The sequence below is a fragment of the Lissotriton vulgaris genome, chromosome 5, assembly GCF_964263255.1.
Source record: "Lissotriton vulgaris chromosome 5, aLisVul1.2, whole genome shotgun sequence".
Classification (NCBI taxonomy): Eukaryota; Metazoa; Chordata; class Amphibia; order Caudata; family Salamandridae; genus Lissotriton; species Lissotriton vulgaris.
The window spans coordinates 1,647,681,556-1,647,753,644 of NC_141693.1; positions in this window are offsets into that span (position 1 = coordinate 1,647,681,556).

The window sequence follows — 72,089 nt, forward strand, 5'->3', positions numbered from 1 at the left end:
ATCAGATTATATCACTGCATAGACAGCATTTATTAAACTTGAGAGTTTTTAGAAACATTCATGGCTCGCCCCCCCTCCCTCCCCCCAAACAATGATTAGTAAACTAAGAAGCAAGTCAGTAGTTATCTAAACCCCTAGCTTGGCATAGATTCATATTATAGATGGGTTAACATCACAATAATTAGCAATGAGTCAAAAATAAGAGGGCTTGTACAGCACACATCCTTAACTGCAGTATATAAATGTGTGCTCATATGTGATAATAAAAAAAGGAGGAGCCTCTGTGAAATAAAATATTTGGCTATGATCAAACAACTTGGAACCGTATGGAGGGCGATATTTATTCCTGGTTATCTGGCTTCACATTTTCAAATTCAGTCACGAGATGGGCATTGCCGTCTCTCTTCCATTTACATTAAAGGCCACAGTTTTGTCTTTTATCTTTGGCCCAAGAAGAGAAAAACGGACACAGAAATAGCAGACTCTACTCAGGACCCTTGGATCCAACGACCAAGGCATGAATGCATTTATTTGGGGGATGTCACACCCTAAACACACCCCGCCTGAAGCTACACGTTATGTGCAGAGAAACGTCAGATCATGTCATTACAGTTTCTCCACACACCTCCCCGCCTCTTTATGTAATCTTGAATGCCTTCCATCCAGGCTGGACACCGCATTATAAAACCGCCAGCTGTCAGCTGACGGGTTTAAAAGGAAAAATGCCTTCATTAATATTGTATCATTTCTAGAGGTGTTATTTTTTATTCTCTTGGAACCACTTTTTTAAAATGCCTCTTGTTGCGAAATAACAGTAGGGACGAGGTGGTTTAGAAGTTTCTATCCTATGGGGACACTAGAGAGACTCAGGGAAATGCTCTGTGGGAGAGGCAAATTAATACTTCTGTATCCTGGATGTTCCCAGACTGCCAGCCATCCGATGAGTGCATTGTCGCTTTGACCCACACACAGTGACGATCAGAACGCAGTGGAGCCCTGCTCGCTTTCATTTGCCAGCGAAGGGGAATTCCCATATGCTCTCTGTATTCCAGTCATGAGTTGTACCTTTGTCTCTGGAGTCTCACATTTGTCTGATGCCAGAGCTGTGTCACCATGCTCCCATGTGTGTTACTGATTTGATCGAGTGCCTTGGAGCCATCGATCCCCTTGCACAATGCGAAAGGTGAGTTTGATAACTCCCACACTTGCTCGAATAAAAAGGCCAACTGTGTGGCATAATGAAGAATATTTTTTTATAGTGATATTTCATTATTTGGATTTATTTTTAACATGTTAATACTGTTTGGGAAACGATTCACGTCATTAGTACGAATTAAACAACAAAATACAGAAATAAGCACCTGCAAGATGTCCAGTTAACCTTTGTGAAGCTTTTTACAATGCACATGAAGGTGTCAAAATAGTTAAACCTGTTTTGCCTTACTCCTTCACATTTTTCTTATTTCGTTTATGTTGGCCTTCGGACTCTGTGCACTTTACCACTGCTAACCAGGGCAAACGTTCTGGTTATCACTCCATAAAACATGGTAACTTATCCCCAATTGGCATATTTAGTTTACTTTTCAGTCCCTAGTAATGTGGCACTTCCTGTGCCCAAGCCCTGTCAATGGAATGCTACCAATGAGCCTGCAGCACTGATTGCGCCACTCACTTAAGTAGGCCTTTAACCTTGTCAGGCCTGCCATTGAAGTCTGCTTGTGCAGTTTTAAACTGCCATTCCGACCTGGCAAAATAAACCTTTTGCCAGACTCAAAACTGCCTTTTTAATACAAAAAGGCACCCCTAGGGTAGGCCCTCAACAGCCCATAGGACATGGTGCAATGTATTTAAAAAGTAGGACATAATGTTTTAGGTTTCACATGTCATGGTTGTGAAAAAAAAAAGTTTTTCACTTCGGGTCTGCTTATACCATCGGATAACATTGGAGTTGCCTTATTACATTTAATAAGCTGTAACATTCCTATGAGATCAAGTGAACAGTTCATTTTTGGTGTCTTTGAATTGTAGTAGGAATTTCTTTTGTGGTAAAGAAAGATCTTGAATAACAATTTAGAAAATGCCACTTTTAGAAAGTTCTATTAAGTAAATTGGGCAACTCAATAAACCCTTGGAGGCTTGAGTAACAAAGATTTATATGAGGTAATGGTGCCTACAAGGGATTTTGTTTAAAAATAATCAAGCTCAATTTATCATAATCAAACCAGACCCAAATACCTCAGCGACAGAATCAACTTCCACATACCCAAAAGTAACCTCCAATCTTCCAACCTCGCACTGGCCGAAACCCCACGCATCCGCAGAGCCAGAGCAGGTAGAAGTTCCTTCTCCCACATTGCGGCCAAAACCTGGAACGATCTCCCGGCAGGTATCAGACTTGCCCCCTCCATGAACATCTTCAGGAAGGCCCTCAAGACCTGGCTCTTCGGCTAACAGAGCTGCGAACCCCCCTCCTGCCCTCCAGAGCCTTCTATTCTATTCTATTCTATTCTATTCTATTCTATTCGGAATTTGTTAAGCGCACGGTCACCCAGAGGTTTCATGGCGCTGAGAGACAAATGGTGTCTGGAGAGAGAGATGGTAACAGTGCTCTAACCGTGCGCTTGTTTGAATAGCCAGGTCTTCAAGGCTCTCCTGAATTCTACTAGCTTAGTGCAGTTCCGAATAGACAAAGGAAAAGAGTTCCAAATTTTGGGGGCAAGGTAAGCGAAGCGGGAACCACCTAGTCGCTTCTTTTTGAACATGGGCAGCGAGAGAAGGGACAGGTGGGCAGAGCGAAGATCCCGGGTCGGTTCGTATTTATTTATGAGAAGGTTGACGAACTTGGGGCTTTTGCCGTGAAGGGCTTTGAAGGTTATGCAGCCTACCTTGAAGGTAATCCGTTGGGCTATAGGGAGCCAATGGAGGGAGGCTAGTAGGGGTTTGCCAGACTTCCTGCGGTTGCTCTTAAATATTAATCTGGCCGCTTGATTTTGAGCAATCTGCATGCGTTTAACGAGGGCAAGAGGTAGGCCCAAGTAGATGGAGTTGGAAAAGTCCAGTCCTGAAAGGACCAGGGCGATTACCACCTGAATGAGAGCAGAATGAGACAGCAAATGGGCGATTTTTTAAATCTTTCTTAGCTGAAAAAAACAGGAAGAGATCACTGTTCCAACCTGGGTCTTCAGTGAGAGGTCGGAGCAGAGAGTGACCCCGAGGCTTTTCACTGACTGAGAGGGGGAAGGAGGGGGGCCCAACGAGGCTGGCCAGAAGTGGGGGCCCCAACGTAAAGTGCTGTTGCCGGGGAGTACAAGCTCGGTCTTTCCTGGGTTGAGCTTAAGATGGTTCTGGTCCATCCAGCTCTGGATGTGCAGCATGGTAGATTGAAATTCCTTAGTAGAGTCCGTAGAGTTGAGGGGGAATATCAGCTGCAAATCGTCCGCATAGTTGTAAATGGTGAAATTTCTGTGTTTCAGGGAGTGCAATAGCGGTTTGAGATATAAGTTAAAAAGGAGGGGGGATAATGAGGAACCCTGTGGGACACCGCAAGAGGTGGAGAGTTTGGGAGCTATAAAATTTTCCAGTTTTACTGCCTGGAATCTGTCCGTTAGAAAGGACTTGATCCAGTCCAGGGCTGCGCCGTTGAGGCCGGCTTGTTCGACACGGTGTAATAAGATGGTATGATCCACTGTGTCGAACGCAGCCGACAGGTCGAGGAGTACGAGGGCTTGGTGGGTACCATTGTCGGCGTTGGTCCTTAGAGTATTCTGGACAGCGAGGATCACGGCCTCGGTGGAATGTGCCTGGCGGAACCCGGCTTGGTTAGGCTCCAGGTAGTTGGAAGTTTCCATAAAATTGGATATGCAGCTGGTAACGTGGGCTTCGAGCAGTTTGGCGCCATAGGGGAGAAGGGGTATGGGGCGGTAATTGGAGAGATTGGAGGGATCAGCCCTCGGTTTCTTGATAAGAGGGACTAAAGTAGCGTCTTTAAATGAGTTGGGGACTATTCCTTGAAGTAGGGATGTGTTCAAAAGGGGGAGTATGCCTTGAGGTAGTGTGGAATAGACTTCCTTCAGTATGTGCGGAGGGCAGGGATCATTGGGGGACCCAGATTTTACACGGTTCATCAGTTCCAGCAGTTTGGGTGGATCGATGGGGGGGATTTCCTGGAGTGTGTGAGGGTTGCTGCTGATGTCCATGTAGTCTGCCATGACATGGTTGGTGTGAATACTATTTTTTATGATGTCGATCTTCTCCTTAAAGAAATCGTTGAGCCGGTTGCACATCATTTGGGATGGTGGTTGAGAGGGAGAGGTTCTAGAGTCGTTGCACAGGTCATTTACGACTCTGAAGATTTCTCTCGATTTATTTTGAGCATTAGAGATTTTTTCAGAGAAAAAGGCTGCTTTGGCAGATAGGATAGCGCTCAAGGGTGAGTAGCGCCCTCAAGAAACCCCTGATTGATTGTGGCTAGATTAGTGGCCTCAGATATCTGAATTATAGAAATCAATTAACAAATTAAAAAGTGGATGTATCAAAAAGAACAGCAGGTGTATACTTTATTGTAGAAATGTATATCTGTAAATAACTTTAATTCAAAGGGTACATAGACAAAAATGACAGAGATTGGTTGTCTCACAATTGATTTTGATAAATTGAGCTTGATTACTTTTAAACAAAATGCCTTGTAGGCACCAATACCTGATATAAAACTTTTATAAATTTGGCATTTTCCTGCCCTAGCCATCTAGTGTAATTGGTCTTTGCGAATTCATCCTAGACAGCCACACGCAATAGAGAGCTTAGGTGGGCCTGTATTACCATCACTGGCAGGATAGGAGTGAGGAGTCAGGTACAGCCCCACTTATACTTGAATAGGCTGTGTCCTAAGTTCATACAAACAACTGCATACCCCCTTTAGTTAATCTGGAGCCAGCTCAGGGAGGCAGGAATCCTTTGCACTTCAAAGGAAAACCTTTAGAAGCCTCTCTCAATTCAAAGGATGAACCAGGTATTAATATTTGACCTCAGACACCAACTCTTCTTTAGACTCCTTGAACTTTGCATACTTCAGAAGAAGGATGATGTGTTGCTTTGCTGCCAGAAGGGCTGCTACTTTGCTGTCTTGCTGAGAAGGAAGATTGGACCTGCACTATTCATCCCAGGTTGAAATGACTCCAAGGGTTAGCCAGCTGACCTCCTGTTCTGTGATACAGGGACATAACAAGCTCCAGAGGCTCCATGAAACTCCCAGCTGACATGCTGCATGTACCTACAACTGGACCTGCCTGAGCCCTGCTGGCCTCTGCTGAAGTATGTCTCTGATCTCCAAGTGGTGACCTCCAGGTCCTGGACCTTTCGTGTGGCCTCAGTTGAGCTTCCCTGAAGTGTTTGGGCTCTTTGTAAACACAAACAGAACTGTTTATGCCAAGACCATGCCACTCATGGCCACTGTCAATGTGAAGTTCTGGCCGAGCAACTCTGCACTACATCAGACAACTGCAGTGACAGCCAATGCGAAGCTCCAGCCATGACCATCCACATCTCTGACAGAGGGCCTAATTTAGATCTGGATTACTCAGGATATCTCGTCAGAAGAAATATGAATTCCGTAGGATATAATGGGATTTATATTTTGGCTATTTTTTGGATATCCGTCACCGTTCTGACAAAACAACCCATCCGTCAAGATCTAAATGAGGCCCAGAATCTTAACACTACAGCAACAATTGTCCACAATTCTAAGGGTGGGTGGGAAACTCTACTCTGCTGGCAGAGTTCATAGAGTTTTTGTCACTCCGCACTCTGCTTGGGAGGCAGAGTTTGGCAAAAACTCTGCCTACGTAGCGTAGCGGAGTTGACCAGCAGCCACCACTAGGTTCCGTCCTACAGTTGCCTCTATAAACAACTTTTCTTTGCTCTATCATTTGCCCTCCAATTTACTGCTCCTTCCATGCTTTCAGAATAAGGAGGTTTATCTCCTCTCAGCATCCTTACGTCCCACTGCCGTAATGTAATTCTTTCCTAGCACTCATATCCCGTTCTCCCTCCTAGCTTGAGTCATCTCATAAAAATCATTTTGGCTTGAGCTTGGTATATATATTGGTGTAGTATATATATACCAAGCCAAAAGGATTAACAACATTAACAAATAAGTGGAAAGAGTCGCAAAACGTCTTCTAGAGCACAGTATAAAAAACAATGTTTGTCACAGCATTTCCGTAGGAGGGTGATATCACTTTTCTGTCTACCCAGTAAAGATTATATTTCAAAAGCTGGCCTGAAATTGTGTTATTAAAGCAGATAGTCACCTTTCTTGTTTTTTGGGCTGCACACGCTCGGTTTACAACTTCTATTTTGATAGAGCACCATGTTATTCTGAAAATTGTAGGGGTGCATCATAATCACTGACAGTCCGCATCCGCATATTTAAAGGACTGTATTATGTGTAATCTGTTGCAACGTAATGTTAAATCAATTTGTATTAGAATGCTTAGAAATATATTCAAAATGTATTAGTTCATATGTAAAATGATGCATTAGGATTAAACGTGCAACATATTAAAGTTGCACATGTAGGTTTGCTTTTCCATGTAGTGAAAATAATGTATTAGATGACAGTAAATAGCAATGCTTATAACGTGATATTAGAAAATGTGTGTTCAAATGTACAAAGGCCTGATTGCATATAAGTATAAGAAGAGGCCTATTTGTGATTTCTTATGTTAGCCAAAAGCTGTAGGCCTGAAATGTATTTTTCTTTAGGAAGGCTCTTTTTTTTAGTTAAAATCAGACAGTGAAACTTGTGTGCGGGCAAGGTCGAGTTGTCTACAAGTTTCCAGTTACAGGTGCAAGGACACATGTCTCGTTAAGCATACGTCCCCTTTTGTTTAGGAGTAAGGATGGTAGGAACAGGCGCCACAGGAGTCAACAGGAATGTTGATAGTATGTTTTAAGAGAAGATGGTGTCTGGAACTTAAGGTTGACCCAACGGTTCTTGGATGAAGTCAGAGTTTCAATGGAAAAAGGAGGACCTGCCTGAAGGGGTGTGCGAAGGGCATGCCGTACTGTTTTGGGATTTTGTATTAGGGACAGTGCTCCAAGGGAGGAAAGCAGAGTAGGAGCGAAGGGGCGAGAAGGAGCATCTTAGAACGAGCTCTATAGCTTTGGCTACTTACCTTTGCAAAGTGAGTGTACTTCTGAGGAAGTCTTCACTTCTGACACCTCTTTTCGTCATGCTTGGTAATAATGCTAAGTAGGATGCCATTTTAGTGTTAGTGTAAGGACAGATTAATGATCTCTCTTTCTTTTACGTCAGTACAGTCATCGCTTCAAGTAGGGACTGAAGTTGTTCGCCTAATGCTTTTGAAAATCACTTTGATCATTATATTGAGTCGTCTGAGCCTCACACGTAGGATTATGTTTGTTCTACTGCCCGTTTATCTTTTTAACCTCTTGCTGAGGTGTTTGTATATCCAGTTCTTTTTAGCTTTGTAATCAACTTTGAAACTTCATTCCGTAGTCAGTAGTTTCTTGAATTTGGTCAATGTTAAATTACAGTTGAAGGAGTTTCTCCCCTTTACACTTCTTAGCAGACAAGAAAGGTCCTAAGAAAGAGGATTCAAGAATTGGTAAGATGAAGTTACAAATTCAGATAAGGATCCAGCGTCATCAGTTGGAGGCACCCGAGGATGATTTTTTCTAGAGTAAGGGGAGATCTAGATTAGGATAAGAGTTTCCCGAGCCCGATAGAACCCAGGTGATGATGGTCCAGCGGATCGTCAGCGGAAGACGGCGTTTTGTGGAAACCGACGAGGAGTGAAGGTGCGGTGAAAGCAGCAGTTTGTGGTAGAGTGAGTATGAACAGGATTATGTGTTGTTAGGTTCCGGTGTTGTTTAATGTTGTGATGTCTTGCGGAGAATGGAGTGAGTGTTGTGTGATTGTGAGATCAGGCTGTGAGTGCGCGCAGCCTGGGAATCTTAGGCTCAATGAGTAGTTAATTGTCAATCAGTGTGAAGGGAGTCGTGAGGTACCATCGACTGCCCAGACCGAGATAGGGGAGTGCTGGTTGTGGGTTGCTGTATGTGGAACATCGAGCGTTTGTAATCAGCTAAGGTAATTGTCCGGTTGCCAGACAGTTGCCAGATCGAGGTGGACAATTACATGAGACTGTGGATGTACAGTCAGAGAAGTGACTGCTTGGACGTTGTGGACAAACAGTTATTTCAGCGAATGACTGGGACGTGTGAGAGACGGATTATAAAGAAGGGGAACTGCTGCGAGCGGAAGAAAGTGACATCAGGAGGTGCCGTGCTGTGATAGGTTGGTTGGTGTGAAGCCACGCTGGTATTGGTGGATTGTCATTGCCTTGCGAAGTGAGGAAAACTAATTTTAACATGAAATACTTTAAAGATATTTGTGTAGAGGAGAAAGACAGGTGGCTACTCGAGGTGGAGAAGAGGTTCCGCCCGAGGATACCCCAGCTCATTACATGGCTACGAATGTAGGATTACATACTATACTTTAGCTTGAAAATTGGTGCAAAATGACAGGAGGAAATGAAGAAATGACCTTTCCTCGTTATGGAACATTTATATTGGAAGTGTTATATCAGTTGAAAAAAATCACAGCTTCTTTGCGACCTTTGCCTAGACCAACACAGCTTGAAGCGTTACATGTATGGATTAGGGTGGCATACGAAAGAAAAAGGGACAAAAGAGTCAGGAAAGAGTGAAAAGATCAGTCAGGGCATTCCAAGATGTGAAATGGGACGCACTGGAGAAGAGGTGGAGAGTGCAAACCTTTGAGGGGGATAAGCTGTTCCCATTGATAGTCAAGGAAGGGAACACCCAAGAGAAAAATGGTGAGGAAGATGACAGTGATACAGATGATAGCTTGATAGAAAGGTTGCTATGTGAGAGACCACCTCCATACAACCCAGTCTCAGAGGGGTTAAATCAGCCCCGATGGAATGAATCAAGGAATCGCAAATTCCACCTAGTGCAGGGGTAGTTGGAAGGCTCTCTACAGGAGGGATGGGAACGCAAGCAGCAGAGAATGCAGATGCCAGGAGGTTGCCGGATGCCCATTGGTCCCATAGTGTCGATGTATTATCCAGATCAGGTGAGAAGTGGAAATTCATCTCAGCCAGCCGTGGAAGGAAGAATTGATTCTGGAGGCAATGGGGTAGTGAGCGGAATAGTTCACTTACCAAGGCCAATGGAATCGAGTACGCCGCTGCCCGCCATGGCAGACTCGTCAAGGGGACCGATGGATCTGAGGGGGGCGAGGTCAAAAACTTTTGCTGAATTAAGATCAGATTTAAGGACATGGGATCAGTTGACGGAGAATCAGAGTGACAGAGTGAGGGGAGATTGGGACCATGGAAACGCAGAGAATAGGCCAGTTGTTAGGAATACCATTAAAAGGAATGGATGCAGAGAGCAGAATAGTGATTGTGGAGAGTCAAGTGGTGCATCTAGTCGAGGTACTCTGAAGGTGGTATAAGTGAAAGGATGTTGGATGTGATGACCTTAAAGGCAGAAGTGGATGAGATAGTTGAGGGAAACTTGCCTTTAGAGAGAGTGGAACTTTATGAACCAGACGAGTTGTTGTTTGTAGCTAAGGATGTGACTCGTAAGGCAAGATCAGCACATGTGAAACTAACTGAATTGGCAAACAGATACGAGGTGGATTTGACTAAAATGAAAATGTTACAGGGAAATCACCGATTACAGTTTTAGTGACCAGGACCTGGAAGAGAAGCGGGTCATTGGGCTAAAGACCCACATTAGAGAACTGATTATAGGGATATAAGCATGGAACAGAATTGATAAGTGGGAAGAAAGATGGTCAAAAAAAAAGAATACCTAAGAGAGTATTCCAGAGACACCACCTCCAGGAGGGGGAACGAAGGGAGTAGGAAATTATCCTTTGCGAGAGGTATCTAGTAGAGGATACGTGCATGTGCCTTGGAGCAGAGGTGATCTAGCTGCATTCACAAATGATTTCCTTAAGTTGAGGGAAAGACCGGTTGAGTGGTACAAACAGGTTGAGCGGTTCGTTAAGACCTCGAAGGTGTTGTGGATCGATTTGAACCCAATGTTTGACATTGTGGTCCCAAGTGATTTGTGGGCAGCTTGAAAAGTTGCAATTGATTGGCCTACCTCTGAACCAGATAGGGATGCTGAAACAAATGGATCTTCACCTAATGTTATGAAAAAGTATCAGCAGGCGATCACGTGGCTGTAGTCCAAGATATTGCCACAGGATATTGCTTGGGTCAAAATAGATCGGACAGTTTAGGAACCAAAGGAGACAGTGCACAAATACTATGAGAGGCTCTTGCAAGTCATTAAGCAGTATAGGGGGTCTGGATACCTTAGACCCCAAAAACATGGGACAGTTTGTCTCTAAGTTCGTTTTGGGTATGAGACCTGAGTTTTGCCCCATGATCCCACGGCATTTAATCTGCTGGCAAAACAAACCCGTAGATGAGATACTGCGTTATGCTAGATATTGCAGCAATGAGGTGTATTTGAAGTATAGAAAGCTCAAGGATAAACTGATGTTAGTCCAAATGCAAGTGGCTGATAGGGGAATTCTGGTGCAGTCAAATGGAGGAACGCTAGGGAGAAGACAGAATGGTCAAAACCAAGGAAAGGGAAATTCAGGGGATCCCCAATGCGAGAGTAGCTGAGGCGACACTGAAAAAGACCACAGCTTGCCACCTTTGTCATCAGATTGGACATTGGAGACTCGAGTGTCCCTTGAACCCAGCAAACCAACTGCAGCAGGAGGGAGAGATAGTACAGGTGCCTGAAGTGGCAAATACTGTGATGAGACCAAGGTCGATGAAAGGGGGGACACTGGCTCCACAAGTACAGGTTCCCCAGCCACCGAGGATCCCGCAAGAGACTCAGACTTACAAGCAGATGCCTTCTGATGGAAGTGACGAGCACTACTCAGACCCGTTGTCATGATGGTGCCTGAGGGGGGAGGAAGACTGCACACTTGGGGCAGTTTTGGAGGTAGACCAGAGGGGACCATTTGTAGAAGCAGATGTTGATGGTCATCCTACCACCTTGTTAGCTGATACTGGTGCTACCTGCTCTACTGTGAGATCTTCAGTAGTTCCCAACCTACCCCTCTCGGGACAATCAATACAAGTTGTAGTTGTTGCAAATAAGAGAGGGGGGAGCCTTCTAGCAACAGCAGCAGCCCTACCTTATCGCCGCCACCGCCTGGAGTCACCGGACGCCACCAGCAGCTCTGCCGCCCTGGGACTACAATTCCCGGCAGCCTCAGCGGCGGCGCGCTCTACCGACGCCGTTCTAGCGCCAGGAGGCGCATTTAATAAGCGCTGCGCCCTGGGGAGTAGGGGGGCCTTCTAGCAGCAGCAGCAACCCTACCTTATCGCCGCCACCGCCAGGAGTCACCGGACGCCACCAGCAGAGCCGCCGCCCCGGGAGTACAATTCACGGCAGCCTCAGCGGCGGCACGCTCTACCGACGCGGCACTAGCACCAGGAGGCGCATTTAACAAGCACAGCGCCCGGCAGAGTGGGGGAGCCTTCTAGCAGCAGCAGCAGCCCTACCTTATCGCCGCCACTGCCAGGAGTCACCGGACGCCACCAGAAGCGCCGCCGCCCCGGGACTACAATTCCCGGCAGCCTCAGCGGTGGCGCGCTCTACCGACGCAGCACTAGCGCCAGGAGGCACATTTAACAAGCGCAGCGACCCGCTTCGTGGGACGCGCGCGGGACGAGCCGGGCCAAGGGCCGGCCCGTTTTAGTCCGTTCTAGGCCAGTCAAGGACGGGACAGACCCCCCCTCTAACATCTATCATTTACAATTAAGGTTAGTGAGAGGCTGCTTATACCTGTTTGTGATTTTATTAGCTATCTGTTAAATCTCCTTTGATAACATGTCTGCCTCCCCATTTACCGGCGGGGACACCAGAAAATCTACGGGAGGATCACTAATGGGCACTTTGGACAACTTTCTTGTAAGAGTGTCCACAGCTTTAGCCTGGGATATTGAACTAACAGAAAAAAGACTATCCCTGGACATTGCCTTTAACAAAAGATCTTCAATGGGCGGTTTAGCTGAAGCCCGTTCTCCAGAACTACAACAAATTAACACCCATGACCCGATATTATCTCCTGGGGAGGGAGAGAGGAGCCGGTCTTCAGAGTCGGCTGGGCCCTTGATATGCCAGCCAGTCTGCACCACCGCTTCGACAGACAGGAGATTGGTCAAAAATTCCTGTACCTTGCCAGGGACTATGCGTTCACCCAATATTAAGTCCCTGTCAGCTAGTAATGCCAAGGCGGGGCAGTCCCAACAATCACAGGGTCTGACAACTAAACAGAAACGCATTGGTGCACAAGCACATACATCTGGGAAGAAGTCAAAAACTGGGAAAGTAACTTTGCCTAATAACTCCCTGATCCAAAGTTCACCTCATACCTCTGTAGGCACACAACTAGTCAACGAGTGAGATATCCTTCAACCATATGATGGAGACAAAGCACTAAGTGAGATGGGACCATCATTCTGGGCAAAGCTGGAACGCCTCCTTAAGAAGGCCTGTGCTGTATCCCACTATGTGACAGATTGGACTCAATTGAAACTAGACTTGTGTGCCTCGAACTGTCATTTGTCTCATCACAGGCTAGGAAGAGAAAGCGAGCCACTGGGCCAACTAGCAAGCAAACAGGTGACCCAGGGCCAATTGAAACTGTAGTAGACGCTGACTCTAATGTAGTGTGTAATGAGAGTGACAGTGGTCCCCATGCACATTGCCCTGTACCTGCTCTCATTAGCTCGATAACAGCAGAACGATCCATAGAAAAGGATAGGACACAGCAAAGAGAGACCAGTAGATCTGTAACCCACCAGAAAGTTTTGCACAAAAAAACCCCTGCCCAAAGTGTTGATAGTCTACCGACCATAGATCTCCCTCCAGAGTCATCCCCTTATGTGGTGGTTTTGGTGGGGGTTCCTCCACTAAGCCAGGGCATGGGGGAAACGTACATGGAGTTGAAGAATACGTGTATTTTCTGGCTCAACAACAATCGCCCATTGCCATCCCACGTATGCGCTGAAATCCTCTTTGACAGAAGAGTGGGCTGGGTCGGGAAAAAGCCAAAGTCTGTGGTGGGGGACTGCATAGTCATCAACTTTAGGAACAAGGGGGCTGTCAAATATATCTGTGGCTGGCCCCAAAGGGATTCAGTATCTGCAATCCATTCACTACCCCGGTCCTATTTCTTTGTGACAGCACATTCTTGGTGTGGGAAAAAAACTGCCAAATGGGGGGCTAAAGAAATGGTGTGCTCCAGGTAACATAATGTTATCTAATAGGTTCGATTGGCTATCTGGCCTGGAAGATTGCGATTGACAGCAAGCACACGATTGCGATCGGAGGGCTAGTAAAATAGTTCATAATGAGGGTGACGAAGTTAAAAGCATAGATACATCAGTTAGAACAGATGTAAATACTGAGTCTCAAGTACAAACTTGCAGAATTATGAGCTGGAATATAGCTGGATTGAGAAGTAAATGAAGGGATATGATCTGGTCGGGGGAGATAAAGTCATTTGACATAATGGCATTTCAAGAAACTTGGGACATACAAAATAACTTTAATATTGACGGGTACTCGCACTTTTTGCATTCCTGCTAAACGGGGTCCGGCAGGCTGAGCTAATGGAGGTTTAGCATTATTTCTTTCCCTGAAATTGAGTGGCTCACTAAAACAGCTTGATGCGGGTTGTCATAACTGCTTGGCAGTGGAGTTATCACTGCCACAAACAGCGAAATTGTTATTTGTTAATTTTTCTAATTCATTTGAGAGTGATTTTCTAAATCAATTTTTAACTTGGTTAGAGGATTTTCTAGCTTCATATAGAGCTAAATATCGAGCTCCGAGGTCATTCTCATGGGTGACTTTAACATTCACCCATGCGGTCAAGCGTGTGTTTTTGATAATTCTGAAGGACCCCCATGTTCGGTTCATACGCACTTTGAACACACTAAGCAAGGGGTGGCCCTGGAGAACCTTCTGGCCACCACAAATATTTTCGGATCTGGGTGCACCCTAGGTAGCCCAAGGGCTCCTACTTTTAAAGGAAAGGATTCGGACACAGTTATAGATTACATATTTATGTCAGGTCTAGTTTTGACCAGAGTGCTAATATATAAGGTGGGGACCTCTGCTTTCAGTGATCATAACCCCGAGATATTAGAGTTGGTCCTGGGGACCCACCTAAATTTTAAAGAAACAAAGATCACGGGTGTGAGGCATGAGGTGATACCAAAAGTCCAGGGCAGGAGACTAAAATGGACAAACGTTGTCCCAGAAACCTTTATGACGGAAGTCCTGTCTAAAGTAGAAAGTGAGGTTGCTATTTGCATGGACTCTGCTGCGCCAAGCACGATGATAGCGGGGGCTTTTGATGGTATCTGTAACCAAATTAACATCAATCTGACGACTAAAATTAGCCTTATAATTAATAAAGATAAAAGATGGTTTGATAGCTCCTGCTCTAAGGCACACTCAGCTCTGCTTAAAGCTCTGAAAGTATGCCCTAGAAATAGGGAGCAAATCACAAAATTAAGGAAGACCTATAAACAGGCCATTAGGGTTAGGAAAAACCAGATTAAAGAAGATGCCTAGGATAAACTTCTGTCCCCGGAGGTTCTGAGGGATAGTGGGAAATTTTGGTTGATTATTAATGAGTCTTTTTTTTCTGGGGAAGAAAATTCCCCACTTGACTGTAATATCCCTGATGACCGTTGGATAGCTCACTTTGAGAACCTTTATGGGCTTCAGAGGGTAGAGAAATCGCAAGAGGTGATTTTGAACTTAGAATTAGTCACCTCAATGGTGTTTCAAGAGACAGAAGTGGAAAGAGCAATTATGGAAACCAGGAAGAATAAGGCGCCAGGCCCGGATGGGGTCCCAGCAGACCTTTTTAAAAGTTTTCCTAAATTCTGGGCCAGGATATTGACAAACGTTTTTAATGCCTCAGGCTCAAATTTATCCCCGGCACCCTGGTCTAAATCAATTATAATTCCAGTTTTTAAAAGGGACAAAGAGGTGATCCATCATGTTACCGGCCTATCTCCCTGATAGACTCCACTGTGAAAATCTTAGGCAGAGTAATCCTGGCAAAAATGACAGAGTGGTTAGAGGGGAGAGGGGTCTTGTCTAATGCCCAGTACAGTTTTAGATCTCAAAGAAGCACATTAAATCAATGTCTTAATTTGCAGCTTCTTATAAGCAAATACACCATAGCTAAAAAGGGGTCCCTCTATATAGGGTTTATGGATCTCTCCACAGCTTTTGACCTGGTAAACAGGTCGAAGCTGTGGCAAATTTTACTGAACATAGGCATTGACCCTGCTTTAGTTAAATTCTTAGCTGACCTTCACTGCGTCCTATTAGCTACTGTTAGAGTCACCCAGGAAGGGAGATGCACTAGTTATTTTAAATCAGAAAGAGGTGTCGGGCAGGGGTGTATACTAACACCCCTCCTTTTTACGCTCTACATAAATGCACTAGAACCTGCCCTGAAGGGTGCAACACTAGACGTCCCGCGTGTAGGAGAAACTGTTATCCCAGTTTTTCTTTACACGGATGACGCTGTTTTATTGGCTCGCACTGGTGTTGGATTAAATAAATTGCTGGATATGTTCGGCAAATTTATGGAGTCATTAGATCTGAAAATCAAAGCAAAAAAATCACATGTAATGATAGTGGGGTAACAAAGTAGAAAGAAAAAAATTAAAACCTTTTTCTGTGGTAGAGATGTAGTTAAAAGGGTCCCCATTTTTACCTTTCTAGGACTCCTATTTGATGATAAAGGGTCCTGGGGTCCACAACTGAAACATAAAAGAAATGTATTTGCTAGATCTACCTCCGCCCTTATGGGCTTTACAAAATGATTAGGGGCTAGACTCATGGAAGCTATTTTGAAGGTGTATAAGGCCAAGTGTCTACCTACAGCGATGTACGGCTCAGAGATCTGGGGATACAGCTCACAAGAACATCATATTCAAGTGGTAGAAAATAGATTTCTAAGAACTTTATTATCTGTACCACAGTCAACCCCTATTTTTTCTTTCCACGTGGAGATGGGGTTGGGTTATGTCTCTGACACACTGAAAATAACCCCGCTGACATGTTGGCTTAAGACCTGGCTTAACCAGGAGATCTCACTGAACCATATGATCCTAAAGGACTGTCTAGCCCTAGACAACACTGGTAAAATTCCGTGGCTGGCATATATTGAAACTACATTTAAAAAACTTGGACGGCCTGGGCTTTTTCCTGGCCCCTGAAAATATAAAGAAAGAAGATGTAAATCTGATTAAAGCCGTCATTGTAAACCTTCTTATAACCGAAAAGGAAGAACTAGAGCTGAGAAAACCTATGGTAAGAGTGAACTTTGGTTTAGTGAGCTCACCTGGTATTGAGCCTTATCTGAAGTTAGTAATATGCCCTTTCCATCAGTGTTTGCTAACAAAATTCCGATTTAATATAACTCACCTCACACTAGGAGATTTCCCTAAATGGGAAACACCAGATAATGCCGACCCCTGTAAGTGCGACAATTTTTCCTTACAAGACACTCTACATTTTGTTATATTTTGCGAGTTTTACGCAGACATCAGGAAAAAGTATTTGTTACCTGTGTTAAGGGAAGCAGGATTTGTGCAGGTTAGGCAGGCACTTCTTTATTTACAACTGCTGAGTAGTGCATGGATTACATTTCATGTCGCAAATTTTCTAGTGGCAGCAGAGCGGATTAATACATTGAAAAAAAGAGTAGGTAATATGGGGGCTGTAGTCTGTATATGAATAATATGTGTGGATCATTTTAAGCTTACTATAGAATTGTTAAGATACTTTTATTCACAGTATTAAGAAGGATCTATAAGAAAATGTTAATGTACATAGTGTATGGAATTTTTTAAGTGTAATAACCATAGTGAGATGGATTTACAATGAAATTTTATTGTCTTTGAAAGTGTGTAATTTTTTTAATGTAATGTTTGCTGGATTTGCACAAATGTGTAATAATTGTACTTGTGTCTTTTTATGATTTTAAGTTATCGAATATAAGTATTTGACTGACTGATATTTGTAGAAGCAGATGTTGATGGTCATCCTACCACCTTTTTGGTTGATACTGGTGCTACCCGCTCTACTGTGAGATCTTCAGTAGTTCCCAACCTACCCCTCTCGAGACAATCAATACAAGTTGTAGCTGTTGCAAATAAGAGAATGATAAACCCATTGACTGAACCGATCCCAGTGAGACTAGGACATTTCAGAGACAGACATCAGTTTGTGGTATGCGATTCAAGCCCTGTCTGCTTGTTACAGAGAGAACTCCTGTGCAAACTGAACTGCACTATCTATTGCACCCCCACAGGAGTGGAATTGCAGATGAATGGTGACAAGGCTACCTTTAAAATTGCAAAGCAGTATCTGTGCATCTGTGCATAGAAATGTACCCAGTGGTAACAGTGGAAGAACTCCCACATGATTTCAGAGACTCAGTCTTGCAGAAGGTGCGAGACTTCACAGGTGAAGGCATGGGATTGATCAATGGGGTCGAGCTAGTTAAGATTCAGGTTAAGCAGAATATTGAGTTCCCAAGAACTCCCCAGTATAATCTGACGGCGGAAAGAATTGCAGGGATAACACCTGTGATTGACTCAATGATCAAGCAGGGGATTCTGAAGGAGATAATGGGCAGTCCATGCAATTAGCCCATTATGGGATTACAGAAACCGAGTGGCAAGTTCAGGACATTGCAAGACCTGAGGAAAGTGAATAACATAGTTGTTCCATGTTGTCCAGTGGTACCGAATCCATCAGTGATATTGTTTCAGATCCCGTGCAAGGCAGAAAGGTTCACTGTGATTGATTTGTGTCAAGCATTTTTTTCAATACCACTGCATGAAGAAAGACAATTTATTTTTGCGTTTAAGCAGAAAAAATGTGTGTTAACGTGGTGTTGTATCCCTCAGGGGTATACAGCGAGTCCATCTTCAATCAGATCTGGAAGAAAAACCTTGAGAGTCTTGTGCTGCCACAGAACTCCGTTCTCGTGCAGTACATAGACGATCTCCTTGTTGCGTCAGAGACTGAGGATGTGTGCAGGATAGACACCATCGCCTTACTGAATCATTTGGCAGAGAATGGACACAAGGTGTCCCCAAAAAAGTTGCAGTACTGTTTGAATTAAGTGTAATACTTGGGGCACAGAATAGAGAAAGGCAAGAGGAAGGTGTCACCTGACCGAATTGAGGCGATAATGTGTATAGCTGTGCCTACCACACAAAGGGAAGTCAGGATGTTCCTAGGGATGGTTGGCTACTGTCGCCAGTGGGTTCCCAACTTCTCTTTGAAGGTGAAACCTTTGCAGAGACTGACGCACACGGATGTGAGTGATCCGGTACCATGGGACAATGACTGTATGAGGGCGTTCTTGGAGCTGCGAAAGGACCTTTGTCGTGCTCCAGCACTGGGGATGCCTGACTACAATAAGCCTTTTTCATTATTCTGTTGTGAACGAGAAGTTTGCACATTTTCAGTTCTAACTCAGGATCATGGAGGTGTCCGTAGACCAGTTGCCTATTTCTCAGCTTCTTTGGATCCAGTAGCTTCAGCGTTGCCCGGATGTCTCAAATCCCTTGCTGCACCAGGTGTCAGCATTGAAAGATGTGAAAGCATTGTTATGGGACATTCTTTGATTGTACATGTTCCGCATTCTGTTGAACTGTTGATGATAAGGACCAAGACACAGCACCTGACCAATAATAGACTCACACGCTACGAGCAAGTTATTCTTGCTGCAGAGAATATGACTCTTAGGAGGTGTTCTGTTTTGAATCCTGCCACTTTAATGCTGTTACCAAATACAATTGATGAAGATTGTGAGGACCATGACTGTCTCGATGTGACTGAACTTTGCACCAAGCCGAGACCTGACATTGTTGATGTACCAATGTCTGACACGGATGAGATCTTCTTTGTTGATGGTCCATGCTTAAGGACAGTGTCGGTCAGTTAAGTGCAGCGTTTCCTGTATGCACCATTATGGGAGTAGTTGAAGCTGCTTGCCTAGAAGGAGTACATTCCGCCCAGGTAGCTGAAATCATTTCCTTGACTCGTGCCTGTTTGACTGCTGATCAAATTCGAGTTACTATTTACACTGACAGCCAGTATGGATTTGGTGTGGTTCTTGACTTTGGTCTGTTATGGTCCCAGAGAGGTTACATGACATTGTCTGGATCACCATTAGGAATGAGGAGTTTGTGAGGTTACTGTTGGAAGCCTTGCAACACCCAAGAGAAATTGCGGTGGTTAAATGTACAGCTCATGGGAGAGGGACGGATTTTGTCTCTCTTGGAAATAGGCATGCAGACGAGGTTGCACATTTCTGTGCTGAAAAAGTTTGCATTTTTACTGAGGTCTACACAAGGGAGAGCCAAGAAATAAGAGTTCAACATGATGTTGGCCATGGCAGATACTTGGGACAAACTCAAGTGCCTGCAGGAACAAGTTTCAGAACAAGAGAAAAATGTGTGGATCAAGTCTGGATGTACGAAAGGAGATGTTGACATTTGGGTTTCGAGTGATGGAAGGGCAATGTTGTCAGACAAATTGTTGAACCCAATGGCAAGGCAGATTCAGGGTGTGGTACATCTAGGGAGAGATGCAATGGTGCAAGTGTTCAGACAGATGTGGTACAATCCATGATTCCGTGCAGTGGCGGAAGCTGTATGCCAGAGGTATGTCACATGCCAGCAAATGAATGCGGGAAAGAGGACTGTGGTTACATTGAGTCACATTGGGAGGTCGGGGGACCTTTCAATAGAATGCAGTTGGATTTCATCGAGAGGTGTCGATGTAACAGGTTGAGGTACATTTTTGTGGTGGTATGCGTTTTCTCAAGGTGGGTGGAGACTTACCCAACACGGAGGTGTGATACACTAATGTTAGCTAAGTTACTGTTGAGGGAACTCATACAGAGGTTTGGCTTTCCAACCTCTTTGGAATCGGACAGAGGAACACACTTCCATAGTGAGATAATGAAGATGCTCTGCCCAGCATTGAATGTTGACCAAAGACTCCATTGTACCTATGGTCCAGAGGCTTCTGGAATAGTGGAGCAGGCTAATGGGACTTTGAAAGCTCGAATGGCAAAAGTGTGTTCGTCCACATCTCTGAAGTGGCCTGATGCTCTGCCTCTGGTGTAAATGAATATCAGTAGCACCCCAGACAGGAGAACAGATCTTTCACCTCATGAAGTGTTGATGGGGAGAGCTATGAGATTACCAGCAGTGCCATCAACAACTTTGATAAGCATCACAGATGATCTGATCCTTGATTATTGCAAGGCATTCACTGATGTGGTCCATTCTGTGTCTCAGCAGGTGCAGGCTGCTGCTGTTCCAGCTTCGAGTGATCTCTGTCATGACCTGAATCCAGGTGACTGGGTGCTGGTTCGGTAGCATGTGAGAAAGAGATGCCTGGATGTCCGCTGGTGAGGCCCTTACCAGATAATTCTGGTGACGATCACTGCAGTGAAGTGCGGAGGATTGCCGAATTGGGTGCATGCTTTTCACACCCATAGAGTTTCAGCACCCTTGGAAGAAACAGCTCCTCTCCTGAATGAAAATCCATTTGAGGTGGCAGGGCCACAGGAGGGGACAAGTCAAGCTGTGAGGGTGGCTGACGAAGCTCGTTGCTCACCAGACCAAGCTGAGGAGGGTCACGACAATAGCGTCACTGAAACTGCCTCAGAAAGAGGAAGTTGCTGTGAAGGTGATCCAGAATCAGACCCAGCAGAAGAAAGTTGTGAGCATGGTTAGTGAGAAGCGAGCAGAAGAACCAGATGCTCAGAAGAAACTTGGCCTGAAAGACAGAGGCGACTGAATCGGTGTCTGGTTTCTGAGAGAGATCTTGCTCCTGTATCCGAAGACTCGGAATCCGAGCTCTTGGAGTTCTGAGAAGGTCAAGACGAACGAGAGTGCCTTGTCAGAGATACGCAACTTCGGAATGGACATACGTTGTGACAAATGCCGGGACAACTGAGTTCTGGGAGGTTGAGGTCAGTGATCATGGTCAGCAACAGCCCCAACGTGAAGATTGATGTGATGCTGTTGGTCCCAGGACTTGAAATTAAAGGAGTACCGACCTTTACTGTCCCGTTTCCCCCAACATTGAATGGAGTTTGTGATTTGATACCGAACAGACTGATATTTCCTACCTTTGGCGTTGAAGTTCCATATCATGAAATGATTGTTCTTCGTCTTGAGCTTTTGCAGCATGCTCTAGAGACAATCTGAGCAAATCTTATTCTGGAATAAAGAGACTTTGTTGTAAATAAATTAAAAGAGATAACCTAGGTCTGAGTGGAAGAAGAAGAAATTTAGGGACTTCCCGGAGAGGACGGAGAAGGGTTAAGGTTGTCTTTGTATCGTGTAAATAAGGAACTGAAATCAGAAAAGGGACTTCCAGCTTTCTGAAGTGTTGTTCATACTGGTTCACAAGCAACTGAAGGAGAAGAAAAGAGACTTTGAGCGTTTGTTGCTGAACTAAAACTTTGATAACTTTGAGAGACCATGAAGGCTGGAAATCCAAATCGTAGATGTAGGTGTATAGTAGGCATACTTGTAGGTGGAGTTATATTATTTATAATCCTAGCAGTTGTAGTTTCATATTTAGCCCCACACGAGCAGGTAGTGGAGGTACAGGGCGCAACTACACCTACCACTCCTAGAAAGAAAGAGGTCAATATAGGAGATGACCAATCTTTGCTGCTAGAAGACAGTTGCAGGTTTCATATAGATCTTTCTAGAAGTGACTTTAAGCGTAATGAGTATGCTAAGTTGTTATATGAATACATTGATGCAATGGATGCAAAATATTTTTATGTGTGTATGCACCTTCCTCAGTGGACGAGGGTATTCAATATCACCATCTTCCACTGACGTATGGTATTTCTTGTAGTTTGTTGCTTAGCATCTTTTATGGACGAGGCCAGTTTGAGTATTTCTTTTCTAATTATGATTTAGTGCTTCCTGAAGTACCAGCTTATAGGAATCTGAACAAGTATGATTATTATAAAACTGAAGAAAGGCTTAGAAAGTATTTTATACCGTCATTAAAGTTACATACAGCTTATGCACACCAACATAATTTGACTAGCTTATTGTCAGATGTGGAAAAAAAGTTCAAAGATCAGGTAGAAGACAGGTATAGAAAACAAACCCAGTTACTAGATTCAGGGGAAGGTAGGGTAGATTGGACAAATGAGGAGAAATTACATAAATCGAAAGGGAGTTATGGTCCAATAGCGCTAGATGAAGAACAGAGAGGGAAGCTGTGCATCAGACCCCATCAGACATATTATGAGAATGCTGCAGTGGTACAGACTATATGTGATCATGTGTTCACCCTGGAAGATGCAGCAAAAGACTTTTTGCAAAGTACTGTGCAAGTGATACCAACTGTGTATTATGTGTGCGGAAAGAATGCTTACATGAGATTGCCTGCAAAATGGTATGGCATTTGTTACCTAGCGATCATTTTCCCTAAGATTTATCATGCTGAAGAATTGGAACTTTTGGAAGGAGGAAAGCATTCAAGGGTGAAGAGGGGAGAAAGTGCTGGAGCAATCGTTGGAAATGTTTTTGGAGCAATGATACCAGGTTTGGGAATGATTCTGAATGATGTGAAGATCGGAAGGTTGGCGACTGTGGTTGATGAGCTGTCAATGAGTACGGGTAATTCGCTAGTGCTGGTTGAAGGAGAGATGTTGTCGATAAGGGCTATGGTTTTGCAAGATCGTCTTGCTTTAGATGTCCTTTTGGCAAAAGAGGGTGGAGTCTGTAAACTTTTGAAAGTTCAAGAGTGTTGTACTTATATACCAGATAACAGTAAAGATCTGGAGAAATATATAAGTAACATCACTACGATTCACCATGAGATTGAGGATCTGACTGGAGAAGGAGTTTGGGAGAAAGTTGGCAAGGGATTTAGTCAGGTGGGAGGTTGGTTTGTAAACCTGGGAAAAGGGTTCTTGGCTATGTTCAAAAACCTCTTGTTATAATTGTGGTTTGTGTGATCTGTTTATGGGGTTTAGTTAGGGCTTACAAGTGGTATAAGTCCAACTAGCTTGAGAGATCACTGAGGGAGCAAGAAAGGAGGATGTAAAGACTGCAGGACAGTCAATATCAGAATATTAAAAAACATGGAGATGCTCAGACGAGGGAGAATGGCAACAAGTTCTGTTTAAGTCAGTTTTTTCCCCCGAGGATGGTGTGATTTTGGTGATGACACAAGTCATCGAAGTGGGGGACTGATAGAGCGCCATGTTATTCTGAAAATTGTAGAGGTGCATCATAATCACTGATAGTCCGCATCCGCATATTTAAAGGACTGTATTACGTGTAATTTTTAGCAATGTAGTGTTAAATCAGTTTATATTAGAACGCTTAGAAATATATTCATGACATTTTTAAGACTAATGTAGTGTTTAACCGTGAAGATGTTTAGGTAATGCAAAACGCATTAGTTCATATGTAAAATGATGCATTAGGATTAGACGTGCACCACATTAAAGTTGCACATGTAGGTTTGCTTTTCCATGTAGTGAAAATAATGTATTAGATGACAGTAAATAGCAATGCTTATAATGTGATATTAGAAAATGTGTTTAAATGTACAAAGGTCTGATTGCATATAAGTATAAGAAGAGGCCTATTTGTGATTTCTTATGTTAGCCAAAAGCTGTTGGCCTGAAATGTATTTTTCTTTGGGAAGGCTCTTTTTTTTAGTTAAAGCAGACAGTGAATCATATATGCCTGCAAGGTCAAGTTGTTTACAAGTTTCCAGACGCAGGTGCAAGGACACATGTCTCGTTAAGCAGAATAACCCTTTTTTTTAGGAGTAAGAATGGTATAAACAGGCGCCACAGGAGTCAATTGAAATACTGATAGTATGTTTTAAGAGAAGATGGTGTCTGGAACTCAAGGTCGACCCAACCGTTCTTGGATGAAGTCAGAGTTTCGATGGAAAAATCCATAAGGAGGACTTGCCTGAAGGGGTGTGCGAAGGGCGTCCCCTACTGTTTTGGAATTTTGTATTAGGGTCAGTGCCCAAGCGGAGGAGAAGCAGAGTAGGAGCGAAGGGGTGAGAAGGAGCATCTTAGACCGAGCTCTGTAGCTTTGGCTACTTACCTTTGCAAATGTACTTCTGAGGAAGTCTTCACTTCTGACACCTTTTTTCTTCATGCCTGGGAATGATGCTTAGTAGGGATGCCATTTTAAGGTTAGTGTAGGGACAGAATAATGATCTCTCTTTCTTTCAGGTCATCTCTTCAAGTAGGGACTGTAGTTGTTTGCCTAATGCTTTTGGAAATCACTTTGATCATTATATTGAGTCGTCTGTGGCTCATACGTGGATTATATTTGTATTAGTGGCCGTTTATCTTCTTAACTTCTTGCTGAGGTGTTTGTATATCCAGTTGTTTTTGGCTTTGTAATAAACTTCAAAAATTCATTCCGTAGTGAGTAGTTTCTTGAATTTGGTCAATGTTAAATTACAGTTGAAAGAGTTTCTCCCCTTTACACTTCTTAGCAGACAAGAAAGGTCGAAAGAAAGAAGATACGAGAGTTGGTAAGTGAAAGATTAAAAATTCCGATAAGAATCTAGCGTCATCAATTTTCACTCCATCCTTGAACACAACTTCGTACTTCAGTGCCGACTACTGCCATGCAAAGACAAGCAGAGGAGGGGAGTCTGAGTCAACCCCCCCCCAGAGAGTGAGGCTGCATGCTAGCAGCAGTGGCATCCAGCTCCCAAGCATGGCCGCAACCCAAATTTGGAAGATGTGAGCTGTGTGGTACCCGATCAACAGCTTCCTTGCTGGGAGCCCCTGTGGTGGTCTGGAGTGGTGTGGCCTGCAGTGATGGTGTGGCCGGGGACAGCTGGAGGCCCAAACATTGTGCTGGGGCCTGCCTGTTGCCAAATGCCTACCTGACACGCTGACGGCAGGTGGAGGAGCACACTGGGGAGAGTCACAGGGGCTGCAGGTGGCCGGGAAGCACTCTGCCTGAGTACACCGTGGTGGCGATTCAGATTCCAGAAACATCGAGTTGAATGTTGCCTTGCAGATGAGTTAGCCACCTCCAAATCCTAGGGAGTAAGGTCCCACATGCTAGTAACAGCCAAGACCCTCAGTGGGTATACAGGAGCCGGGCCACTTGGCTATAAAACTGCTCCCGGAACCACCTGGGATTGAACACCTTAAGACTTCGGCAAACCCTGACAGTTAGTTACCCGGCATGTTGAATGTTCCCAGAAGTGCTTGTAAGGGAAGAGGCAAATTGAGTTATTCTCATTCAGAAGTCTGCTTTGCCACTGCACATACACTGGCTACAAATTTCACACTTTGAGAGAATGCCATGTTGGGACTAAAATTGGGAATAGGAGTAGGGTCAAATGAACCACATCGCAAGTAGAACATCAGAGGAGTGTCATAATTAAATCAGGAGTGGGAGAGTGGAGCAACTCCGCCTGCTCACAGAACTCCAAAGAATTTGGTGCAGCACAACTCTGGGAGCTCCACCCTCCCTTGCGCAACACCCCCAGCCTTTTGTGCTACTTCTACAGACAAACGCGGTACTCTCCCTGCTACCTATGCCCCCTTCCATTGTGAACAGAACTCTTGGCGCAGGACTGAGAAGGTAACTCTTTCAGTTGGACGAACCTGGTCCCTGTACCTGACTTGCCTTCTATTGCGGTCTGCCTGAACTGTTGACTTTCTCCTGGTCTTGCACAACCAGTTATCCATGAGTGTCACTATTTGCTTTTTTTTTTAACTGCATATCTCCAGTTCTATTGATTGGATTGTTGTTATTTTGGTATATAATTAGTAATTACATTTTCCTCTATCGTTCTAAATTGATGTCAGAATTTTCTGTTGTTGTATTATCACTTTATTACTGTTTGAAGATGTATTTGGGGGTTTCTTCTGATTTCAGCCTGACAAGATTGTGGTTGCTGCTTGAGTAGGGTTTCACCCCTCTCACCCAGTAACCCAATTTCTTACAGCCATGGTTAGAAACAAATGTATTTTGTTAAAATATGTAATTTATGCAGCAGATGATGGATTAGGTCAAATGTGGCAAATCCATAATCATGAAAAAAGCCAGAGCAGGAGAATCCCATAATTCCAGAGGTCCTGGATGTACTTCTGTACTCATTCCTGGCAGGTGCATAATCTTGCACTAAAATATACACACACAGGACAGGTGTGTCCTATCATTTTCCTAACACGATTTAGCAAGACATAAGCAAATGCAGAATCCCTGCACTTACATTACAAATATATTTAATAGTTTTTTACAGACGTGTTGAGAAAGCAATCCTCACCACCATAAAAGATAGAAATATAGCATTCCCTAATGATCCAGCAAGTGACAACCCTGAGTTAAAACCTTCATTTTTCCAAAACTCAAAGGTTTAGCCCAGCACACTCGTCTGGAAAGTGTATCTCCAAACAATTTTGCCTGAAACAAGCATGTGTTAAAGATATATCCAAATGCAAAAAAGAATTGATGGACAAAATGCTGAACCATCTCAAACATTCACCCCCAGTACAGAGATCTGGGTCTGAATCCATCTTTTTTTTCTCACCACACCGTTCCAGTTTGGACCAAGCCATATTCAAATCAGTCTTGGCCCTGCTCCCCATTGGAAGAGTCTAGCCTTAACTGCCAGGCCAGGTCCTCCCCAAACAGGAAACAAGCATCCTAGGACCGATTTCAGGATATCACCCCAGATCAGCCAGGATAGCTTGACTCCAGTGCATGGTGAGCACAGATGGGCATACCTGTCCAACTTAGGGTGACAAATGCAAAAAGAACAATTAATGGATGGAATGCTTAACAATGTCAAATATTCACCCTCAGTACAGAGACCTGGGCTTAAATCCATTGTTTTTCTGCTCACCACGCTGTTCCAGTGAGGCCTGGCAATATGCAAATGAGTGTTGACCCTGTTCCCCATGGGAACAGTTCAACCTGAACTGGCAGGTCAGGTCCTCCCCGAACCGGAAACAAGCATCCTCGGACCGGTTTCAGGGTATCATCCCTCATCAGCCAAGATAGCTTAACTCCAGTGGCATGGGAAGAACTGAATCCATGTCTGGGCATACCTGTCCCACTTAGGGCGACAAATGTAATAAGTACAGTTGACAGACAAAATGCTGAATAGACAATTGGTACAGGTATGAACAGACGTGGGTCTCATGCTCGCCATGCCACTAGATTCAGGCTATCCTGGATGATAAGGTGTGATACCCCAAAACAGGTCCTAGAATGTTTGTTGATCAGGAAGTACACCAATGGCTATGTATAGTTCTATTATCAGATCCAATTCACAAAAAAACTGTATATACCTTTTAGTGGGCATACGTTTCCCGACCCGCTCTCAATCATGTTAATAAGAGGGTGGCGAAATGTAAGACTCAAAACACATGACGGTTGTACTTTAAGAGTAATTCTAATTATGCTGTATGGAAATACCACAGAAAGAGTGGCGTACATGGATGACCTGATTACTGGTGCCGCACATCACAGAGAGGTCTAACATCCTCTTCATACATGTTTTTCTGAAGAAGACATCTAGAGGATCATCCAGTCAGGCTTCAGAGCCAGATGTTGCACTGCTCAACATTGAGGATAATGCTCTCTCCATCCTGGAGGAATGAGAATCATGTCAGATTGCACTCCTTGACATCTCTTCAGCGTTTTACACAGTCAACCACAATACTCTTCTAAGCACCCTGAAGTCATGGATGAGACTTGGAGGGACAGTGCTAAAATGGTTCTCTTTGTTTTTTTTTAAAAACAGACGTTTGTTTGCATTTCAAATAATACAAGAATTTCCCAGAAGGGTTTGTCATGGTATACATGTGCAAATATCAGAACACAGTATTTTGAGAACTAGTCATTACATAGACACTTGGTAACAATGCATTGCTGTATGTCAATGAAAACAACCATACTTGGATTAAACAGTAACTCCCTCTCCTCCCCCATGTCCCCCTATTAATGTCATTGGGTCCCTACCCTATAAATGCAAAAATTATAGAGCACAGTTGAGCCCGGGGGCTCAGGAAAGAATGATATGCTGTCAGGGCACCTCACACCCCGAGGTACGTATGAACCAAAATTGCTGCTACATGCTTCCCTCATCAGATGTATCATGTGGTGCTGGAGAGCCAACAGGGGTTTCTATGTCAGGTTCCCTAAGACAGTCCAGCTCTGGCCCTGTCCACTGATCCCCTACCCGTCTTCACCTCTCTAAGCTTGCACAGGATTTCCAGTGCATGGTGATCTCATGCTTAGGTAGGACCATAGCCAGATCTTAAAACCCTGTGGTAGTCTTGCGTCTTGCAGGTCTGGGGTATCCTCCCAGGAGGCATGTCAGGGGTGTTCAGTCAATCGATCTCTGGTTCACCTCATTAACGCAAGTGACTATTTCCCTCCAAAAAGCCTTCAGTAGGGGTCAGGGCCACACCATAAGGAGCTACGCATTGAGGGCAGGCTGCATTGGCAGATATGCCCTGTGCAGAATACAAGGTAATCAGCTTAAATCTAGTATTTCTAGATACCGTGTAGGTGCAAGAATGTATTTTGGCCCAATCTGTTTCTGTAATTGAAAGTCTTCCGCCCATTTTTCTCTAAGCCCCACTAAGGGTGTAACAATGCATGATGTAGCCCTTAATAAAGACATGTCACCACCCTAAAGCGGTCTGACGTGGTACACAGCACTTGGCAACCCCTGTATTGTGGGGGCTTCACCGCACCCATACCCCAATGAGAAAGCACCTTGGCAAATACCACCCGATGTAGTAGAAACTGATTCCTCGGGATTTCAAAAGAAGTTGAAAAATCTTCAAATGTTAGTAGTTACCATCTCTGTAAAGGTTCCCTGATCCGCTGCACCCCATAGCCAGACTATTATACCAGCCCCCTCAATGCTTTGCCCTGGGCAATTATATTCAAGATCCCTCAGCGAAATACCTGGCACCTAGGGCACAACAATATAGCCAACTGAAATTGTTCTCTTCCTACTTCAACGACCATCTGCAACAAATCAAACTAATGCACTTCCTTCCAAAATCTGCCCCCTATCAATTGAGGAGTGACCCAGATACTCATTCTTTCTCCTACACCTCTCTTTTTATTAATGCATATCTTTACTCGATTTTTAGTTTTCACAAAGGTCACTGTAAAGTAAAGTGACAGCAAGGACTATGTAATGTAACGTAATGTAATTGGTCTTTTATATCGCGCAACTATGGATCCAAAGAGCATCTAGGCGCCATTTTCTGATCCGAAGTGTGGGAAATAGGTTGGTTGCTGGTGGTAGCTTATCCAACTATTACACTAGTGCTCTAGCGCAGGTATTCTGTAACTTAAAGACCCAGGTTTTCAGTCCTTTTCTGAAATCCTTTTCCTTTTCTAGTGCCCGTAGAAAAGGGGGGAGAGTATTCCAGGCTTTTGCTCCAAGTACTGGAAGTGAGTTGCCGCCTCTTGTGCTAAGCCTGAAGGTTGGAACCGACAGCAGGTTAGCATTAGAAGAGCGGAGGGTGCGTGTTGGGTGGTATCAGGCAAATCTCCGCTGTAGGTATTTTGGGCCTAAGGCGTGGACGGCTCTGAAGGTAATAATCAATATTTTGAAGAGAACCCTCTTTGTTATAGGTAGCCAATGCAGTGTATTTAGTGCTGAGGTTTCTGATGATTTCTTCGGCCATTTCGGGACTAGCCTGGCTGCTGCATTCTGCACCATCTGGAGTTTATGGCTAACAGCTTTGTTGGTGCCTGCATAAAGACTATTACAATAATCTATCCTTGACATCACAAAGGCAGATGTTACCGTTTTTCTGGCCTCCAACGGAAGTAGATCAAAAAACTTCCTGAGTCCTTTGATAATGGCAAAGCACGTTCCTGCTACTTTCAGAGCCTGCTGCTTAAAAGACAGATTGCTGTCAAACGTGATCCCCAGATTCTGTGCCCGCTCGGTTGTGTGGGGCGGAATTTCTGCCTTCTCCGGCCACCATGTTTTGGGGACAAAGTTATTGTATGGGCCCATTGGCATGATCTCAGTCTTGCCCATGTTACATTTTAAATGATTTGCCCTTATCCAATTGAATGTAGCGGTAAGGCAACATTTAAGATTTTTTTCCCCTTCCTGGGTATCTTTGTCCAGGACTAGGATCAATTGGGTATTGTCGGCGTATATGACACCACATCAATTCCAAATGATGATATTAGCTTAACCGAAGGAGCTGTGTAAACATTAAACAGTGTCGGGCTCAGGCTCGATCCTTGCGGCACTCCCGTCTTTATTTGTTTCTCCTTAGAGCAGAATTCGCCCAGGGTAACCACTTGTCTCCTGCCACTCAGAAAGTTCTTGATCCAGTCTAGGACTGTGCCAGAGATTCCAGATGTTTTCAGCCTGACAATCAGGATGGCATACGAGACCGTGTCGAAGGCCGCCGACAGGTCTAATAAAATCAGGACGGCCTTCTTACCCTGGTTCAGTGCCATACGGATGGTGTCAGTAGTGAGCAGGAGGGCAGATTCAGTAGAATGCTGCGCCCTGAAGCCTGATTGATTGGGATGCCATGCTTCGTTATCCTCCAAAAACTTGGTGATCTGTTTGTTTACACAGGCCTCTGAGATCTTACATAGCACTGGGAGTAGTGATATTGGCCGAAGATTCGATAGCGTGGTGGGGTCGGGCAGTTGTTTTCTTTGCAATGGTTTGACTGCAGCTAGTTTCCATTCTGATGGAATATTAGCTGTGGCTAGGGAGGTGTTTATAATTTCATTGATCATCGGGTTAGCTACCTCAACAATCATGTGTAGGAGAGCAGGGGGGCATGAGTCAAAAGGACAGCCTGAGTTGGCAGCTAAAATTGCCTGGGATGTCTCCTCCATACTAATTGGGCGAAAAGCCGCCAGCTGGTTACTTGCCCTGTTTTCGGCTCCTGCCATTAATTCAGGAGTAGTGAAGTCCTTCGTAAAGCCCAACACGTTATCCTCAAAGTAGTCCGCAATGGTGTTACACAGACTCTCAGAGGGCGGGATTTCCTGTTCTAATATTTTGGGCTTATTGAAGCAGTTTACAATTTTGTAAATGTTTTTTTCACTGATCACTCCCTTCACACGATACCAGCTCCGCTGCACTTGCAGGCGTTGTAGCACACAGGTGGGGATAGTCGGCCCCCCTGTGACTGAACCCCATGATGAAGCATGTCACCTCTAGGGTGAGTGAGGGTTCTTTTAGAAAATAATTAATTTTCCATTTTTCCCCTTCACACAGTTCTAATGACCATTTATAATTAGGTAGTTTTTTTCACCTTATTTTTCACTGTGATATAGGGTTTCACTGGTGTTCCTTTGGCGCTCTTTTGTTGATGATGGCAATCCTCTACAGCTTACCAGGCCCTTCCATTTTGAGTCGCCCAGTTTGTGACTACAAGTGTAAGAGCTAGCCTGAATTGCCTGGAGCTCCTGTCTATTAAAAGTTATGGGTTGCGCAGAACCGGCAGCATCTCCTGCCCTATGCCCGGCTCGTGCGCAGACGGGCGCAGACGGGCTTACCTTTGGCGCACCTTTGGCGCGCCGTCGGCTCGCCCGCTGCGTCCGTCTGCTGCGCTCCCTGGTAGAGGGATCCATTTTGTAGCTACGAGGGTGGGAGGGGCCGAGCTCGCCTACTCCTCACCTCACCTAAGATGGCGGCACCTAAATGCTGTACCCCAGGTAGCACCAAATCGGCTACAATGGGCAGCGCTCGATCAGAAAGGGTGATAAAGGGGGTAAACTATCCCTTATCTGTCAGGAGCACTGTGCCACAATTTAAAAGCAGTGAATGTAATACAAATACGGACGCAGTGAAATTTTTAAAAACGAGTAGGCAAATACTTGGTAACTACAAGTCAAGTAATCTGCATGTACACACACTCTCACGTCCCGGCTTTCCGCCTCAGGACACCACGAGCACTCAATCAGTCTGGGTTCGCGGGAGAAAATGCAGCTTTTTGTAGCTACGAGGGTGGGAGGGGCCGAGCACTAGACCGCTCGCCTACTCCTCACCTCACCTAAGATGGCGGCACCTAAATGCTGTACACCAGGTAGCACCAAATCGGCTACAATGGGCAGCGCTCGATCAGAGAGGCTGATAAAGGGGGTAAACGATCGCCATGGATAGCCATTGGGACATAGAGTGGGAAAGGTTGAGAAAACAGAGATATAATGCAAACATCGAGATGACAGATTCTAATTCATGTTTAATGCCGTATCATTTCCCTGGATCCTAAGATAGTCCCATAAAATGTGTACAATATCACTTTCCTGTTCCCCACATAGCAAGTGTCAGAAATTGGGTTGTTGGTTAACTGGGGTGTGTGAGCCCTGGTCAAGCAGCAGCCACAATCCTTGTCAGGGTGAGGTACACACCAACACCAAATTATCATGTGCTTAACCCTCTGGTGGCTTGGCACAGAGCAGTCTGGCTTCACTTGGAGGCAATGTGTTAAGTATTTGTGCAACACTTCAAACAGTAATAATAAAAAGATAACTTTCTTTAATAAATAAAACAGACCAAAACAACAAAAATCTAATTAGAAATGCAATTTTAAATATTTTAGTGAAAATACCTTCAAAAAGCACAAAGAGGCAACTCTGGATATCTGGTTGTGCCCGACCAGGACAAAGTCACAAGTTCAGGCCAACCATGATAAAGTACTGCCCGGCTATGGGGACCAAGTTAAGAATGCTGAACAAGGTACCTTAAATCATAGATTGAGGAGCGTTGTGAGGATCTGCGTCAAAGATTCCTTTTGCAGCCGAAGCAATGCATCGATTCCAAATTGCAGCAAGGCTGCAATGGGAGGGCCTGCATTGTTATCAAGGGTCCCGTTGATGAGCATGCAATGCAAAGTCCGGTGTCGAGGATACAGCGCGCAGTCGGTGTGATGCGTAATTTCCGAAGAGCTGCGAGGCTGCGACTCAGAGTCCTGCATCGTCACTGAGGCTGCCGTCAACGAGGGATGCAGGGGCAAGGGTCTGCGCTGAGGATGTGTCACACAGTGGGGGTTCCGGTGAGGCTGCAGAGGCAATGTGGGCCTTTGTGACACGTTCATTCCAAGCAGCAGCAGTGATGTGTCGGCTCTGCATGGGTTAGTGCCACGTGCAGAAGATATGCGTCGGTTCTACTAGATCTGCAGAGAATGACAGAGCACCGTAAGTTCCATTTCCAAGGGTTCAAAACGGGAGTGGCACCACTTGGCAAGGTGGATTCACAGATGATAGAGTCCAGGTGCAGGTGCAAGGTTGTTGGTAGCCAGTTGTGTCCCTGAGGTTCAGATGAGAAGGCCCGCCAACTAGCCTTTGGAGTCACTCCGCGTTCTGGATTCAAGAGATGCAAGTCCAGTCCTTCTCACCCAGGCAAGAGGCCAGCAGGCCAGCACACCAGGGTAGCACTCCTTCAGAGCAGCAGTCCAGCAGAGCCGCAGTTCTTTTAGGTGCACAGCAGTCCTTCTTCCTGGCAGAGTATCCCCAGATCCAGAAGTGTGGTGAAGAGTTGGTGTCTGAGGTCCAGTATGTATGAACATTTGTGTCTTTTTTATTGGGGAGAAGCTTCTAGAGGAAGACCTTTGAAGTGCACAGGTGCCCTGCCTTCCTGGGCATGACTCAAGACTAACTACAGGGGTTATGCAGCCCTTTGTGTGGAGACAGGACATAGCCTGTTCAAGTTAAGTGGGGCTGTGCCCAGCTCCTCCTCCCATCCTGCAAGTGATGACCCATCAAGTCACACCTAAGCACCCCATTGTGTGTGACTGTCTAGGAAGAATACACATAACTGTCAACTACATGCAGTCATTTTTCCCAGAAATAGGCTGCAGGCACCAAGTGACTAAGGCAGGAAAACGCCACCTTTCTAAAAGTGGCATTTTCAAAATTGTAATTGAAAATCCAACTTCTCCATAAATTAGAATTTTTCATTATAATTCCAAAGACACCAAACATGAACTGGTCACTGATTCCCATTTGGAAATTACATTTATTAAATGTTATCCTATAAGAGAGGTAGGCCTCATGGTAGTCACTTCCGGTCTCCCTTCTGCTAATAGCACCATGAAACCGCTGGGTGTAAGTGCGCTCTTTAAGAATTTTTTACATTACATTACATTACATTACTACCAGGACATGGTGAAACTTAAACACACATGTTCTACTTTTTAAATACATTGCACTCTGTCCTGTGGGCCGTCAAGGGCCTACACTGGGGCGACTTATATGTATTAAAAAGGAAGGTTTGACCCTGGCAAAAGGTTTACATTGCCAGGTCCAAATTGCAGTTTAAAACTGCACACACCCAGGCAGCAATTTCAGACCTGAAACGTGTAAAGTGTTACTTAAGTGGGCAGCACAATCAGTGCTGCAGGCCCACTAGTAGCATTCAATTTACAGGTCCTTGGCACAGGTGGTGACACTTCATTAGGGTCGTACAAGCAAATTTAATATGCCAATTGGGTATCAGCCAATAAGATATGCTTTAAGGAGAGAGCACAAGCACATTAGCACTGGTTAGCTGAGGTGAAATGCACAGAGCCCAAAGTCGGCATAAAGAGAAGGTTAAAAAGCAACAAACTTGTGGAAACCACACCATGGATGCCAAGTCCAACAGCTAGCACCTTGAATCAATACAAATTTTGCTCTCCATAGTTTTGCCATCAACTATTTGCCATCAACTATTGCCATCGTTGGAGAACCTTAAAGTAGCTGTATTTCATATGAAATTCTCTCAACTCTTTCTTGTAGTCTTCCCATTATTATGTTATGTTATGGTACCAGTATTTGTATTGTGCACAGCTACTCCAAGGAGTGTCCCCTTGTATGCCTAGCAAAGTGGTAAACAGAGAATCAAACTAGATAAAGAGGGAGGTCTTCAGTTTCCTCCTAAAGATCTTCGGATCCTGAAGCGCACATAACTCCACTGGGGGTTGATTCCAGGCTACAGCAGCCATATGTGAAAGGAATCTGCCATCTATCCTTTGTCGATGGAAACTAGGAGTGCATTCGATATGCTTTGTAGAAGAGCGCTACTGCATAGCAGGGACATAGAACTTTAATCTCGTTCTCAAGTAAGCTGGGACAAGCCCATAGAGAGCTGCATGAAAAATGACCAAGGTTCTAAATGTCACCCTCTCTTTCGCTGGTAGCCAGTGGAGGCTACGCAGGTGTTGGCTAACGCTGACCCTCTAGGTAGGTTAACCTCATGCGCGCTAGCGGAATTCCGCTCGCACGCTGAGATTTTCTAAAACGCATGTTACGTGACGAGCTGGGCTCGTCATCAGCGTGCGAGGAGGCTACGCCATGACGAGCCCAGCTCGTCATCAGCGTGGAAGGGGTTAAGAAGAGTTCTGGCCGTAGCATTCTAAACAACCTGAAGTTTATTCAATAAATAGCCAGGCAGACCAACATACAACGTGTTACCATAGTCAATGGGAGATGTGATCAGGGCAAGGGTAACCGTTTTCCTTGCTGAAAGCGGGAGTAGAGGAAGGAATTTGTTTAGGGCTTTCAAAATACTGAAGCACATTCCTGACACTTTATTAATCTGAAGGCCAAACCACAGTTTTTCATCAAACCAAATCCCTAAATTCTTATCAGGTTGACACAGAGGCGTTTGCGGGGGGACTCTTCCAGCGAAAAAGAGTACCAGAACCGAGGAAGGAAGTTAACAAAGAAAAGAATCTCAGTTTTGCCCCCGTTACACTTCAACTGAGCTGAAGTAAGCCAATGGAAAACTGTAGTCAGGCATGTTTTGACATGGGGATGGAAGACTATTTTTTATTCCACGTGAATAGAAGCTGAGTGTTATCAGCATACATGTTTGGCACTCAGATCCACTGCTAGCTGAATAAAGGGAGTCACAATAATATTGAACAACAAAGGGCTCAATACAGAGCCTCGGGAACCCCAGTCATCAAATCCTGGGGGGCAGCTGTAAAAGGTAAAAATCCAGATTTGCTGAGTTCTGCCCTCGAGGTAAGATTTCAGTTAATTCCATGCTGACCATACCACTCCGATTTCCTGAAGATGGGCCAGGAGCAGGGCATGTAGCACAATCTCAAACACATCAGACAGGTCCAAAAGGACCAGGGCAGCCCTGACACCCGCTTCTAGAGTTTCACAGATGGCCTCAGAAATTGTGACCAACGCTGTTTCCGTGCTATGTGAGGATCTAAATCCAGATTGAGCCGGGTGAAGAAGATCATGTTGTTCCGCAAAGTCAGATAGCAGTTTCTTGATCAATCATTCAAGAACTTTAGCCACAGCAGGGAGAAGGGAAATTGGGCGGTTGCTGGAGGGAAGAGCGGGATCCAGTGCTGGTTTTTAAGCAGTGGAACAAACATCGCCTGTTTCCATTAAAGAGGGACCATGACCATGTCCAATGCTAAGGATAGGTTGATCAGAGTATTAATCACTGGATTGATCACCTAAGGAGCAGAGGCCAACAATTTGGCCGGGGAGTTTTTAAAGCTGCTAGTGAATCCCTCACAGATATAGGTTCAAAGGCTATAAGTTTGGCAGATGTGAAAGGGGGCGTCAGCAAGGAGGGAGCCATAGTCACTAGCTGACTATCCCTGGTGCCAAAATTTGCTTGTAAAGATCGAACCTTAATGGTGAAACAAACTGGAAAGTTTCTCACACCATGCAAGCGAGGGAGTATGGGCGCTAGCTTCCGCTTTAGAGGAGCGGAAGCTTTGGACAATGCGAAGATTTATTTGGCTTTATTGCCAGACTTGGCATAGTAGAAGCTTTTAGCTTTAGCAATGGCGGCATAGTATTTCTTTTGTGCCCTTTTCAAAATTGTTCTATCCACGGGGCAATACTTCGGTCTCCATTTTCGTTCCAGCTTTTTACATTGCTGTATCTCAATTTTAAGGGAACCAGAGAACCATGGCATTGAAGGCGGATTCCTAATGCACCTAGGCTGTGTCTCAGGGGTAAAACACTCTACAACCTATTGTATTGTAATGCAGTCAAGTTGTCTTGGAATTGGGTCTGCAATCTAGTAGCCCACGACTGCCGAATTCCATGTGTAGTAATCAAAGAACTCTCTTGAAAGTGTCAGTATACAGAATAAAGCTTTTTATTCTAGTTTTTTCTTGACCCCAAAATAATCTTAGGATCTCCTCCACAATGCCATTTTAAATCTATATTTGGGCCATCTAAAGTGCAGCATACCAAATCCGTAATTAAACGTGGGTACAATATATTAATTTCTATTTTTTGGACCCTACAAGGAAAGATTGAAGCTACTCTATTTTTGTAAACCTAACTTCACTGAATCCATAAAAGGAGAAATATTGCCATAAATCATGTCCGTGAGGCCTTCATTATTATATCTCCACATGTATTTTAGTCTGCAAGGCTGCCATTTAAAGAGTAGGTTAGGTTGCTCACAGAAGCCCTATTATTGCAGATAGTCAGAGGCATGGCGTCGCACTTCACCAGTTGAACACAGAAAAAACAAGTAACACATCTATAAACTTCACACTAGAATATCATCCATGTAATAAAACATTTTGACTCCCCAAGCAGGTGTCATGATCTACTCTATGTGATAGTCTCAGAGATGGCCCCTGGTAACTTTTGGTCTTTAGTCAGTTAAAGTAAATGAAATTCTTAAAAAATGTCCTCTGCCTCAGAATAAATGTCCAAAGTGTAGAGAGTTTTGTAACTTTTCTGAAATGCATTAGTGATATCTGTTGGCTGTGCTAATAGCTCCCCTTTGATATTATGGATGACCTGTATTGTCCAATTTTACGCATGAATCTGGCAAAGAAGAAAAAGCAACTTCTCTGCTTCTGTCTCATATAAGTCGTTAAGGTCAGATTTTGCTTTAAGTAGCTCTTTCAGATCGTCAGGTGTCTGTGATCTAGAGTATGCGTCTGTCAACAAGCGAACAGTCAGCTCTAGCTGAGCCTTGAACTCGTTACTACGTTTTTTCACAATTGCTGCATCTCTCATCAGGAGCTGGCAAATGCATGCCTTTCTCGCTCCCCACAATATCTGTGCAGAAGATGCTGGGTCCTTGTTTTCCACTAGAAATACTCACAGGTGGGAGCACAAGCAGGGCATATAAGTTCCATATTATATGTAAGTGTTTCAAAGTTTGAGCTTTGCAAACACATACCAGCCCTCTGGGTTTGTCCAAGTCTGTAGAATTTTATAGGGGAGTGATTTATGAAAGACTATTGCCATTTATTTTTTCCTTGTTGACCCAAAAGATTTTCCCAGTTCATGTCCCATCCCTTTTTTTTATATATATTTATTTGAGCAGGTTCAAAAATATACAACATACAAAATACAAATTATAGGTAGAAAAGGTATAAATACTTAAAAACCATACATTGCATCCAGCGTTACAGAATCACATTGCAAAACTTTGAAACATAGTTTTAGCTATGATTAATTAGAAACATGGCTGTGTAAAATTGTAGCATACATACTGATAGATACCGAGTTCCCATAGCAAGTCATTTTAGCAGCTTACAAATTTCTTTTGTTCTCATACCAGGCTGAAACAGGAGCCCATATCTGAGCCCCAAGAATTCTAGATTTTTTCCCCCTGGTTTTATAGATGGAAATCTCCTGTTTATATATTCCCAAAAGTCTACTTAACCACATTTGAAAAGTGGGAGCGTCAGCCTCTTTCCAGCGAGCTGCCAGGATGATTCGTAGTACAGCAGTACCCAGAAAAACGGATATGACTTCCTCCTTACTGTATCCAAGAGAGTCATCATAACCTAAAACATAAAGTGTTGACGATATCCTTAATTCATGCCCAAAAATTTCTGCCCAATATTCAGAGATCTTTTTTTTAATTACTTCTAACTTAGGGCAGTCAGCAAGCATATGTATAAGATTAGCTGGACCAAGAGCACATCTTGGACACTGATCGTTTGGCCTTTTACCCCAGGTAAACAACTTTGCAGGGGTATAATAAAGATCGTATATTGTTTTATACATTTGGGCCTTTAGGTTAGAAGCTAAAAACAGTTTAGAGGATAGCATCAAGGACATGTCAACATCAGTATTTGAATTATCTAATTTAGTGGCCCAACCACTTTCAACCCGTTCTAGATCGTCAGGGTAGTTATTCATCAGTAGTTCATAAATATTTCCTATCCTGGTGGTCCGCCTAACTATTAATTCTAAAAATGGGATACCTTTTAGTTCTATTCTAGGTACAACTTGTGCGATGGTCGTATAAACTTGTATGTATTTCAAATAGTCAGTAAAGGGGATCATAAATTTATCCCGTAGTTCCTCAAATGATGGTGTAAGATCTTGACCAAGGAAATCCCCTACTTTCACGATCCCCAAGCTCTCCCATTTCCTGGAAATGCTGTCATTAAGTTGAATTGGTATAATTGAACTGTGCCAGAGAGGAGTGTATTTTGTATATTTTGGTATTATCAGATGTTTACTAGTGTGTTTCCAGATTTTCCATGCATCAATAATGATCTTAAATTTAATCTTTTTAAAATATGAGGGTTCAACTTGTTTTAAAAGCAGTCCTCTGGCTTTGTCCCCTAATACCAATTCATATATTGAGGGTATAGTATGGCCTGGAATAATGCTTATGGTTGGTTTAGTGTCAAAAAGAGGGGTCATTTGTTGAAGAAGAGTTGCCCATAAGTAAAATGTCAGATTTGGTATAGCTAGCCCTCCTCTTTGCTGTGGTAGTGTTAGCTTTGGCAAGGCCCTCCTGACTTTCCCATAATTCCACATAAATTTCGACATGCAGGAATCAAGAGTATTAATAATAGCATTCTCAACCAAAAATGGGATTGCCCGGAAAAAATACAATATTTTCGGGAAAATACTCATTTTGAGGTAGTTCCCTCTGCCGATAATTGACAAATGAAGATTGTTAACTCTATTAAGATCTTTTTTGATTTTCTTAATGAGTGGGTCGTAATTAAGTTGATTAATTTCATTTACTTTGGGAGAGATGGATACACCTAGATATACCGCATTATTAACTCTATATGGGCTTTCAAAAGATGTATTTTCAGTACAAATGACCATTGTCTTGTCTCTATTCAGAGAATACCCTGAATAGGAACCGAAGGATCGGGTAATTAATTCAATCTCCTGGATTGCCTCTGTGGGGTTAGGTGTTAATACCGCCACGTCATCGGCATATGCCAGTACTTTGGTATAGAAACTACCAACTTTCACAGGCTCAATTACGGGAGAGGTGAGCAATTTCAAAATAAGTGGGTTGATATAAAGAGCAAATAAGATTGGGGAGCACGGGCACCCCTGCCTCGTGCCTCTCTGGATATTAATAACCTCCGATTCACAGCCCCCCACGGTGAGCTTAGCCTTAGGGTCAATATACAATGCTTTGATGGATTTTACAAGAGTTGGTCCGAAGTTATTTAACTCCAGAACTTCCCATAGGAACAGCCAAGAGACCCGATCAAAGGCCTTCTCGGCATCCAGCAGGATCATCGACATCTGGCCCCCCGAAACTTCCATGGTGTCAAAAAGGGAGATGGCTCTACGGGTGTGATCTGTAGTGCCCTTACCGGGGATGAAACCATGCTGCCACGGGGAGACCAGATGTTCGATAACCCTGCTGAGCCGGTTGGCAAAGATCTTGGCATAAAGCTTCGAATCAGAATTAATAAGTGAGATGGGTCGATATGAGGAAGGTAACTCAGGAGGCTTACCTTTTTTAGGGAAAATGGCTATATTTGTGTGTTTCCAGGATTCAGGTGGATTACCATGCCATTGCACGCCAAGAAACAAATCTAATAAATAAGGTACGATCTGCTTTCCAAGCACTTTATAAAGATCAATAGGGATTTTATCTGGGCCTGCAGCCTTTCCAGTAGCAAGTTCTGACAGTGCTAATTCCACCTCAGTAGTTGAAATCTCTTTATCCAGATCATCCCTAGTCAAATCATCAATAGTCTTGCCCAGGTTTGTCTCCAAAAGCCAGTTATTTAAAAAAATGTTGGTATCGGATGTTGAAAGTTGATCTTCATTTTGATATAGCTTCTGATAGTAGCTTTGGAAAGCCCCTGCAATGCCTTCTAAGGACGTGTGTTTGTGCCCCTCATATTCAATGGATTGTATAGCATTCTGTGTTTGTTTCTGGCGTGTTCGAAGAGCGGGATGTTTCCCGACATTTTCCCCATTTTCATATGCTATATTCTGATTTACCTGAAAAATTTCCGCTGCTCTTTGGGACAAACCGCTATTAATTTCTGCTTTTAGGACTAGAATTTTACATAGAGTGCTCTGACATTCATCTCCTCGGTGGATCTGACTAGCATGCTGTTGCTCTAGGTTTATTAGCTCTGAATTCAGTTGTTCGTTCAGTTTATCCTGATCCTTTTTTCGTTTGGCAACAAAGGCGATAGTTTCCCCCCTTAGGGCAGCTTTAAAGCAATCCCAGACCACCAGCCTGGGGGCACTATACTGATTAAAATCAAAAAATTCTTGTGCCCAGAGCTTTATATATGTTATATATTCTTTGTTTACTAGGAGCTTACGATCAAATGACCATTGAGAGTATGGCCTCTTGTAATTGGGGATGTCAAAAGTAATTATAAGGGCATTATGGTCTGATATAGTTTTTGGGGATTTAGTCATTACAGAGTTTAAGGCAATATCTATAGATGCCATTATGTAGTCGATCCGGACGTACTTGTTATGGGGGTAGGAAAAGTATGTATAGCCAGGATCCTGATTGTTTTTTTTTTTTTTTCCCATCCCAATTAATCTCTACAATGTTTGTCTCTCTCTTCAGGGGTAAAATATGTCTCTTACAGCAATGCTGTATCTGATCGTTGGCGATTTAAGAATGAGAATATCTTCTTAAATTTAATATAATTTGGAAGGCCTTAATGTCAAGAGACACAACCTTCAGCGGTTTAGGGGAGGCCATATTAGTTATATGGAAGAAACTGAGTCCCTGCAACTAGTGTAAAATTAGTGAGGTCCTCTGATTTACTCAAGTAGCAGAAGTGTGGCTCAAGAGCAAAGTCTATCCGCCTGAATGATCTTTATCTTGGCCCTGGATTTCTGCAAGATTAAGCATCTTAATGTCTTGCCATTGTTTTGTCCTTGGTTGAGTCTTCCAGTTCTTCTAAGAGGGTCTTTAGGTATTTCACTTCCTCAAATTTCCATGTATGTCCATTCATTGGCACATTATCACTGCAGGCTCCAGGAGACCAGATTTTATCTTTTTTCCCCTTAGTGTTGACCATAAGGCTAGGAATCTAGGAATCACTTCCTTTTGCCTAAAAAAACACGAAAGTGTTTTCATATTGTATGGGCTATGTTTTCTGGCTCAAACTATAATCTTGTTAGTGTTGGACACAGCAGATCAGGATATGTCTAGAGTTGTTAAATTAATTACTGAGGCGATATTTCACCTGATGAGCTCGTTGAAGCTACAAGAGTGGATCGAACATTAGGTTCCACATTGTGGGGATAAATGTGCTCAAAAAGGCCACTAAAAAGTGTTTTTCAGCATTTTCAGGCACATCAAGCATTTGCATACTATCTCTCTGACTGTGGTCCGACAGGTCAATGGTATTTTAAATGTAGGTGCCAAAGTTCGCTACCACAATCAGGTTAGTTATTAATGATATTTCCGTTAATGGGTGTGATTTGTGACTGGAAAGCAGCAATCCTCCCTCCCCCCTTAGCGATTGTTCTGCCACAGCCTTGGTCCCAACTTCTGTATTTATTGAGTCTATAGAAAGTTTGATGCCCACTAGTTCTGTCAGCATTGCGGCAAGGGCCGAGACTGCTATGTCCGACGTGGTTGACATGGCTAAAGATGGTAGAGTTGTTCTTGGGCTTTTGGCCACTGTTCATAAAAGAATAATTGTCTTGCTGGCTTAGCTTTTGACTTGTACCACACAGGGGGGCTGGATGGCAATTCCTCAAAATATAACAGGGCACAGTCCATTCATGTTGTGGCATCATTCCCACGGTCTCTAGTCCTTAGCTCCAATTAGCATGCCGAAAAGTTGTCATTTAATCTTTAATTAGTCTGGGTAGTTATCATACTTCAGAGTTCCACAGATTTAATGAGGCAAAGGATACTCTTACAGTCTCAACACTGTCTGTGTTGGAACACATGCAATCTCATTTCAAGATGGCCACCATTTCTAAGCACCGAGACCTCTGTCTATGAAGCTTGTGCTACTTCCGTGTTGGTTGGAACTGTCTTTTTACACTTTTTAAATACTATTGTCCTACTTCTATCTGCTTGCTTTGCAGCATCTCTCCCTTTTTAAAAACTTTTTGTAATATGACTCCTGCTCATACCTCCACCACACCGCTCGTCCATGATGGCAGTGGGTGCGTCTTGTTATTCGGGGTTATTTCCAGGTCCCGCAACCACCAATGCCCTCAGAGTTGGATAGCTCCTGCAGACCCTCTCAGGTTAGGTCACATAGTGCTTATGGTTGAATTCTGAGGGGTGGCGCTCGGATGCTGGAGGCAACGATTGGAACGTCTTCTCCCATTCCAGCGCTTCTAAGGATCAAGGATGTGAGTGGTCTTCTGGTTCTGGATAAGGGACCACTTGGCACAGTAAAACAGTCTCTAGGGGTTCTCCCCCTTGTAGCCCTGCCAACGTAATAGGAAATTCTCAGTGAGTGCTGCACCATGGGTCAGGGCCCTTTTTCAAATTGGGAGTTTCACAGGGATGTTGCCATACTTACCCGTGCTTGGCTGAACCTCTACTACTACTACTCTTTTCATACTCTACATGCAATCCCAAACCTTTATCGTTTATCAGGCCAATATTAACTACCATCTGCAAGCAGATGGCACCCACTTTTACCTCAAAATCTTCTTGCTGGAGGATGTCATCCACCTCAATCAAACTCTATCAAAGGTTTAATCCTGGCTATCAACAAAGCACCTGAAATTCAATCCACTGAAGATGAATTTCCACCTTATCTTTCCGCCTCACAACTCCCCGGCACTGGCTCAACAACCTCAACACACTCAATTGCACTGCCCAAATCATTGACACTACTAAATCACTGGGAATCCTACTAGACAAAAACCTAAACATGATCCATCACATTAATGCTACCACTAAGGGTGCTCTATATCAACTCAGGTTGCTCAGTAAAATCAAAAAATGTATCCCTCTGCTCAGCTTCCAAAATGTGGTAGAAGCACTTTTTTATCTCTAGTCTTGACTATGAAAATGCAGTTCTAACAGTCACACCAAAGTCTCACCTTGTCCTACTGAAGGTCACACTGAGTGTGGCAGCAATACTAGTATTGGGAACAAGTCATTTTGATCACATCTCCTCTTCTGCGGTCACTCTCAAGTGGCTACCCATTGAAGTGAGCTGCACACTAAATTTACTTTGACTTTACTTTGATTCCAAAATACTTGGTCCAAAAATTCACCATCTAAGGCTGCTGCTGTGTACTGAGAAGCAGCTCAACTTCCCTCTTACTAGATCCACCCAGCTTCAGTCAATAGAGAACCTACTCTCACTTCTTTTCTGGTAGCGCATCCAGGATCTGGCACTCTACCACCAGAAATCCGCACAGCCACCTCCACTAGAGCCTTTAAGAGCAGTGTGCAATCTCTCCTGATTTAAAGATACTTGATGCACTGAATGGATCAGACCACACAAGAATAGCAGCCATAGACCTTGCCCCCCAGCTAGATCTGAGATACTCAGGGTCAGACTTTCTAAGCCCTTGAGTTGCAGTTTGTGTTAAGCAAGGAGAAGCAAGGCTTAAGTGAGATTTGCTAAGCTACACAAAGCCACCTTGCATGGCTGCGTGTGGCTTAGTAAATCTAGAGTAACGCAAGGCAGCATGCAACACTGAATTGCATTACTCTGCATTTAGCAGGTGTTACATGTGTAGAGCCCGGGCGTCCACATCCATACATGGATATCGGCGCATTCCCAGATTTACAAAGACTTGTAAGCCTGTGAATGCACCAACATGGCACGCTTTACCAACAGAGGCTTAACAATGAGAAATATCTTTATTTCTCCTTGTTATTTAGTTTTTCTATGTGTGCTGCATTCTGCAGCAAAAGTAGAAAGAGTAAACCGTCTCAAATAATTTTTTTGTTGATAAAGGTATTTGTTACTGCACAAAACAATCCAGCCTGTAATGCAGGCACCCTTGTATCATGGTGCAATGGTACCTTTGATGGTGTTAGGCAGCACTAATTGAACCAGTGCAGGGAAAGAGCGGAATGAGTCATATTTTATTAGATGTGGTGCATTTCTGTTCGCTCCCTGTCACGCAGCCCAGAAAGTTGTTTTGCTACATTGTTTTGCAAGACATGTTGATAAATTTCGCCCTTAGTAACCGTGACACATCCTATCACCGATTTGCTTTGTCACCTGTTGTACTAGGGCTGACTATCCTTTTCTAACGATCATAGGTTTACTCTTTGTTTTTACCTTCATGTCTTATGTACAGCGCTCTGATATCATTGGCTCATGTTTCCTCATTAAAAATAGATAGATAGATGGATAGATAGATAGATAGATAGATAGATAGATAGATAGATAGATAGATAGATAGATACATTAATAAATTAAACATATAAAGCATGTAGGTGTATATTTATATGTTTGTAATGTATTTCTCTGAACCCAATAAATTGGTAGTGGTGCTCTCTAGGCAAATGGTAAATGTTTGATATATGATTTTTGGGGGGGTTGACTTTTTTCAGTTAGTATTGAGAAAAGGACATGCTATTTTGATGTATGTTGGTGATGCTGTCAGACATGTGTCTGCATGTGTATGTTTTTGGGAATCTAAAAGACGTAGAGTTGTGAGTAATGTCAGAATTGTCATGTGTATTATGAATAAGTAACTTTTATATGTTTATATTTATAAGTATCTACCTCTGTTTTGTTAACGTGTTTCAATATACTTTGAATAGGTGTTCTCAATGTTTAAAGTCACTTTATTAATTTTTTATTCATTTTAATATGTTTACATTTTTAAGCATGTGTTTACCGTGATACATCAATGCTGGGTGCTTACCTGAGTTGACAAGCATGTAGGGGAATATGTTGTCATTGTTGTGTGTTTGGACAGTGGGCCTCATTCACAAAGGTAAGCTGACACTTGTTTAAGTTTAAACTATGATTTAAGTCACTCCCAGCCACATGATAGTGCCCGACACGAATGTGGCACCCCAGGCACCCTCTTCAGTACACCCCTGGACGTGTGGATACTACAGAAGAAGGGCTGCCCTTCTACCAAAGGACTGCCATGCTGCATGAGGCCTTCCCTACTGCCCGAGAAGGAAGACTGCACCTACACCCATCATCCCAGGATACCTGAGTGACTCCAGGGGCTAGTTAGCTGGCCTCTTGTTCTGAGCTACAGGGACCCAACAAGCTTCAGAGGCCTACCTGGAACGGCCCCACTGACCTGCTGCACTAAGCCTGCCTGAACCTGAAACTGGACTTGCCTGAGCCCTGCTGGTACAAAATACTTTACCCAGCGCCTCTACGTTAAGCCTTATGGCTTTTATGCCAATCTACCAGAGGGTTAAGAACATGTTTATTTAGTGAATTTTGTGGTTCAACCTGACAAGGATTGTGGCTGTTGCTTGAGAAGCATTAAGAAATGGGATGTATTCTCCGCCCCAGACCAAACGCACAGCCAAATGTGCCACCTTGGCTCTGCTTGATTCCTTTTTAAACCACTTCAATTAATTTTATTCATCTTTGTTCCCATCTTTTTGTTTTAGCTCTCTTGAATTATCGTCCCCACATGACATCATATGCCTTTTTCCAGGTTTCTAATGTTCTGCCTGTGCCACCCTGGGCCTCTTGAAAGAACATGATTGATGCAAAAGTTTCGTAAAAAGCAGTGTTTTAATAACTTGAACCCAATGCATTTCGGGCATTTATTGCCCTTCTTCGGGGGTTACTGCCAAACAACGTTTAAAAACCACCCATTCTCCTCTTCTCTCTCAAACGGCATTGTATGCTGTTTGAGAGAGAAGAGGAGAATGGGCGGTTTTTAAACAAGGTGGCACATTTCGCTGTACGTTTGGTCTGGGGCGGAGAATACGTCCCATTTCTTAATGCTGTTAGCTATTCAGTGTACTTTGGGCAGGACACTGTAACTAAGCTGCACGCAAAAGGAGTACGTTGAGACAAACTGAACTGAAGACAGTACGAACAGGAGTGCATTCCACACCCCCCTACATTGTTGCTTGAGAAGGCCTCAGAACCCTATCAACCAGCAACCTAATTTCTCACATTCATCAATGCCTTGAGTAGAAGAAAGAGGCCTACACTAAGCCATATAAAATCCCACTTCCAATACGGTGGAGCTTGCTTAAAGGGGTTTAATCTCAATCGTTTTGCTATGTGTTAGTTTCTGTTTGAAACATATAAAAAGAAGGCATTTGTGAATGATAGATGAATCTCAAATCAATTTTTGTTGGTTTTAAATTAACCAGAAAAGCATATATTGCAGGAACAATGATTCCTAAAGGACATAGTTAGTTATAGAAAAATAAACATAGGTCTCTCCTAAAACAAAGTGACAGGAGAAATAGCAGAAATCATTTGGAGGGGAGTTCCTTGATAGGGTTGCTCATCTAGCATATGTATAGCAGCAAACCCTCTAGACATAGGTCAGAATGGTGGCAAACTAGGTGGGGGTAATGGGGGAAGGAAGGGAATCCGGGGGACCTACAGGAAAGTGATGAGAGGATGATGTGGGTGATTAAAACAGTGCCAGGGAGTATGTATTATGTCCGACTTCAGGTCTAAGGCCAATGTAAAGTTTTGAGAGGGGAACAAGGGTGGAATATCATTTCCACTGGCCACCTCAGGGCGGGAGATCATTTCCCCTAGGTCACCAGAATGTTGTGATAGTTCACTTCCAATTTTGGCTTCCTCGCTATATGGGGATAATAATTTTAACGCCCAGGGCTTAAATCACTCCTTGTGCTTGATGACCGCTGAGGACCACTCTGCCATGATAGGAGATGGAAAATATGGACATATGAAGGCCATAGTACCTGAAAAACCTTGCTACCCATTTTTAACTGACGGTAGTGGCAAAGACCCTGCCTCAATACACACGGCCAAAATAGTTACCCGAATATCATCTCATGGAACATAGCGGGTTTGGGGAAAAAAATATTACTTCCCGACTGGAATAATTTAATTGAAAAATATGACCTGTGCATTTTTCCAGAAACCTGGTGCCTTGAGCCAATGTATAAGTCTGGTTATTCCTCTTTCTATGTCCCAGCCATTTCCTCTGGACGGGGTCGCCTGCTAATTTGGGTCAAAATCTCACTAAATTGCAAAATTACCCACCATCAATGCGCCTCAACAGATATGATGAGGCTAACGATTCGGGTTCCTCAGGCCACAGCGATTCTGGAGCTCTATAACATTTATGCCAGAGGTCTGCAAGAGGGGGCCAAATCCCCGACCATCTCCTTGCTTGCCGATTCACTCCTCACTTGCCCCCCAGACTCTCTACCCATAATTGCCGGCAATTTTAATTGCACTTTTGAACCGCTGGCGGTGGACGGTGCTGGAGGCTTCTCTGACGAGGACGCGAGATGGGAAATTCCGCAACTGACGACCGTGCCAATTAAAAAATGGACACCAGTCATCATCCAAATGAATGCCTTGGTAATGGAGCATGCCCTGGTAGCTGTGAACGGGCGCACGTCATCAGATTTTGCGGGTGCCTGTACCTATAACAGAGTCACTTGCCCCAGCAGAATAGACTACATCTTGGTGGATAGGAGACTGTGGAGACATGTGGGTGACATGATTGTCACCTCATCTATCCATAGCGACCACAACCCCCTATCTCTTAGTCTGCGGAAACTCATAATTGAGGGGAAGCCCCTGTCCAGTAACAGATTGAGGCTGGCGACCAGAGAAATTGTACCTTCAAACTGTAAAAGATTCATTAAATGGCAAAATGTTGTCATTAATGAACAAAAGAATAGCACTCTGGGGGAGATTGTAAGAGCTCAGACGGAGAACCTCTCAGCAATCTGTACTAATGATTTAGGTCCTACCCAGGCTCATGTGGTTTATGGGGAGACAATTGACAGGATGGCTGCTCTCTTTTTGATTCTCGCGGGTCAAGCCAATCAAAGAGCAGGAAACCCACAGCAAAGTGGTATAACCAAGATTGTAGGGGGGCTAAATCCAAATTGATATGTGCCATCCAAACCCGTGATACAGCCGAGGTTCTCTTAGCCCGAGCTGAGTACAGGCGAGCACTACTGGTGGCAAAGAGGGCTTGGGATGACTCCCACTGGGAGGAGCTGAAGCTGGCTAGTCAGTCCAAAAATGGCGAGCAGCTTTGGGCCTTAGTAAGAAGAGCACTGAACCAATACCCAATCATATTACTGATGGGGAGTGGTTTGACCACTTCAGGAGGCTCTATGAAGAGTCAGGGGCACCAGATAACAGTGAACCGTCCGTATACTGCACACCACCCCTGACTGCCACCGCGACCCTCATTGATCCCATAGGGCAAAGAGAGGTTGATTTAGCCATTAACAAAATAGTATAAGGGGAGGCACCAGGCCAGGATGGCATCCCTGGCGATCTGTTTGGTGCCAGCACCAAGCAGTGGGCTAAGTTTTTTCCCCTTTTGATTAACGCCCTTCTCCATGGGTCCCCAGTTCCGAGTTCATGGAAAGGGGCCGAGGTGATTCCAAATTATAAGAAGGGACAAAGGGGTGACCCTGCCAACTATCATCCAATCAGCCTCATCAATGCTGGACAGAAGGTAGTTGGCAGGGTCCTCTTGGAAAGGATCCTCTCCTGGGCGGAGGAGAATAACATCATCTCCCAATATCAGGCAGGCTTTAGGGCATGCACAGGCACTGTCGATCAGGCATTTAGGCTGATACTACTCCACTAGAAGACAGTATCCATTGGCAAGGGCGGTCTGTACTTGGCCTTTAATTGACCTGAAAACCGCGTTTGACCTGGTCCCTCGAGAGGGTCTGTGGGCGGTTTTGCAGGAGATGGGGTTCCCCTTGCCCATTCTGAACTTGTTGGCCCGCATGCACGACGGAACGTATGCATGCATTCGGTGGGGCACGCAGGAGCAGAAAACTGCTAAAATCCCGGTAAACAGAGGTTTCCGTCAAGGATGTGTCCTGGCGCCGACCCTCTTTTCTTTGTTTGTAAACGGGGTTGTCTCTTTTCTATCGGACATTGATGCTGATGCCCCTAGTTTGGCCGGCGTTAAAGTCCCTGTTATGCTTTTTGCGGACGACACGTTACTGGTTTCTAAAACGCCTACAGGGCTCCAAAAGCTTTTGGATCGGTTCTGTGTTTTTTGTAATTCTAGGGGCTTGGTCATTAATACCTCCAAAACCAAGCTCCTTTATTTTAACCCTAGTAGGAAAGCCAATCGTACGCTCATACTTAATGAGGAGCCACTAGAGCGTGTTAAAACGTTTGACTACCTAGGGATTAGGATATCCGACAAACTGAATTGGAATTCACATATTGAGAAAATGGCCCTAAATCACAAACGTGCCCTGGGTATTATCGGTAGGGAGCACAGAGTCTCATTATCCAGACCCATAGCCCCTGCACTGGAGATATATTCCGCAAAAGCTATAAACAGTGCACTCTATGGAGCAGAGCTTTGGGGTTTCAATAATGTTGATTCCCTTGTCATGGCCGAAAATAAGTTCTTTAGGGAGCTTCTGTCATTACCCAGGGGCACCCAGAGCAAACCTCTTCAATATGACCTTGGTCGCAGATCTATTAAAGATCTTATCATCTTGCGACCGCTTCTCTATTGGGCTTGCCTGTGGCGCACACCTGAGCTAGCTAGTTACGCAGACGGCCTTAGAGAAGTTATGAATATGCAGGGGTCGCATAAAATTGTATGGCTAACAAAGGTTAAGAAGTTGTTAATGGCTATTGGTGTTAATGTTGCGTGGGAGACCGGTGTATCGGTTTCTAAACTGGAGGTAAAGCGAGCCTATTGGCTGTGGGTTGATGCCCAAGAATCCAGAGCTGCTAACCTGGGTAGACTCACAGGCGAGTTTCGTCTGCACAAGACAGTACACTCTCTTGAACCATATATGGATTTCATTAGAAAACCTAAAGACAGGGCCTTATACATCCAGTTTAGATTGGGAACCTTACCGGTATGGGAACGTACTTCCAAGTGGAAACTCCCCAATCAAACACCTGCCACCTGCCCGTCTTGTAATGATGCACTTGAAACCATACCGCAACTTTTTTTTGTTTGTAGCACCTACAATAACCCAAGATCAAAATGGTTAAAAAATGTCTGTCGGCAGCTCGAGACCAGGAGCCATGTCTCTGCCCTAAGAATCCTTCAGACAGATCCTAGCACTACACTGGTTTGTGGGGTAGCTACATTTTTTAGCTGGGCATGGGTGATCAGACTTAAAGATCTAAGATAAATTTTATAAGGCAATTGTCTTTTTAAATTACGTTCAAAGCTGTAAAATGGTTTAATGATTTTTTTATTTCTGTCCTTTTGATTATTTATGAAGTGTTCTTAAAAAACATGTACTGTATTTTAACTGTTTTGTGCTTTTTAAGATTTTTTTTATCGAAATAAAGCTTTGTTGTTTTTGCATTTCCACTGGCCACCTCATATAGGGTGGAGGAGGGAGCTTGCTGACTCCAATCATAAGCAAGGTAGCTCCTTTGAGATTAAGTTTCTAAGTGTGCAGCTTGGCATGATGGTTCTGGTGTGTAAATATGGGGAGAGAGTAGAGACCCCACTGCATTGAGTTCATGAGGAGCGGGTGTTGTCCACCCCGGAGTCTATAAAACAAGATAATAGCTGATCCCACACTGGGGCGTATAGGATGGTGGGGGAGGCATCTGGCTTCCTCCTTGTGTAGGGCGGTTGTCTCTGCTCAAGCCCACTGTGCCACTGAGACCATCCAGGCTAAGCTACTGGGATGTATTGCACTTTTCCATTTCGCCGTTACTGTTCACTTTGCTAGTGCAAGGGTTAGATTATTAAAGTGAGCAGCCATCTTTTTTTTTTTTTTTTTGAAAACCTTTATACGTAAAAAAGGGAGGTACATGCGCAGGCCCACAACCATCATGGCCGGCCGCAAAAGCAATTAATGAAACAGGAGAAATTAGAGCAAATCAGTAAACAGGATATAACGAAGGATATAAGGAGTGGTCGTGGAACTCGAAAACAGGATATGAGGTTTTCATTTTAAAAGTTTAGAAGAGAAGTAGGGGCTGCAACAACAAGGACATCACACCTCAAAGGATAGAAGCACCAAGGAGACGAAAGGGATTTCACCCCAAGTAGTATTGGAGACAGGCAATGACAAAAGCATCTATGCAATCTAGGCAGCCACGGCGACGATATTGGACAGTAAACCATAGTACAATAATCCACATTTCTAAAATCACCCCAGTGAGCCTACCCCCCATGAATAGAAAAACAGCGGCTCATCAAAAAGCCGGAAAAAAGAAAGAAAGGTGCGAGACCGAGGGACAGCCAACCCTACTAAAGAGGAAAGAACCCTCCCAAAGACGGAAAAGAGCGATAGGGACCATAGAACAAAACAAACTAAAATAACAAACCCCCCCACACCCGCCACGCTGCATCCCTGTAATGGCTACGGCCAAACCCACTAACAGCGTGCCTGTCGCCCCGAAACTGCCCCACAGAAGGGAAAATATAAGAAGAGGCGGAGGAGGAGAAAAAACAAACAAGCCCCCGGACACCTGGCGCCCCCCACCAGCGGCGACCCCCCCATAACACAATCTTCATCAAGCAATACTAAACAGTCAGCAATATTACGGGGAAGATAGTCACCATGAAAACCCCTTCCCTCCCCCTTCCCCGAGCCCGGTGAGGGATGTGGTGCAGTCCCGGTGAAACTAAACGGAGCAACCCCAAGGAAACAGAAGTCAACCCTGCAAGTCTAACGAGGAGATCCATCACCAAAGGCATATCAGTTGAAAACAAAGGGAGCATCTTAGATGGTCCAAAGCAGTGGCAAGGGGCGAATAAACCTCAAAGACAAAGTCAGCCCTAACCAGTGCAAATCCGTCCCGGAGCACATCCCGACCAAGCCACATCCGACCAGAGGCATCCAAAGCGTCCGTGGCAGAGCAGGGCGTGAAAGATGGAACAAAGTCCGGTCACAAAATGGCGGCATCCCCCATGTAGACGGGCCGAGACAAAGGAAAATGGCAAGCCCCGTAGACGGGACCCGGAGACTCGGCAAGGAAGTGCAGGACAGCCAGCTACGATATACCACCGGATAGGAGATGTAGAGGGAAGACCGTGTACTGTAGAGGATGAGGGAAAAGTGAGGCCGACTCTCAGAGAAACAAAGTCGGGCTGCCGCACAGGCTCCTCGAGATGGCGGGTCAATTCACTCGACTGGACCGCAGATTTCTGTGTCGGCGATGTAGCGTCCGCGGCCGGTCGTGAGCAAAGATCATCCAGTTTCGGCGCCAGGGAGACACATGTGTCGGTAAATTGCGATCGGAGCGCCCCAATCGCCGCCATTACGGATCTCAGTGAATGTGCGCCATCCACCCCCTCCATCCCGGAGTCCAAGGGACGGAGGGGGACACAAGCTCTAGCCCACATCGCCGGGCTCTGAGTACACATTTGGCGATAATAACAACACGGGCGCCCCAGACTAGCGAACTCAGCACACACACCAGCCGTAGGTGCAGCCCGTCAGCCCCCGGGCGGGAAACGAGGGTCAGGCACACAACCCACAGCACGGTGCAGGAGGATAACAGCACAGCACAGCGTCTCTACTCCGGCATCATCCATCAATGAGGACAAGGGACTCAAAGGTGGAAAACATTTTCAGGCCTGGAAGACCGGCCACAATCGCGGTCTCATAGCCGATGTTGATCAGGTCCCCCTCGGGTATTGCAAAAATCGAGGTCCCGGCGGCAGCCCGGGAATAGGCCAAAAATGGAACACGACATAACTTCGTCGTAGAAGCAGACAGAAAATCCGGGAAAGCACCATGAACATCAGGCAATCTTCATACATCCAGGCCCAGGGCGTGGGTAGAGGATAGACGACAGGATTGATGGGCCGCCGGTGGAGGTCGGCGGAGCCGGGAGCTTATGCGGCCATCTTGGTTCACGGCGTAGCTCCTCCCCGTGAGCAGCCATCTTGTGTCTCTTCGATCATCTATAGATTCCAAAAGCTCCGTTTTTCCAGGTATCTGAGCTGGTTCGGTCCATGGCCGCTGAAATTTTGTGGGCAACCTTCATCCAGTTGAGGCAGAGATGAAGACAGTCCAACAGCACATGGCGACGTCTGCCCCATGAAACTTGCAATGGGTTCAGGTGTCATTGGCATCTGGGAATATTCAGTGGGCATGCTGGGGCAAAAGATAAGCTCTGTGAAGCAAGTAGAACTGCATCAGCTGTAGGAGCGCATAGTGGGAGGTTCTATGGGGGTATTCTAGGGCCCTCTCATGTAGGTCCCTACCACACTCCACCACTCAGATCTCATGGAGATGCTGTGTTGGGACCAGAGTGTGAGTGACCATCACCTGCGTGATACAAGATACAAGTTGCCTTCCATTCCCCAATGTATGTAGAGAGTCAATAAAGGTGTTTGTGGCTGGCTCGGAGTCTTCTACCTGGTAGCATTCCAGTAGGAGCTGGCGTAGGAAGCTGTATGCCAGGAACTGATAAGGATGGAGACCATATTAGTACATTAATTCTTCGAAGGTCAGTAACTGCCCATTGTGGAAAAAATTACCCAGGGGTGAAAGACCAGGTTACTTTGGTGGAGACCGAGCAAGCATGGCCGATGTCCGGTGGAGCCGCCCAGTCAGCTATAGGGGAGTCTGGCTCGGGTATCTTGCCGCAGCCGACACCTACCCAGCTGGGCATCGGGCATAGCTCCCCTCTCATCTCTGCTGCTTCTATTCCTCCCCCGCCTTATCGGTGGAATTCCCTGTCGACCAGCATTTGGCGGAACCTATTGCAGCGTTGCCGATCCCTCATGGATTTCTCTTGATGACCGCAAAGAAGCCGGGCTGATGTACTCCCCTCTTGACCCACCCCCTGCCTCCGGGTTGAACTGCCGCTGTTTTCCCGACTACCAGCCTGCCAGCTTCGCCTCCCACAAGACTAAAGGCACGATTTCGGGGTTTAGTGGAGGTAAGAACTACAGCACTGCATTACGGGGCTCATCAGCCTGTCATCTGCCGTCCGAGTCGGACAGGCGCCCCCTCCAGTTTCAACTTTCCTGCCTCCCTCTCAAAGAACTTCTGCCCTTGAGTCTAAAACAGCCTGTGCATGCAGAGGGCATGGCTGTGCTTCGGTAATCGTCTGCACACCTCCCTCCTCTGTCTCCGTGAACTCAGCTCTTTTTGGACTTAGCCCCCTTGGCTTGTGGTCTTGGACTCAAATATACCCCACCATTTTGGGACGTTCTTCTATTGACACACATGTCCTGGATCCACCATCTTAGCGACCTTTGTCCTTTCCTCCTCCCGCTGGTGTCCATCTGGGAGACCCTTCAATTGTCTCTCTTTTCCATTGACCTGCTCCACGTTTTTGATTGTAGTTGTATCCTCTGGTCCCACCTCCCTTCCTTCTCACTCTCCCTTTCCTGTCCAAATTTGCTTTCCTTACCCTCTCCTTATTGTTTTCCCCCTTTTCCCTCTCTGCCACTAAGGTTGTTTTTGTCTTCTCTTATCCTGTGCTCATATTGTTGTGCCACTGTGTTACGTTGATTCTTCATATGTCTTTTTTGTCATTCTCAAGTTTTAAAATAAAAATAAAATAAAAAAATGTGTTGAGGTCTAGTGGGAGGATGGAGTGGGCATGGGGGGAACCCAAAGTGGAGGGAACCCAAAGTGAGCCAATGTCCCCATGTCAGACACAGCCACAGGCAAGAAATCCTCTTTCTGGGCAGACCTCAGCACTGTAAGGGCTAGAACAGTCATTTTGTCAAGGGAGGGGGGTAAGCACCCAGAGTATCTTCCAGTGCTTGTCTTGCCAGACAATGGGCAAGCCATTGCAATTTGGGGGCCAAGTATAATTCTAACTACGGGGCTCCTTGGCCCCCTGATTCTGGAGGGAGCTCGAGTTTTGATAAGGCTAATCAATATTGGCAGTTACAACAAATGAGGTTTCTCAGCAGCTTGTATAGGTCTGGATAGATCGTCTGATGAGGTACCCTTGAGAGGGTAGTGAAATTATATAGAAAGGCTATGTGACCCCTCACACTGCAGCACTGAGATTCTGAACCTATAAATCCTTCTCTGTATGGACTATCCTAATACTAGGAGCAGCCCGTGCAGATAAGAGCTGTGGGGCCGGGAAGGGGGGGGGGGTTAGGGGGGGAGACTTGACAGAAGACGGCGAGGGAACATTAATAATGTATTTGATTTTGCCTTGTTGTCGTCTGTCGAATTCCCCCCTCACCGGCCCCACCTCTCTTACCTGCACGGGATGCTCCTGCCTAAAACCCAGTTAGCTAAAAGATCTACCTTCACATCTTACTGGGCCCCACCCCTTAAATAGCAGGGCCGGTGCCATGGTAGGGATCAGGTTAAACAGGCAGGACTAGGCCCAACTCACTCAGAGCCCAGAAAGAGACCCAAATAATGCTAGTAGTCAGGCAATGTTAGAGTGGTCAGTGTTCAGATCTTTAATATAGATTAGATTAGATTAAGAAGAACAGCTGCTCACAGGTTTCCAGGCACTTTAACAGCAGGCAAGAGTGATCCCGGTCTTATTCTAAGAATGATCTTAGAATAAGATGTAATTGATGTACAGGGAGATTGCATGTGTCTTTTTGGGTAAAATGATACTTCCTGAGAGGCAAACATGAGCCACAAGGAACTCCAACGCCAAAACAAAGAGCAGCGGTAAAAGAGGGCACCCCTGCCAAGTGCCTCTGCCCACCCATAAAGGTTGCAAAATTGGGCCCCTGAGTGAACTCTCCCTGTTGGGTCAGGATATAACTGTTGGATTAATTTAATGGCGTGGGCCCTAAAGCTTAAGTGACTCAACACTGCAAATAGGAAGTACCAGCTGAGAGAATCAAATGCTTTCTCTAAGTCTCTAGGTCCAAGTCCAGCTGGGCTATGGCTCGAGGCCACTGAGTCTACTCCGCCACAATGATGTGGTACAATGACTTGATTTTAAGTGCTGTGCACCTACCGGAAATTAAGGCATTCTAGTCTGCATGGATTAGGTGGATTAAGTTGAGATTAACTTGTTTGATCCGAGAGGCCAGAATTTGTTTCAGGATTTTATAATCTATGTTCAGAATAACTATGGAGCTATAAGATGCCGGACTAGTGGGGTCCTATCTGGGTTTCAACAGGCAGACTAACAATGCCTCCTGAAGCATGTCAGGGAGCCATCCCGACTCTAGCACAGAGTTGAAAAGTTTAATCAGTGCGGCGCAAGGGAAGCTGCATAGGTTTTGTAAAACTCTGCCAGCAGCCCCTCGGTCTCTGGTGTCTTCCCAGCAGCCAGATTGGTAACGACTGCACAGATGTTCACAGCGATAAAAGGAGCATCCACTGCTGTAAGAGTAGAAAGGGGAGCATGCTTAAGAAATGCCTGGTTGCCCACGTCGGAGGAGAGTACAGTCTAGTGTAGAAGTCGACAAAGCCCTCATGATATCTCTTGCGAGTAGAGAAAAGTGTCATCCTACCGTCCAAGGTGTGTTTTTGGGGTTGCTCAGATTTGTTGTTTATTAACGAGGTCTGTAGGCAGCCCAAATTATGGCGCTTTGAATGTGAATGAGAAACGTAGGCTCGATAGTCTAAGCATTGCAGCCTTTCCAACAGTTTGACCTCATCTTCTCGAACCCGGGAAAGGTGAGGCAGCCTCATTGGGTCATCCATGAGCAGGCACTCCATGTCAATATATGTTTTGCAAGCTCCATAAGGAGACTCATGCACTTGTCAAGGGAGGACCATGTGCAGGACACTCTAATGACCAACTTCTAGGCCTCCTACTCCGCCTCCAGGGAGGCGTTCAAACCATTGTTTTGTACAAAATAATCTGTAATGTGATCATCTAGGGCACAGCTTTCCAAACTTTTCATTTTGGTGACACACCCTTTTGTGAAATGTTTTTTAGGGACACGGTAACGCGAGGAAGCGCAGCGAGTGAGCCCGAACCACCTATGGTGGGTTCGGGCACCACACCCGACACACACACACCCCAGCCCACACACAAACCAACACACACCACCCCACAGACACACCACCCCACACAGGCCTGTAGATACAATGGAAACACTGCACCTCATCTCATGTCATCTCAACATTTTCACGAAAAGTTGATGAGAAACGTAGTCATTTCAATATACTTTGATAAAACTAAACATCAGTTGCAACCCTCCAGAAGGTGGCGCTATTTGATTACGCTACTCCACAACAACTGCATTATCTCATGCAATTGGGACGAGAAATAGGTGATGTAAAATACAGTAATACATAAACTAAATATGTTTAACAGCTTGCACTGGCTCACTAAAATCTAGTCAGTCAAAGGATTGCTGGCGTTACTTACTGTGAACAGAGGATCATTAAAGTATGTCCCTAAGAAGCATGAATCTCCATTCACCCATTTTAGTTGATCTGTAAATACATTACTGTGGTGTGGAGGAAAGGTGAGGCAGGCTCGCACTTAGTAAGTGTAAGATTGAGTGAAACATTTTACACCCGGACGCTGTTGTAAAACCCGGACATTTCTCCCCCCTCCCCCGTCGTGTGTGGCAGCCCGGGCCCGCTCACAGCCGCATCCGAGTACTTCACAGGTCGATAAAGACCTTGTGCATGTGAATGAGGCTTTGTTGTCGCTTCGCCCCTTCTAAGAGCCCCTGCAGCTCCACTCTGCCGATTGCCGGCAGAAGTCATTTTATCTCATCCTGCGACACACCTACAGCTGGGGCGCGACACAGTAATGTGTCGCGCCACACAGTTTGGAAAGCTATGATCTAGGGTGTCTCTGAAAATGGTGTCTTCTAGGGCAGAGGGTTACACATTTCAGTCGGGGATCTGGGAGGGGGGTCCTACCCCAATGTAACCCTAACATTGGAGAGTTATTTTCAGACAAGACCCTGCCCAGATAGTCTGGGGGAGAAAATAGAAGAGCATATCGCCATAGAACATTTTATCCTGTCCAGGCACCTATACACGTTTTGTACTGGTGTTCACCCTATATAACAGTGGCTTAATTGAAACACTATCCGATTGCAGAGGTGATTCACTTAGCTGGTCAAGCCGTGGCATCTCTATTCTCCACAGATGACACCCTATTTATATCTGGGACACAATGGGGCTCTAAAATGTATTGGACCGTTTTTTAGAATCTTGCGGGAAATTTGGGTGTAAATTAATGTCATAAAAACAAAATTCATGGCTTTCAATCCATAATAGGCATTCAGGTGCATGGTTACAATAGGTGATATCCCACTACAGCAGGTGAATTACTTCGACTATCTGGAGGTAAGTTTGACAAATTCACTATCTTGGGCCCCTAAAGTTGCAAAGAGCCAATTATCACTTCAATATGTAAGTCATGCATTAATACAAAAATTGAAAATGTCAATCTGTTTGCCTGTTACCCCAGTTATTAAAGTTTATCAACCCAAGGGTGAGGGAGCTGCAGCATAAGGCACAGAGCTATGAGGTCAAAATAATATAGGGGTGATTGGTAAAAACGGAGAATGTTTTCTTAATATCAGTCCTGGAACTTCCCCGAAATGCCCTCTTACTCCCATGCCCTTGGATCTTGGGCTTAATAATTTAGCACATGTGATTGCCTTTAGGTCCCTCGCTTCCTGGATACAGGTAGGTCAAATAATTTTCCACTTCCCTTGAGACATTCATTGGTTGATGTAATGGCAATGGCATTAGATATCGAAGGGAATATCCTGTGGTTAAAGTATATAAAGAGTTGGATGTTTAAACTGGGTATGAGCAACCTCTGGATCAATCAGGAGAGTACTGAGAAAAAATCTCTGATTAATCAAAAAAGGAGATATTGGGCCTTGACAAGCTATGGCTAACAGGGGAAGTACCAGGGAAAAAACTAGGAGGTTTATAGATTTTTCTGGATTATATGCATCACGAGGAGTTTCTGAACATCATAGAACCTCTATTAGCGGAATCCCTGTGTTTAAATTTCAGATACGGTAATTAACCAGTTGATGAATTTTGTAGTAAATGGAAAGGCGCTAATTTCTCGCACAATTGTCCCTCGTATTTGGTTATTCATGAAAATGAAGAACATTTCCTGTTCTTTTGCCCAAGTATATTGAGATCAGAAGAACCTGGTTAATCCCAATATGTCACATTCTATCAGCGAATTGATTCGTAGATAATATCCGAATCCACAGAAATGATTGCTCAGAGTGGTTAGTCCTTTCCTTGTCCAGATATTTGCTGTATGCCTGGAGATTAAGGACTAGGAAGAGGAAACTCCTCACAAAATGACGTAAATGATTCCATGCTGTCCTGTCCTGTGGCGACTTATATTTTATCTAAACAATTGAACTTTATATTTTTATGTTGGGATATCTTGTACATGAAAGTTCATTGAGACAACTATCGGTGCTCATGATGCTAAAGCGATTTACTATTGTGGAAATTAATTTTAGGAGCTGCTTTGTATTAGTCCACTTTTCATCTTTTTTTGTCACTTTGTATTAGAATTGCATATTTCTTGGGTCTGTTACTTTTATTATCTTAACTTATTGTTATCACGAATGACTGAACAACAATAAATTATTGTATATGCATATGATATTGATTGAGCTTTATTGGTTTTTGCAAAACCGAATAAAGATTTTCCATTACTGGAGTGTAGTATGAGAAAAGCCTGGCTTACAGGTATAAGTGTCTCCATAGATCTCGGAGTGACCACTTGTGACGCCAAGAGGCGATGCTTAGGCCATTGATTATAGTGGTGTCTCACAGGACTGGTGGATGAAAACTATCAAGGGAGACATCCAGGACACATTTCCCCCTTGATTCTATGGGATGTGAAGATAGTTGGGTTGGTCAGAGGTGGAGGTGCATATGCTAACTTGTATGAGGGGGCAGCCATCCAATCTGGCTTTGAGGAAAGTGAATTGGCTTTTAGAGTCAGTCTCATGTATTAGGATCTGGAAGAGAGTTCCAGCTCACAACCAGTTAAGTGTTCCTCAGGAATTCGCCGAATAGTTGGTAGAGTACACCTGACCCCACCACCATTTCTGTAGTTGAACTGCCACTGAGTAAACAATATGTCACTCCTGTAGCAGAAGTATGTAGACTTTGCTACGCTTTAAGGAGGAATGGATGTGCTGGTATTTGCATCCCCCTAATGTTCCATGAAATAATCTGAAAGGTCTGTATGAGGGTCAACGGACCAATAATTTCCACATGTAAATCCGGATAGGGGCAAAGGATCTAACCACTAGTGGTTACCACGGGTCCCTTCGTAGGAAAGGTAAGGGGTAAAGAGGAAGTACCAGCTCCAGAGCAAGAACAACCAAACAGTTAACTGAGGAAAACGGAATTGTTCCCTTATTTTTATCATATTTATCTCCCATATCTCTATTTTTGTCCCTGATTTTTGCTCCTTGCAACCAAAATTCCTTTTGCATCTTCTGTTGGAAATCTTGCTTGACTCTTTTCTCTCCCCTAATGTCATAGGTAGTTTGTTGCTTTGCTTATCTATTTCTGCATTACTCATGCTCATTCATGATCGACAAGATTGACAAGGAGGTGTTTTGCTCATGTGGCATTTTTCTTCAAACAGGGATCCTATAGGAAGACACTTGACATTTTATACATGTATTATTGATTGGAGGGTGGAATGATGGCTACTGGGAGGAGTCTCTTTTTCTTCATGCAATAAAGAAGGAACCTTGAGAGACTTAGAAAGCATCCAGCCACTGACATGTGGGTGTCTGTAATGGTGAAAGTTATTTGATAATTGTATGTTTTTGGAAATATTTGGCATTGTATTAGTAGCGTTATTCCGTGTGTCTGTTTATTTTTTTATGATCTTCTTGCAGTACCTGTGAATGGCCATTTGTTGTGAGTGACTTACTTGAAGGCTTTGCTAGACCATAATTGAGCCAGTTTGGACTATAGAATTACTGGAGTTGATATGAGTGTAACTTTGTAACGTTTGTGAATTGCAGCTGACTTACCTTTTTGTAGATGTGTTATTGAATTTCCATGCTGATATTTGACCTTACTTTTACTCCTCCTACTTTGTAGTAGATACCACTTATTTTCTAGCTTTTCCTTAGCCACTACCACAATTAGATCTAAAATGTATGTTTACATGTTGGTGTTCTCTGCACTTTCTGTAGTATATAAAGAAAGGTATGCTATAGGAATGTTGCTTTATGAATTGCATTTACTGTCAGGACAGCGGGCAGGACAGAGATGAGAGAACCCCTGCACTCTCGAGTGTTGTAGTGAATACCACTATTTTTTTTAGCTATTCCTTAGCCACTACCACACTGCACTCTCGAGTGTTGTAGTAGATACCACTTATTTTATAGGCTATTCCTTAGCCACTAGCACAATTAGATCTAAAATGTATGTTTACATGTCGTTGTTCTCTGCACTCTCTGTAGTACATGAAGAAAGGGATGCTATAGGAATGTAGCTTTATGAATTGCATTTACTATCAGGACAGCGAGCAAAACAGAGATAAGAAAGCCCCTGCACTTTCGAGTGTTGGTGTTTGAGGCCCTCCTCCACCCGCAGGTTTCACCTGCGCCTCATCCCTGGTGGTCCAGTGGACCTCTGTCTCCATTCTCTTGCTCCGCTTTTTCTCTCCTTTTTTACTCATTTTTTTCCCTCTTTCTATCTCCCCACTTCACTCTGCTTCTGCGTCCTAACCTCCATTTTCTGTCGTTTTCCGCTCATGTTAATCTCCCCCCTTCACTCTCCTGGGTTTTTCCTCCATTTTTCACTTGTTTTTTACCATCATCTCAATCTCCCCCTTTCACTCTCATGTATCCTTTGTATCTTTCCTCCACTCTTTCTTGCACTTTTGCTGCCTTATTTGCACTTTTCTCTTTCTTTTTGCCTTTTGCCTTTTTTAGCCTGTTTTGCCCTGCCACTGCTGCCCCCGCGGCACCTCCCCCCCAGCACAACCAGTGCGACCGGCCCAATCCAGCTCCCCTCCCTGCTCCCGCCTCTCAGCTGTACAACCCTCCCTGACTCCTATTTAATGGCGGCCACTACGAGGTCACTGCGCGGCAACTGCACGGCTGTGCAGCGGGCGCGCCACCGAGGTGCCAAAGGCAAGCCCATCTGCGCCCGTCCTCGACCCGACTGTGACCAGCGGAAGGAACTCTGGATCTCTGCACCCCCAAAACCACGACCTCGACAACCAACTGGACCCCAGCACCACATCCCTCCTGGACAACCTCCACAACATTGGACTCTGCCTGATCATGACAGAACCCACGCACTCAGCAGGACACACCCTCGACCCCCTCTTCAAAACAGGAAACTCCATCACCTTCAAAGCTCGCTGGGGCGGCCGCTCATTCTCACACAATGCTGCGAGAATATGGAATTCTCTTCCGCTTACCCTCAGAGAGAACAACAACCGGATGGCATTCAGGGGGCTTCTAAAGACCCACTTGTTCAGTAATGCCTGTTAATCATCCTAGCTGGTTGCCTTGGACTTCAGTTAAAAGCGCTGCGAGGCCTACGGGTAGTATATGGGCTCTATAAATGTAATTTTTCATTTAATTTAATTTCATTTCATTTCACCTTCAGCCACACCAACGAACTCCCATGGACTGACCATTGATGAGTCCACTTCACCTTCTGAACACCCTCATCCACAACACCAGCACCTGCTTCCACGAAGAAACTGGACCAGAATCACGGCCGACCAGCTAACCTCATCACTCAGCAACTGCACCCAAACCATCGTGGAAAACGATGATGCTAACACCGCAGCCGGAACCCTGCACTGATCGATCTCAGACAGCGCCAACACCATAGCCTCCCTAAAAAAAAAACAACAACACCAACGCCAAGAAAGCTAGATGGTTCACCACCGAACTTCGAGAGTCCAGACGCACTTGCTGCTGCCTGGAAAAGGCCTGGAGGAACACCAAATCCACAGAAGCCCACAACAACTTCAGAGCCGCCTCCAATGCCCACCACCAACCCATCAGAAAAACGAGGAAAAAAGCAAATGAAGACAGAATCTCCACTCATGCACACAACAGCAAAGAACTCTTCAACATCATCAAGGAGTTCATCCACAACTTTTTCCACCTGAAGCCAGGGATCAACAACTGGACAGTTCTCACCACCAAAGACACACTGAAAACGATGACGTCAATCCACTCCGGGGCCCCCACGGACCCCTGCCCTCACCACATTTTCAACAGAGCCGGCAACACCATCGCACCCATGCTCTGCCACACCATCAACCACTCCCTGGCAACCTCCTCGTTCCCTGATGACTGGAAACGTGCTGAGATTAACCCCCTCCTGAAGTAACCCTTGGTGGACCCCACCGACCTCAAAAACTATGGACCCATATCCCTGCTCCCATTCCCAGCGAAAGTCATCGAGAAAGCCATCATCAGCAAACTCGCCACATTCATCAAAGAGCACAACATCCTCGACTCCTCCCAATCCGGTTTCAGAAAAAAAAACAGTACGGAAACCACCCTCCTTGCCGCAACAGACAACATCCGTACCTTACTGGACAAAGGAGAAACAGCAGCCCTCATCATCCTCAACCTCTCAAAGTCTCTCACCGCACCCTAATATGTAGACTACACGATGCAGGGATCCAAGACAAGGCCTTCGACTGGATCCGCTCCTTCCTCTCTGGCAGAACGCAGCAGGTCAGCCTCCCCATTTCCTCCCATACCCTACACCTACCACATGCGGAGTCCCCCTCAGCCCTACGCTCTTCAACTTCTACATGGCTCCGCTTGTCCCCATCGTCAGAACCTACAGACTCAACATTGTGTCATACGCAGACAACACCCAACTCATCCTCTCCCTATCCAACTAACCCAACACCACCAGACACAACTTTCGTGAAGGCATGGAAGACATCACCAAATGGATGAAAAACAGCTGCCTACAACTAAACACAAATAAAACGGAAGTACTTATCATGAGCCCAAATCCAGATGCCTGGGACAACACCTGGTGGCTCTCCACCCTCGGAAGCCCGCCCACCCCCACGGGCCACGCACTCAGCCTGGGAATCATCCTGGACTCTGAGCTCAAAAGGACCACCAGATCAAATCCGTCTTGTCCGCCTGCTTCCACACCCTCCGCCTCCTACGTAAGACCTTCAAATAAATCCCTCTCGAACACAAAAGATTGTCACTCATGCCCTGGCCACCAGCAGGCTCAACTACGGCAATGCACACTATGCCAGAATAAACAAAAACCTCACATGCAAGCTACAAAATATCCAAACGCCGCCGCAAGACTGGCCCTCAACCTGCCAAGCCACTGCCACATCTCCCAGCACCTGCGCACACTCCACTGGCTCCCAATCAAAACTGGAGTCACCTTCAAGATGCTAACCCATGCTCACAAGGCCCTCCACGACACTGGACCAGCATACCTGAACAGCCGACTCAAATTCCACGCACTCCAAAGGACCCTACGATCAGCTACGCCGTGGTCCCCCGCAGCAGAAAGACCAGATAGGTAGGCCGCTCCTCCTCCTTCCGATCAGCCAGTGCCTAGATCGACCTTCCGCTCCACCTCAGACAGATAACATCTCCCCATCTTCGCAAGAAACCTCAAAACCTGGCTCTTTAACATACCCCCTTCTTGAAGGACTGGGACCTGCAAACACCTTCCCACACCCCCAGCGTCTTGAGACCCTAACGGGTGAGTAGTTGCGCTTAACAAACACCTGATTTGATTTGATTTGATTGTGAAACCCCATTATCACAAACAATCAAGGAGATGAAATATTCCATTAGTTCAGAGGAACACTTATCACAGATCAGTTGGATAAGTTCTTGTGTATATATCACCTGCATGTTTAACTGTAGTAGTCAAGGGCGTAGCTTGGTCAGTAAGATTGGGTGGCGGGAAATGAGTTTCAGATTTCCCAACAATCAGGCTGGCATATAACATTTAAATCGATTATAGGACAAACAGGATGCAATGGAAAGGGAGATGAATGCGGATTTGTAGGAGTACCTAGAGAGAAAGCACACTACTTTGTAAAATAACCAATACTTTTAAGGAATTTCATAATAGAGAGTGAGAGTGTGTGTGCCTTTTTGTTTGGGTGCATGTAAAAATTCCTGCTGAAATCTGACTGACATCTCACAATACTCAACTAAAACACCTGGACCCAACTATTTATTAGAAACTGCATTTATTAGGAGGATGTAACACACCAAACCACCCACCCCCTGAAGTTAAGCCCCTGCTAGGACTGAATGGTGAATGAGAGCATTTAAATCAACAGCTATCATTTGTGTAAAGGGAATCTTCAACAAGTCAGTTACGTTCAACAAGTAGTTCGCAGGTTGCCTGCAAGTAGTCTTCCGGCACCCTCATGAACAGTCCATCCTATGAGCTGGGCTATACATTACCATACTGTGTTCCTGACTCACCTCCAGGAGGCAGCGGTGATCGACAATGCTTGTGAAGCAAACTTCTATTTTTTAAACAAAATGCTAATCTGAGGCTTAATTATTCACAGCTGCAGGTCTTCACTCAGCCTAGCATATTAATCAAGAAGCCTGCATCTTCTCCGCCATTCCATTTGTGCAGTTCTCGCAAGCAGCTCAGGCACCAAAACTGTCTTGTGTGTCTGCAAATGTCCATCTCTCTCATCCCAAGTCTCTTAAAAGAAAGCGAGCAGTGTCAATTTGTTCCCCAGTTTCCTATGCCCAAGCTACTACGTTAAGTGCATGAACTCATGGAACATACCTTTGAACAACGCACCCTTTTAGAAGTTCTTATACCTTTATACCCAGTATAATTTCTGAGTTGAAAACCCTCAGGTCTGACCCTCATTGAGGAGCTCTAATTACTGTTGAGGGAGGATGAGGTCAGATGGCTAAGGCAGTGAAGTCACTAGAGGGTGTATTTGGAGAGTGTATGTGACAAGCGCAAGTATAACAAAGCGCGCCCTTAGGACCAGGGCCCCCCGGGTCACGCCCCCCGGTCACGTGTTCTAGGGCGGCTGGTTGCCCAATAGGCGCCCGGCCGCCTATTACTTCCGGGTTAGTCAGTGCGTATTTCCGGGTGGCAGGGGGCGGAGACCTTTGCCCAATTTAGGGTCAGGACACCGTGGCCTCAGTCTCTCTTCACCCTCTGCCACTCCAGCTGACGAGCTCACCGGGCGATTCCATTCCACCCCCCCCTTTTTAGCTTTAAGTTTGAATTCCCGTCCCTCGTCGCTTGTGCCTCGACGCTCGCACCTCCTGTTGGATTGTCGAGGGAGTGTGAGGAGCTGCGTCGGAGGTCGGCGATCGGTGATCTGGAGCCCGGCGGCGAGGCTCTACAGCTGAGAGGAGAGACGGCGGAGACCGGCGCGCTGCAGCGAAGAAACGCCCATTTTGCCAGGTAAGGAGCCGGGTGCCCGGGGGGCCTGCTTGCAGCTGCTGATTGCGGGAGGGGGTTCGAGGGTTTAAGTTTGCGGGTCGCTTCCGGTGGTTGGCGGCTGCCGGTGGAGCTCTGGGGTGCGGGCTCCTTCGAGGGCAACGTGGGCGGTTCTGCAGGGGGAGGCAGCGTGCGGGGCTTGAGACCACGTGGCAGGGGCAATTGAGGGCGCGCGAGGCGGGCTTTAAATTTGTGGTGATAGCGCTGACCTTGAGCGGATAACACGCGGCAGGCGGAGGTGATTAGACACGCAGCAGGCATTACTCTGGGGCCGCGTAGGAGCAAGGAAGTGCGTGTTTAACAGCGAGCCGTTTAAAAAGTCACAACCTGGTTAAGAGAAGCGATGGCCCCTAAGAAGGTCAAAAGGAAGGGGAAGGACCCCGAAATCGCCGATTTATTGAAATTAGTACTGGCCAAGTTAGGGAATGACCAGGAGAGTGAGAGCGATAGTGATGCCTCGCAAGAGGGACCAGAACAGGAGAGCATAAGAGAGGGGGTGCCACCCAGGGCTGCCTTCCCCCAATTGGTGAAGAAACCCAGAGCCCAACAGAAAAGAAAAGGGGGGGCATCACATAAGAGAAGAAAGTCTCAAGACGTAGAAACGGAGGACGCGAGATCAGTAGGTCCTGTCCCCCCTCCATTAGAGGATATACCGCCCCCCCCCCTCATACCAGTGATACCAAGGGCAGAATTGCCATTAGGCACAGGACCAGCTGGGGGAGCGCCCGCGCCAGCACCAGCGCCAGCTGGCCCAGTGGGATCAGCGTTGGCAGAGATTAGGGAGGCGCTAAAGGCATTGGCACCTGTGAACGAGCCTCAGGCAGTAATTGACTTACCAGCACCTCCCCCCCTCAACCGATGGTAGGGGCAGGGTTCACACAGGACCCTATGGCGGGCTTGTTGGCGTCTGTGGCTACCCTAGTAGGGCAACTGGTGCCCCCGGCAGCTGATAATACCCCCAACACCGTGGCAGCAGCCCCTTGGGCACCAGTGCAGACTGTAGAACAGGGTGTGCTGATAGAAATCCAGAAACAGTTAGCTCTCCTAGTAGAAACGCGGAGTGCGAAGCCCAGTGGTACTCCAGGAGTGACACCAGCGATAGCAACAGTACCTGTAGGAGGTAAGGCATGCAAGGCGACGACCAAAGGTGGGGAATTGGGTGTAGTGCCCAGTGGGGTATACAGGAATGTATTGTCCCAACCAGGAATGTTAGCCATGCATGTTTCCCTAGAGGTGAAAGAAAAGATCTGGAAGGGGGCGTATAGTGATATATTTGGGCTCATCAGACCCAAGAGGAGGGATATTGAGTTCATGGAGAGGGAGGGGAAAGAGGGCTCCTTCAAGGACAGGAAGCCAAGGGTAGAGGAGTCCCTGACTAATTGGCTCTTTGGTTTCCACGTGTACATGACGGTGTTGTTGGAGAAAAGGCCTGAGTTGGCAAAATCGTTGGTCTTTTACACTAATAAAATTGTGAAAGCGCATGCGACGCATGGTGGGACAGCATGGTTAGATTACGATAGGGAATTCCGGTGGGCAAAGGAGGAGAACCCCAGCATTGGTTGGGACCAGGTAGAAATAAATGCCTGGCTTGAGAACGTTAATGGTGGGGGACACCACACGAAGCAGCCATTTCGGACCTCAATGGGAGGCCCTGGGGAAAAGAAAGGATCTTGCTGGGCATTTAATAAAAAGGCGTGCAATTGGCCCGCAGGGCAGTGCAGATTCAAGCATGCATGCTCCTTCTGCGGTCACCCCTCCCATCCGGAGTTCAAATGTAATAAGAAGTTCAAAGAGCGTGGGGGGGCGGGTGGCAGAGAGACCAAGCCTGCACAACAATAAGCTCCCATCGCCTGTAGATATTGGGAAACTGATTTATTGGCTCAATCAGTACCCAGATAAGGTAGCAGCCAAGGTATTGTTTGATGGTTTTTTTGTCGGGTTCCGCATTCCCGCCCTAGGCGTTCCTCCCGTTGACCAATGCAGCAATCTCCTGTCAGCTAGAATGCATCCCAAGGTGGTAGCGACAAAGGTGGAGAAAGAACTGGCTCTAGGCAGGGTGGCCGGCCCTTTCCCCGCTCCTCCGTTAGCAGGCTATGTTCCCCCCTAGGGGTAGTACCTAAGAAGGATCCCGGGCAGTTTAGAATGATACACATCCTTTCTGCCCCTAAGGGTCACTCTGTTAATGACTCCATTGACCCAGCTTTGTGTTCAGTTACTTACTCATCTTTTCATGCCGCGGTACAAATGGTGAGGGACCTAGGGCGGGGTGCTATGTTAGCTAAAACCGATATTGAGTCTTCCTTTCGGCTATTACCTGTACATCCTGAGGATTACCATCTGCTGGGATTCCAGTTTCAGCACCAATTTTACTATGATAGGTGCATGCCCATGGGTTGTGCTGTATCCTGCAAGTATTTTGAGACCTTTAGTTCCATGCTGCAATGGGTGTTCTCGCGCAGGACGGGTTGTTACAAAGTAGTGCATTATCTGGACGATTTCATGGTGATGGGGCCTGCAGCTTCTGAGGAGTGCGCCAGGGCCCTCAGCAATCTGGTGTCGATGTTTCAGGAATTTGGGGTCCCCCTGGCACCGGACAAAACAGTGGGCCCGGCCACGTGCATGTCTTTTCTGGGCATTGAAATTGACACAGTTGCGGGGGAGTGCAGGTTACCTTTGGATAAAGTGCATGCCTTTTCCCGAGCGATTGACGCCACCCTGGCGGGACCTAAGGTTACCCTTCACCAGCTTCAGGTGCTGGTTGGCCAGCTCAATTTTGCCCTGAGAATCATTCCCATGGGGCGCCCTTTCTCAAGATCTATAGCTAGAGCTATGGTGGGCTTAACGCACAAGCACCACCGAGTCCGCTTGAGGGCCGAGGTGAAAGACGACCTCAGTGTATGTAGAATTTTCCACATGCCTTTCAATAAAATTATGATTTTGCAAACACAGAGTCTAGGGAATATTTCGAAATGGCACACATGCAGTGCCTTTAAAGAACGAGGAAATATTTCATTACCATTTTTTAAAGAGTTTTATATAGCGCGAACGAGACACGAGGTTATCAGGTATCAGAGCGTTTTACATGAGCTCCAGCTTCGTTACAGAAGGGTACATTCCTTTAATTTTTTAGGCACGGGGAGATTACGGGATTTTCCCAGAATCACAGGCTGTTGAGGGTTTTTGCCGAGACTCGAACCCAGTTCCACAGCTTTGAGGCCTGACAGTTCTAGCTGTAAGGATACATCCTGATCTAGAGTGCTGAGCGTCTACAGCTAAATGGGCCATGCAGAGTTTTTGTCTGCCATCTGCTAACTTCCATTTGCTGTTGTTTTAATGCCGCTGAGGTATCATGATGGCCGCATCTGGTGACTGTAGCAGCCCTCACAACAACGATTTGTGAAACAACAATCAATGCATTAAACTATTGACTAATGTTAATGTTCAGTCAGCAGCTGGCAGAAAGGCAAGCGAGTCTGGATTCATCTCTGCTTTCTCTGCAGTGCAAATTATTGTTAAATGTAGAATACTGGCGAATAGCTTGGAGTCATGCTGTTTGCCCACAAAATGTGAGGGCACTGCAGTGGTTCACAATCAAAAGAGCTAGTCACAAAATCGTTAATAATGAGACACGGCTGTGAAAAAATCAGTGCTCATGCTGATGTAGAAGAAAGGAAATATTTCTTAAGAAAATAAATCTGTGAATCATTCAACCAGTCGACAAAGATGATGGTGCACCACCGATTGATTGTTAAAGCTAAAACATGCAAGTATACAAGTACAAAACGCAAATTTATATGTGTTCATAACTCGGGATCTTATTGTGCGATTGTACAAATTGCACTTCAAATTGATAAAACAAATGTAAAGGTTTTAGAGTTTAGCAGCTATTCAAGAAAGTTCGTCTACAATGCCAGATATAAAAGTGAGGCTTTACAAAGACTGGTGTTATGAATAGAGGACGCTGGACAAGGATAGGGTTGGAATACGTGGATTTTTTTCCAAGACACATGTAAGAGCAGACTCCTCTCTTGGCCGGTACACAGGGTCGGATTGGGATCACAATTTGGTCCAGGCACTGTCGAAAAAAGTGGCCCACATTAGCAGGGCGTGGACATTCACAGAGCGTGGCCCTCATTTGTTGGGCATGGCCCTCATTTGTGGGGCATGGCCCACATTCACGGGGCGTGGCCCACATTCGCAGGCGTACCCTTTCATGAAACACACAAGGAATGTAAGTGGGAGGATATTGTTCTTGGGAAGGACACAGAGCCAAGTTGACAATGTCCTACAAGCTGAGCAAC